Here is a 70,527-nt window from a genome sequence, read left to right as displayed (position 1 = left end):
ATACCTTTAAAAATCTGGGCCTTAGGAAATTGAGCACAAAGAGACTATCTGTAAAATGGAGATAATAATCCTTCCTTCCTCCCACCTTTGGTTTGGCTTCTCCATATTGTAATTGCTTCAGGACAGGCAGAGTCCCCTGGACAGCTAACAGTATCTGGTAAGGCTGAGCTGTGCAGAAAACAGAGCAGGCCACCTGGAATGAAGGGTTCGATACTAGCCAAGTGTATGAAAACAACAGGTAGCTTCCAGTGCATTGGAGGCGAGTGGGAAGTGAGTTCTGTGGAATTGTGGGATGACATTGGAGGACTATGTAAACATGAGCTCAGCTACACATGCTTTAGCTGCGTCCTCACTGCAAAATGGGCGGGTCGGCGCCTGCCTTAAAGCAAAGCACAGGCTGTAACCCATAACCCTGCGAGCATGGGTTCAAAGCACATGTAACCAGGTGCTTAAGGGCTTTGTATGTGGATGGTGCGGGTGGTCAGTGGGCTGAAACATGGGATAAGTGTGGACGTACCCTGTGTGTCTGTACAGCATCTGAGCAATGGGACCCTAACCTCACCTGAGGTCTATACATGCTACCTTCATAGATTTATAATAGCACATGCTACCTTCTATACATGCTACCTTCATAGATTAATAATAGCACATCTCTCTTTAGGGTTAGGGTTACAGTCCGGTGGTAACACAGGAACGTGAGCAGGGAGCATGTCAGGAACCTTATAACAAACCCCCACATATGGCCCATTATCATTCTGCCTCAATTGATTTAGTTAAACAGGCCCTTGAAATCCCGTGAAGGGTCATCTAGCCAGACACAACCAGAGCGACCTGCCTCTAAGCTCTGCCATTGAATCACCAGCTCACCCTGCTGTTCAGGCACACGTGCAAGTGCACACAAAGCCCTGGGGCCAGATGCATCCCTGGTGTAAGCAGAGCTGTCTCTAATGAAGTCAGTGGGGTTGCACCCCAGTTATGCCAGCGCAGAATCTGTCCCCACCCCCAATCTCCATACCCTACGGCAAAGATATCATCTCTTTGTTTAGCCCAGCCCTGTCGTCATAGGCCTCCCCTTACCCCCCTGCACACTGTGCCAGCCCGGCCCCTATTTGCATCACAATGCTCTGGCTCTCCTGATGGGTCCCTGCATTCTGTCCCCAGAGCTGCTCTGACATGTAATGCATCGGTAATGAAGTCTGACCAACGCTGGGCCCGTGCGCTGTGTACTTACCCCCTCCCCACAGGGCACTCACAACCCAACCAGCAGATACAAAAGAGCAAGCAGGAGCTATGGGGCTAATTTACCAGGAGGTGGCAGGGCCGGGGGGAAGGCTCATGTCTTTTCTTTTCTTTTATCCCTGTCAATTGGCAAGTGACAGGGTGAATTGCATTTTAATGTCATGGTGTTTAACCCTTTGAATCAGGCGAGGCCAGGGGCTTGGAACGGAGATGATTGAAATCTGCAGCACTCATAAAAGTTAATGACGCAAGGGGAATTTAACACAATGGTGGGGCTGTGATGATGGCTCCCATCCTGGCCTCTCTGCCCTTCCCGTGTCTCCTTGGCTCTTGACAGACAGACATAAGCAGATACAACACACATGCATGGACACCGCACACTGACACGAACACACACACACACACAGATGCCATACACTCATCAGAAACTGCTGCAGACACACACACACACCCCTCACTCTTGCCTAGAACCAACATACAAATGCACACACACACACACACACAAAATCAAAAAGAAAAACATTTGCCCAATGACACACCATGCACTCATATCACACACTTCTCCTCAACTGCTAATAGAGAACACACTCAAAGACACAATAGACACCCAGGCAGCACACGGACATGCTCACATTGACAGTTAGAGACATCCCCCCTTCCACACTACACGTTCTAGACAACACACACCACATTCTCAGCATCACAGTCTCATCACTCACCCTCACAGAACACACACCAAGACACACCAGAAACTCACACTGACAGTGCCACACACTCTCAAAAACACTCACCGCATATACACACATGGTTTCCATCACATACACATGTATAGAGACACAGATGCATCATCACACACACACACTCATGCACACACACACAATTGCCAACACACATACAGATACCACACTTTCAGCATCTCTTTCAAACACACACACACTCTCTCTCTCTCTTTTTCCAAGCCCTAGCCACAATAGGATTAGTTTAGGAGACTGGCTTTCTTTTCCTGCTCTGAATTCTCCTCAGCCTGTCAGTTTCCAGGCCCTTCATTTTATGTTAATGAAAGACAAGGAATGCATACTCCTCTGTATATTTCAAATGTTAGTTTTTAAATGAAAAGGAAAAAAAAACCTTTCAGAGGTGCATAGGAGGATTGAGAATTATTTAAATGCTTCTTGCCGAGCTATCGGAAAGTCCCAGCAGCTCCCACACGCTCCTTATCATCTCCCAGAGATGCACCAGAAATTGAGCAAGGAAAGGTGTTCCACAGCTTAAATGCACAGCCCTGGAATTGGGACCCGCTGGTTCTTTTCTTAGCTCTGACTCTGACTTCTGTCACTTGGCACAAGCCCTGTAAGGCGAAAGTGGCCTCGTATTGTGGGTGTTTCCATTTACAGATTCCCTGCTTGAGAGGTCTTGGGGTCTGTTTTTCAAGTGCCCACAGCTCACCTGGCACTGCAGGGGATTTAAAAATCAGGCCCATGGCGCTTCCAACTGGGTATTCAAAATCAGAGGCCATTTTTTGGAAAATGTTGGCCTAAATATCTGCCTCAGTCTGCCTATCTGTAAAATAGGAATGTGGCGAGGCTTCTTTTACTGATATGCGTAAAGCATAAAGCACATTGAGAAACTTGGCTCAAGGGTACCACAGAAATTTTAGTGAGTAGCCAGTCCTTTTAGAGGGGGAGGGGTGTTTCAGCCAAAGCTTTCTCTTTTTCAAAGCCTGTGCTCCATGGGTTGGATAGGTTATCTCCATCTCTGGAGATATTTAAGAGTAGGTTAGATAAATGTCTATCAGGAATGGTCTAGACAGTATTTGGTCCTGCCATGAGGGCAGGGGACTGGACTCGATGACCTCTCGAGCTCCCTTCCAGTCCTAGAATCTATAAGGTTCCTAGGGGATTTGGACACTAAGTTCCCATTAAGTTTAGGGCATCACAATCTGTTAGGCACCTTTGAAATATCTCAGGCTATGTCTGTAAGTATGATGGCTGCTTTTCCTCGTTCCTTCGCTTGTGCTGCCTGATGTCTTGCCCTGCCAAGGTGATAGCTGTGTTGGGAGATTTTCACTCTGTGATTGCTACCTGCAATGTACACACACAAGCATAGTGCCAGATGTGTGTGCGTGCACACACACACACACACATACACACACAGTGAATTTCTGCACCAATTCTCCTGTGCCCTGTGGCAAATTCTCCTCCTCCACACCTATTACCTCTCTTAATCAGTAAACTCTGAATGGGTCCAAAATTGATTGCCTTGATGTATCACAGCCAGGAGAAAAAAACTCCAGTGTTTAGGCCTTGGCTCTTACTTATTTCCATTAATCTCCCCAAATAGATATAGGCATTTGAGTGGATATTCTGAGTTCTTGGGGTTTTTTTTTTCCTCTCTTGGGTTTATAAGGACCAAGAGTTTGAAACTGGAGTTTGTAGAATCCACTTCTCCTGGCTCATGACAATCCATGTGTGTGTGTGTATGTGTGTGTGATATTTAATAGTTAATTGGATTGTTCTCAACCTTTATATAATAATCCCTCTCCATAGCTCTGGTACAAGTTAACTATACCTGGAACACAGTGTCTAATTCTCAGCACTTGAGATGTGCTAGACAGTCTGGAAATCGCTCAGAGAAGAACAATAGGAGTGATTAAGGACTTGGGGGAAATGATAGACAAGGAAAGATTAAAAGAGCTATATGTCTAGCTTGGGTACACAGGGGCATGAAAAGGGCCTGCAGTGAATATCTAGGCTGGAGAGGAGTTATCTAGGGTGGTGCATGGAGGTTTACCTAGGAGTGAAAGGATGCAACTGAGTACAGGAAAATTTAGGAGAAACAAACTGTGTCAGGCTGTGGAACAATCTCCCCAAGGCTGTGATGGACCTTGGCTTAGAACATTTAAAAGCAGACTGGACAAAGCCCTTGAGAAGAGGCTGACAGATTAGGTGAACAGCCAAGACTCACAGCAGCCTATGGTTAACAGCCCTATGTGGCGATCTAAAAAGGGAGCCCCCTTCCTATGTCAAAGAATCTAACCAGGGCTATTGTGCTCCATACACAGCAGCCTGCTGGATGATCCAGGAGAGCACCTTCCCCAGCTCAACGGGTAAGGACTTAGCTGAGGTTGCCTCTGCTAGAGCTGCACTTATGAAATGGCCCCTAGGTACCACAGTGCTCTTCATTGCTCTCCTCACTGTGTGTCAGTAAAGCCATGTGCTCTATGTTATCCCAGGCAGAGAGGCCATGGTGTCTTTCATCCTTTTCAGGACAGGGATGTCCCAGGCAATCCCTCACTGTGTTGTCACACTTGCCTGTGTAGCAATGCCATGCAATCCTCCACACTATCCTCACATTCCCATGAGGGATGTGCGTGCATCTGCTTTGCACACAACCTGTCTTTTTTTTTCTTTGTGGGGGAGCAGCATATACTTTCATTCCTGTGTAAAGAGGAGTCCATCCTGCAACGCCCTGGAAGACGTTCAGTGATGGGACTCTGGCACTTACGCACAGCCAGAGGGGTAAAGACAGGTGACCTTAACACCAGGGCATGGAGCAGAAAAGCTTTTAGCAAGCAGTGGGAAGCAGAATGGCTCCCGATTGTTCACCCTGCTAGAATGACTCAGCCACCAAACAATTTTCCTTTCAGTCGTTTCTTCCCATGGAATCTGAATTTAGTTCATTTTGATTATGGACTAATTTCTGCCCACCAGCAACCTGTACCCCGCCCCCTTTCCCTCCACCCAACCCTTGAATTATCTAGAGGGTACATCTTCATTATACCCCTGCTGTGGGCAACCAAGTGCCACAGTGGCTTTGAAGAGCTGTTTTTCTAGCAAAGGGAATTAGTATACAGCTCTGCATACCTCCAAACCATAATAATAATACTTAGCACATATATAATTCCTCTCATCTTCCTAAGTGCTGCACAGACATTAAATGTAATTAAGCCTCACAACAGCCCTTTAGGTTGGTTAAAAGAAGCATTGAAAACTGGAGAGAGCTCAGGGAGCAAGGGGCTGACTTAGGAGGAGAAATATAAAGAGCTGAATGTGTCTGGCTTGGCTAAGCATGACTGTAAAGAAGGCACAATAACCATTAGGGCTGATCAGATACTGTACTTTCAGGGTCTATGGATATGCCAGTTCCAAAGGCAGCTCAGTTTGACCACATTCTTCCCTCTTCTTAAGCTTTGTCATCTTGGGAAAGCTTTACAATTTATATTGCTCTGCTCCCTGTAACAGGGCATGTTCCCCCACTCCTGTTTTCTCTCACTAATTACTGATACCTACAAAGGGAGGTATCATCTGCCTGAAGTTTATTTACAATGCTGTGCTGTGCTCCACTCCACTCCCTGTACAGTCCTAGTCCATCAATAGCATTATGCAGCTTCACAGCCCCTTCATCCAAAGGAGGGAAGGGATCTCTCACCTGCAGATCTCCCTTACTCTGGTCCACCCTGTTTACTCACTCCCATGCCCTCCCTTTTCCCCTAGCACTTCCTTCCTGTGTTTTTTTTCTACTCTCCCAGTTAATGGCTTAATTAGCTCATTAGCTCTCCTCAGCCTGGGCTGAGCTGGTCATTAGCACCCCTTTCCTCTATCAGTAACCAGAGTGCTGGTTCAGCTGCTGGTTCTCAGGACTCTGTCACAGTCCCCAGTGAAACTCTTATTCCAAGACGGGTGGCTGGGTTTTTTTGGTTCATCTTAAATCCCTTCCCCAAGGGCAGAGCTTTGTCAACCTTTAAAAGCTGGGCTAGTAGAGCTGCCGGCACAACCCTCCTAGTGTAGGTGCAGCTATGCCATTGGAAGCAGTGCTTATTCCAGTTCAGTGAGCAAAATAAATGAATGGCAAAAGAGCTCTTACTGTTGTTTGTATTACTGTGGTTCCTAAGAGTCCCAGTCATGGACCCACAGCTCATTGTGCTAGGCACTGTACAAACCCAGCGCAAACAGACAGTCCCTGCCCCTGCATCTATATTAGGGCTTGACTTGCACAGCTGTGTCATAATAAAATCATACCCCTAACCATCATAACTATGCAAGCAAAACTTTTAAGTGTAGACCTGGCCATAAACCATTAAAAGCCACCCTTGTCTGGAAAACGTGTCCACACAGGAGACTATCCTGGCATAATTAGATGGGCTCAAATTCACACTATAGGTTATACAATATTTTCCTGCTTAGAGAAGGGCTTAGTTGCTGTTTGTGAAAAAGCCCAAAGGATGGGCGAAAGGAACAATTCATGAGCGTCCTGTACTGTGTGCTGGGTAATAACATGAGAAGGTAATGAGTTGAAAATTGTTCACCCGAATTCCCTGGAAAACAACAACTCAGGACCTTTCCATGAACAGAAGAAAGGGACAAATGTGTATAGTGATTGATTTGCAGCTTCTTCCAGCTCTAAGTAGCCACAAGTATTCAAAGGACTCAGGAGGGCAGAATAATTATTTAGGTGCATGAAGGGACTCCTGCAAACAATCTTCCTCCCAATCCCCTCTCTTGATTACTTGATCTTCACATCCCAACCTCCTGTAAACAGTCCTTGCCGCCCAGTTCCCTGCCCCCAGGTGTCCTGTGATCTGCCCCCTCCTGTGTCCTTTCTCTGGGCCCCAATAGATTTAGAGATGCTGGGCACATGCAGAATCCCTTTGGCTCCTTACTCAATCAAGCACAGATCCCTCCTAGAATTCTGCCTTAATCTGCCCCTCCTGTAAGAGCTTGTTCCTGCCTGGACCATGGTGGGGAAGCCATTTACTCTGAGGGAGGAAATCACCATAGGGATTCAATGGTTCTTAATTCCACTACAGCTCAGCTGGCTCTTGAGAAGACAAGCTTCTGCTGAGCTGCTGGCTTCAAGGTATCGATCACAGGGTTATTGTTGGGCTGTTTTTGCTCCAGGCCCTTTCTTTTCATAAAGAGTTGGAAACACGCTGAGTTCCCACCACATCCTTCCCCTTTCCTCCTACGTAGGGGCAGGGAGGGTTAAGTGAAGGGGGCTCCGATGAGGAGCTTGCCTTGTAGGCAGTGGCTATGGGGCAGAGATTGAGGGCTGGGGGAGCAGCTTTTGTTTTTAAATGTATGTATTACAGTGGGGGTTGAAGATGTGAGCTTGACAAGTTTCTGGAGGGAATGGTATGAGGAGACTGCCTACAATGGCATGTAGCTAAGGGGCGATGACTAGCATCAAATATCTCCAGTGGCTGGTGAGGGGACACTACATGGAGAGGGTCTGAATTACTACAGAGAATTATTTCCCAGGTGTCTGGCTAGTGGGTTTTGCCCACATGCACAGGGTCTAACTGATGGCCAGATTTGGGATTGGGAAGGAATTTCCCCCCCAGGTTGCATTGGCAGAGACCCGGGGGCGGGGGGTGGGGGTTGCCTTCCTCTGCAGAATTGAGCATGGGTCACTTGCAGGTTTAAACTAGTGTAAATGGTGGATTCTCTGTAACTTGACATCTTTAAATCATGAGTTGAGGACATCAGTAACTCAGCCAGAGGTTATGGGTCTATTACAGGAGTGGGTGGGCGAGGTTCTGTGGCCTGCAATGTGCAGGAGGTCAGACTAGATAATCCCAATGGTCCCTTCTGACCTTAAAGTCTATGAGAAATGGCATTTCACTGGCCTTGTCGCTGCAGAGGGGTATCCCATAGTGCATTGCATTCAAGAAGTTGTTGTAGGGGAATCAGCCTTACTTGAAAACAGTTTGATTTGGGCATCTAAGGGGAGAGCTGAGAACTATCTGCAAATACCCAAAGGGGCCAGGGGCCAGTTGGTCTCCATAGGGTCTGTCTTCCCCGCCGAGTGAACTCATGTTCTCTACACTCGCATCGTTCCTCTGGAGCTAGGCTAACTCGAGCGAGCGCGACCAGACTGCCACTGCTGTGTCCGCACTGGCGCTGCACTCACTTCTGTGTCATGCTGCTAAGACTGCTGGGGACGCAGCCCACCGTTCTTAGTGCTGAGCTGCTTTGGGAATGTTTTCCCCGGGAATTATGGGAGAATCTTTCTGTCCTCTCTGGGCACATGGGTGGAATTGTGGGGCGGCACTGGAGGACTCCTGGCACCAGCCTGCATCCACGCGACAGAGTGGTTGTGTTAAGAGCTGACTTGCTGGCCCTATAGCCCTGACCTCTTCTTAACACCAGATTTGAATGAAGGCTCTTTAGATATGGATGGGACTCGCGTTCGGGGCTATGCATGTTATAACTCAACTTAACTTTGCAGTGCAACCAAGCCCTCAGGAGAAGTCAGTGAGCTTAAGCTGCAGCAGGGGAAGCGAAGGTTAAACGGTCAGGTGAGCATGCAAGCTGTGAGCACAGTTTGGCAAGGGAAAAGGCTGCCCAAGGAGTGGGTGGAATATACCTTTTTTGGAGATATTCCAGCCTGAGGCTTCTAGCATCCAGCTCTCTGGGAACCATGCCACAAAGCGAGGGAGCTTGGGATTCCATCGTTCCAGCTCCAGGGAATTCAGACAGCTTGTGGGAGGTCAGCAGAGCCTTCCTCACCACCAGGGAGAAGCCCTTCTATGGTATGTCTACACTGCAATAAAACAGCCACGGCTGGCCTCTGGCAGCTGACGCAGGCTCGCAGGAGTCAGGCTGCAGGGCTATCAAATTGCAGTCTAGATGTTCAGGCTCGGGATGGAGCCCGGGCTCTCAACCCTCACCGGAGCCCGAACACCTACACTGCAATTGTATTGCCCCACGGCCCAAGCCCAAGCCAGCTGACGCGGGTCAGCTGCGGGTGTTTTATTGCGGTGTGCACATACCCTGTATGTCTCCTCCTCAGCTACTGTCCTTTCAGTCACAGCCTAGTCTTTGTGAAAGGGATGGAGGTTATGCCAGTAGGCTACAAGCTAACAATGCCCTGGCTACTAGGTAGCTTCTTCACCCTGCACACTTATATAAAATTGCTTTCCTGCACAAGCAGGCATTGACACACACCTTTGCTCTCAGTCTCCCCCATGCATTCTCACGTGCACACTCTTGGTCATGCCCACACACCCCATGCATTCTCACACACAGTTACACACTCATGCACATACATCCCTTCACACGAATGAATGTGCATACACAGACGCCCGCACTCACATTATCTCAGAACATAATGGAAAACCGGCAAAGGACTATAAGGCAGCATGACTTCAGTCTGGCTGCATTAAGTGCCCTCAAGTGAACAAGATGAAAGGGCAGGCCTGCTGGGCTGTAAAGTTAATAGAGTGGCCCAGCAGGACTCTGGCTGCAGAACAGTGGGTGATTCTGACGACTCTGGAAGTGTCCTATTTGTTCTCATCAATACAGTGTTTGAGATCTTCCAGAGAGAGAGAGAGAGAGTGTGTGTGTGTGTGTGCAGGGCCGGCTCTAGGATTTGCTGCCCCAAGTGAAAACAATTTTGGCCGCCCCTCCCCGTTTTTCTTACCCCACCCCTGGCCCCGCCTCAACTCCGTCCCTTCCCCAAATCCCCAGCCCTGCCTCCTCCCCCCAGGCGCTCAAGCCTAGGAGGGAGAGAGGGAGAAGCAGCGCCTGCGCTGTGGCCACTCAGGGTCTCCCCCTCCCTCCCAGGCTCTCAAACCCGGGAGGGAGGCGGAGATCCCGAGTGGCCGCGGCGCGCGAATCAGCTGTTTCGCGTGCCCGCAGCCGCTCAGGATCTCCCCCTCCCTCCCGGGTTTGAGAGCCTGGGTGGGAGGGCGAGCAGCGGCGCTGGAGCGGCAGCAGTGGAGGTGAGTTAGGGCGGCCAGGGCACATTTTTAGGGGCCCGCGCCAGAATGCCGCCCCTAAAAACGTGCCGCCCCAAGCACCAGCTTCTTTTGCTGGTGCCTAGAGCTGGGTGGGTGTGGGTGTGTGTGTGTGTGTGTGTGCGCGCGCGCAGCAATTTGAGAGCCTTGACTAAAAGATGCTAGATGAGTGCAGAGTGTTATTTTCACCAACCCTTTTGAGGCAGGGGATGAGTGTATGCAATGGCATAATGAATATTGCAGAGGCAGATGCGGTGCTAACTACAGGAAGGGAACTTCCTTGAATCAGACAAGAATCTGATGATTGGAAGGTTGTTGGTTGCTGGTTCCAAGAGAAGAAAACCCACATCTGAGCCAGCAGCCTGTATTTTAATTTAAACTGATTCTTTCTGCAGCATCTCCTTGGCCAGTTACCCGGCGTCACGCACCTGGCCGAGGGCGTAGCTCCACTGGGGCTCACATGCAGAGCTGTGCAAAAATCTGATTGTTCAGTTTGCTGGCACTGCTAAAGTTGTTGTTTTGTTTTGAAATGGTCCCAGGGCAAACAAAAGATGTTGTTTCAACATTTCTTTACATTTTATTTTTTAAAACCAACAATAATAAAACCTTTATAAAGCTCAAAATTTAAAACAAGTTTGGCTAAACAAAAACATTTTCATTTGAAACAATGTCAGAACAGAACCTTTAGCCTCTCCCTGAATTATTTTGTTTAGCTTTTTTTTTTTCCCTTGACCAAAACAATTTGGCAAATTGGATGTGAATTTACAAAATGGTTTGAGCTGACTCAAAACTGTGTTTGTCACACACAAAACGTTTGGGTTAAACATTTTGCTCAGCTCTGCTCACTCATACTGGTCTCCAAACAGATGCGCGGGAGCCCCAGGTGCAGCCGAACGAACCATTTCATTTATGTCCTACCATACTTCAAGACAAAGCCCCAGCAGTCTGCTTGGAAGCTGGTAATAACAGCCCTCCAGCACGGACCAATGAACGCACCAGGAGGTTGTCAGGATGACTAACAGAAAGCTGACCAATGCCCCACCACAGGAAATCACATACTGCTTTCTGTTACCTCCAACATACCATGGATGTGTTTGCTGCATTAAAGCAGTTTGTTTTTGCAGAGGGTCGGGCTTTAGGAACGTGATTTTGACTATGTACAGCACCTGGCACAACAGGGTCTTGGTCCGTGACTGGGGCTGTTAGTGTACCACAGTACAATAACAATGAGAGTCAGGAGCTAAGAGCCACAGAGCTGGCTAGCACCTGTTGAAGGTGACATCTTGTTTTCAGAATGCCCCAGTCCTGGGTTAGAGACTCCCTCCCTTGTCCATTCTGGCAAACAGAGGCTGCAAGTCATTAAGGAAAGACCTTGTCCACATGTGGGACTAGCCCCGAATCAGCCACCGGTGGTGGGCAGTCAATGCAGCTGCAGAAGTGCTTACCACTGCCGACCCCGGGAGCAAGCCAAGGTTTTCTCCAGCTACGTTAATTGGGTTGGCCCTAGTGGTCAGCACTGGTGCAGCTGCACCAGCTGCTGAATCAGGACAGTTCCTGAGTGTAGACAAGGCCTTAGACAGCATTCTGAACACTCCAGAAGGGAGCCGTGTGTGTGTGTGTACACGCGCACCCACAGCCCCTCCCTGAGCACGCCCCCTCTGTGCTTCAGAGCCTGGACCTGGGGAAGTGGTGAGAGGGACCTGCAGTCTCTGACCCAAGCAATGCTTGGCCCCTCTGCCGAACCTGGCAACAGGGGGAGGGGGCAGTTTTTGTGGTGTGGACACTTGTCCAGCAGGAACTGGAATTGGACCCAGCCGCTTAAATTCAGAGACTTTAAGGCCAGAAGGAACCATTATGATCATCTAGGCTGACCTCCTTCACAGCAGTCCAGAGAACTCCCCCTCCAGCCTTCCCCTCCTCCCCCCCCCCCCCCCCGTGATCCCTGCAGCCCCCAGCAGAGAGATCTGAAATGGATCCATGCACTTGAATTCCCTGTTCTATCCTCTTCCATTCACTTCTTGTCTCCCGCAGGTTTGCAACTCCTGGGTACAGCGAGATCTTTGCTATGACTGCAGCACAACCTGTCTCCACCCTTAGCCAGGACGCCACCGTAGAAGACACTCCTGGGGTCTCCTCTCTCCTCTACATGCCATCAGCCCAGGAGCATCATGGGGAGTGTCAGTAGCCTCATCTCCGGTCACAGCTTCCACAGCAAGCACTGCCGGGCCTCCCAGTACAAGCTCCGCAAGTCGTCCCACCTGAAGAAGCTGAACAGGTATTCAGATGGGCTGCTGAGGTTTGGCTTCTCCCAGGACTCCAGCCACAACAAGTCCAGCTCCAAAGGCAACAAGAATGAGGACTTCTTTTACATCAAGGTCAGCCAGAAAGCCCACGGCTCCCACCGGACAGATTACACGTCACTCTCCAGCGGGGACCTGGGCAGCCAGGCAGGGGCGACTGGCATGGACTTTGGCACACCCACTCCCCAGAAACTGATGCCATTTTCCAATCAGCTGGAACTGGTTAGTAACAGAGACCAGTCACACTGTGTCTAAGGCCTTGTCTGCACTAGGGGCTTGCCCCAGTTTCAGCCAGTGGAGTAGCTAGTGGCATTAATGCAACCTTTAAGGCAGACAGGCTGTCCTGCTAGTTGCGCCAGTGGAGCTGCAGCTGTGCAAATACAGTAGCAGCATATAACCATTTGCCTTGTCTACATTAGGTGCAGCTACACCGACGGCTGAAATCAGGGCAAACCCCTACAGCAGAGAAGACCTAGGGATGGGTGGGATATGACCAGTTGCAGATTAACTAAGGGAGAGCCGTTGATTACGGCAGCACAAGGGGTTAGGACTGTCAGTGTGATCCAGTGGTTAAAGCAGACAGAGTCAGGACTTAGGGCAACCAGACAGCAAGTGTGAAAAATCGGGATGGGGGGGTAATAGGAACCTATATAAGAAAAAGACCCAAAAATCAGGACTGTCCCTATAAAATTGGGACATCTGGTCACCCTAACAGGACTCCTGGATTCTATTTCCAACTCTGCCACTTTGGGAGAGTCACTTTGCTGAAACAAAATTCCCAATTCCCCCAGCCGATTGAAGGCCACTAGAGAGGTGCAGAATTGTTAATGTCAAGCCCCAAGAATGGTTTAGTTTGAGATTTCATTACAAACTCCAAACCCAGACCAGTTTCCCGAGAAGCTTTGCTCAAGTTAGCCTGGGACTGGTTTATAGCTCCCAGATAGTCACTGTGCAGCCTCAGGGTTTCGGGTGGAAACCCTGGTGGCACTCAGCTGGTTGGGTTGAGTTTTGCACTGAGTTGCTGGCTTCGTTCAAGTTCATATTGGAGCTCAGGAGGCAGGCAGGGAAACCTGTGTGGACTTAAACCAAATAAAAGGTTTGCCAGACCCCATTGTGAACTGAAACTGCCAAGATTCTCCCAGCCCTAATAGCTCCATGGCTGCTCAGTGTTCCTGTGATTGAGGCTTGCAACATAGCAAGCCAGCCCCGGAAACAATGAAAGTGAGGGAAAAGAGAAATAAAAACACGGTGTGGAGCTAAGACACAAAAGAGGAAGGATGGTTGTGAGGTCACGGTGCTAGCCTAGCACTTATGAGATCTGGGTTCAGTTCCTTGCTCTGCCACAGAATTCCTGTGTGGCCCTGGGCACATCCCTTAGTCTCTCTCTGCCTCAGTTCCCCATCTGTACAGTGCGGATAATAGCAGCGTCCTACCTCACAGTGGATAGTGAGGATAAATGCATTAAAAGATTGTGAGATACTCAGATACTATGGTAACAGGGGATATGTATGTACAACAAAGGAGAAACACAAGAGTCTATAAAGAGGAGGCTTGAGGAAGCTTTTCACAAGGCAGACGCTACTCTTTAAACAAGAACTTGGTTACGAAGGAGCTGAGCACTCCAGTCAAGCTCTGACGGCCAGAGCCAGGAATTAGATTGATAGCAGATCCCTGTCTGTGCCGCTGGAGAAGCTGCAATTTACAAACAGCTTCATGCCGCTCCTGCACTGAAACGTTTCCATGATCAAGTGTGGCTTTAAGGTCACTCGCAGCAGAGCTCTTCCAGTGACAGGAAATGACCCAAACAATCCCTCCTAGGGCCACAGACCAGCAAGGGAGGAAGGCCCTGTGTAAAAAGCAGTACACATTTGCCTCAGGAATCAGAGCTCGTGATCCCCAGGTGTTCAAAATAATTAAAAGACTGGCCGGGTGCTACAGGACACGGGCTATCTGCCCACTGGTAGTCAGCCCAAGAACATGGCCTGTCCACTATTGCAAAACAATCTCTGGACCACAAGCCCATGTTACAAGGCAAATAGTTTTGGGACTCCCCTCCCACCTAGCCCTAAAGAAAGGGAGAGTGGTCACAACACCCCAGTTCATCAGGGCCCTGTGAATCAGGGCTCCTGGGCTCTGAACCCTGCCCCCTGGGTTGCCATTTGCACCAGTGCCCACTGAGTGTAACATGCCAGGAGATCAGACGGGTGGAGTTCTCACCCCGTTTTGCCCTGGTGCAAATGACTGCACCAGGCACAGGGTACTGGGGAACTGGACCCCAGGGCTCCATTCCCTGCTTTGGGAGAGGCGTGTTCTCTGTTGGGGAAAGCAGGAGCCTGGGTTCTGTTCCCAGCTCTGCCCTTGAGTCACTGTGTGGTCTTGAGTAAGCTCCTGAACCTCTGGACCTTAGTTCCCCATATTGTCTAAAATGGGGGTAACACCCCCTCCCTCTTTTGGAAAGTACTTGAGATCCCTGCAAATATGACAGTTATTTAGTAACCAGCCAGCCACATTCTCCTTTTCAGTGACTGGGTTTGCTGCGTGCCCCCTGCATGTTCCCATCCCACAGCTCCAACCCTCATTGGGGTAGGCAGCAGCTCCAGGGGTGAGCCGAGAGAGAGCGCTATCCCTTGGCTGAGCTGCCAGGAGCCGGGTCTGTCCCAGGGCACCGTCCAAGGAAGCAACGGGAAGAGAAGCCTGAGGTACCGCGAACATCCCTTCCCCTGCCTGCTGCACTGTTTAGACCCAGTGGACACAGGGTATTTCAGTGCATCTGGGAACAAACAGCGGTTATGTCCTTGAGAGAGGCAGAGATCGGAGAAGCAAAGGAAGCTCCCAAGGGAGGAGAGTGGCTAGAGGCTAAACTGATTCTGGAACTCCGAACTTCCCCCATCTGCCTCCCCCCAGTGGTCAGCTAGTTACATGCAGTGTTGCCAATTTAGTCCTTTTCGAACACTTCCCTCTAATTTCAGTTCCTGGGGACGCACTGGAACGCAGGCCAGCACAATTCCACAGGCGGGGATCTCCCTGCCCGCCTCCTCAGTCCCTCGGCCCTCCTCCCAAGTGGGGCAGCCCCGCAGTGAGTCAGCCAGCAGGGTTCAGTTATGCTCTGGGACCCCCTTGCAGCCTCAGCTGTCCAGGACCCTGCCCTCGTGAAGGTGGCATTAGAAAACCTACAAGGGATTAAGCAAAAAGGAATAAGATCTGAGGCCTTGGGTACGCACTGATCAGAATCTCTCTTCTCTCTAGGGCCCAGAGAAGGGCGTTATAAGGCCAACCGCCTTCAAGCCAGTGATCCCCCGCTCAGGCGCGATCCTCCACTCCTCTCCGGAAAATGGCAGCCACATCTCCCAGCAGCTGCACCCTCCAGACAAAGCGAAGGATCAAGAACTCAAGCCCATGTTGTGCTCTGGAGGTTTGTCGGACTCCGGCAGGAACTCAATGTCCAGCCTCCCAACCCACAGCACTACCAGCAGCTACCAGCTGGATCCCCTGGTCACCCCTATGGGGCCCATCAGCCGTTTCGGGGGCTCAGCCCACAACATCACCCAGTGCACCATCATACAAGACAGCAACATGATGAGCCTCAAGGCGCTGTCCTTCTCTGACAGCGGCAACAAGATCCTCAACCCTGGAAAAGCTGCCCACCACCACCACGAGAAAGGCTCCTGCATCCGGTCTCCCATCTCCACAGATGAGTCCACCATCCAGGAGCTGGAGCAGAAACTGCTGGAGAGGGAAGGGGAGCTGCAGGAACTGCAGTGCAGCTTCGAGGAGAAGGAGGCCACCTCCTGCCAGGCCTATGAAGAAAAGCAGAGGCGCTGCAAGGAAGAGCTGGAGGGGCTGAAGCAGAAGTGCAACAACAAGCTCAAGCAAACCTCTCAGAAGATGCAGCGGACGCAGCAGGTGCTGCACCTCCAAGTGTTCCAGTTGCAAAAAGAGAAGAAGCAGCTTCGTGAGGAGCTGGAGAAGCTCATGAAGGAGCAAGACCTGCTGCAGACCAAGCTGAGGTCCTATGAGAAAGAGAAGACCAGCTTTGCCCCAGCGCTGGAAGAAACTCAGTGGGAGGTGAGGCAGTGCTCTGTTTTGAACACACGGAACCCACACAAGTGGGGGGTCCAAATTGCTGCGACTGCAAAAATAAAAAAAATGGGTATGCACATAAAAGTAAGGAGATTGCACTCACAGATAGGCAGGCAGGCAGGCATGCAGAGACAGTAACTGTGCAAACAGGTGATTGCACAGTTACCCTTTTTGGGGTCTACAAATGCTTTGTGGCTGAGCTCATTCACACTATCTGTCGCATTTATGAAGCATCCAGAAATCTAGTATTTAGGCACCTAAGGCCCAAACCAGTGCTTACTGAAATAAATGCCAGTTGCCTTTGGATTAAGGGGGCTTTCTGGATGCCAGCCTGTTTTTCTGTGCTCACATATACTGCACTGAATGTTGTTGTGTTGGAGCAATTTGTGAAGGTAGTTATCTGCTGTGTGCGTGGATGCGTTATTTGTAGGCACAGAATACAGAGACTGTCCATTTAAGATGTTTTTCTTGCTTGCCGGGCATGTGGAGGCTTTGTAACATATTGATTTTGATTGATCCTGTGCCCCTCATGACATCCTGGCATCTCACATCATTTAAAGACACAATGAAGACATTTAAAAAACCCTGTTATTAAAATAACTCAGTTAATGAAACAGCCAATCACACAATACTTCCAGCTATAGTCTGTTCCCCCCTCATCCCCCAAGGAATTATAAAGCTGCTTTACTTACATGCTAAGTAACTACCTGGGCTTGACTTGGTCAATTTATCAGAGTATTAAAACCTTCCCACTGCATGCCTGTGTTTTATATAATCTCCTTATTGATTTGATATCGTTTAAAAAAAAAACAAACAAAAAAACAGGTAAGCTGCTGAAAACTCAAGCAGCATTCCCCTCCCTGCAGCATGAATGAAATATGTTAACGTGTCCATTACAAATGGATGTACAGAGCCATTGCTATTTATGGACTATTGTGTACATTAGAGGATGGCAGCAATTCAAAATTGATTTTAGCCCTTCCCCCCTCCCGTCCCCATGTGCTGATTTGTTTTCATATTTCTATTGATTTGCTCCTAAACTGAAAACCCCAAAAATGAAAATCTCAGAGGGTGCCCACACCGAGCTGGGAGCAAGGCTCTGGGTCCAAACTCAGAGCATTCCCCAGAGCCTCTGCCAGGGTTGCAACATCCACATTGCTGTTTGGAGTATGCTGGCGCAAGTCCCATCAACACAAGCTTGTGTAGACATACCGTTAAGGGCCAGGTTTTCAAATTAGCCCTGTGCTTTTGGGTGAACGGTGGATGCTGAGCCCTTCGAAATCTGGCCCTGAGGGAGATAGGAGCTCAGTGCCTACTGAATTTCAGTAGTATTTGAGTGCCTAGCCCCCCCTCTCCCCCCTAGGCTCCTTTGCAGTGTATGTCAGGATCAAGGCTGGGATTGTCAGAGACCCAGCGCCAAGTTTAGGCACTACATAAGCCCCACTCTGGGGACTGAATTTCACCTCAGTGAAGCTATTTTTGGGCATCACTGATCTATATGCAATATTCAGGGATGGTGCCTGGGTGTAAAAGTCCAATGGGTAGTGTAGAACAGTGCTAAGAGAAGGTTTCTCAGCCAGGACTCCAGGTTCTATTCCCACCTCTGCCATGGACTGGAATCGGATGGAGCACGGGTGAGTGACATGGTGGTTTTTGTACCGCTTTGGCGTGTGGATTTTAAGCAGGGGCCCTAACGCTGTCTGGTTGGTGTCCCCCCACAGGTGTGTCAGAAGTCTGGCGAAATCTCCCTCCTGAAGCAGCAGTTGAAGGACTCCCAGATGGAGCTCAATGCCAAGACAAGCGAGATCCTCAGCCTGAAAGCCCAGCTGAAGGACGTGAGGGGGAAGATAGAGGGACTGGAGATGAAAACCCAGGACCTGGAAGGCTCCCTTCGCACCAAGGCCATGGAGCTGGAGGTGTGCGAGAACGAGCTCCAGCGCAAGAGAAATGAGTCAGAGCTGCTGAGGGAGAAGGTGAACCTGCTGGAGCAGGAGATTATGGAGCTCCGGACGGAGCTGACCATCCTCAAGGAGCAGCGGAGCGATGGGAGGGACGGGATGGCCTCCGCCAGCCCGGCTGTGGGGATGATGGAGGATGTCCAAGCCCTGCAGGGGGAAGTGGATAAGCTGAAGGCAGAGCTGAAGGAGGAGAGAGACAAGAATGAGCAGATGACTTCCGGCTTCCAGCATGAGCGACAGATCTGGAAGGAGGAGAAGGAGAAGGTGATCCACTACCAGAAGCAGCTGCAGCAGAGCTACCTGCACATGTACAAAAGGAACCAGAACATGGAGAAGATGCTCCAGCAACTGGCTGCAGGGGGAGACGGCAGAGAGCCCATCGACCTGGATATCCATGGCACCGATGTCCCCTACGAGGACATCATAGCCACAGAGATCTAACGAGACCTGCTCTCTCTCTCCCCCCACCTCACAGCAGTGGGGAGGAGTGTCTCTTTCAGGCAAGGACTGAGCGGCACAGTCCCATGGGTCTGTTCATGCCAGACAGCCCATGTACAGTTTGGATGAGCCGTGTATGTGTTAGCCAAGCTGGTTGACCAGCCAGCTCAAGAGCCCCTGGTGTGGCACCGTGATGGTGCCCCAAGCTGCCTGTCATGTTGTGGAGGTGAAAAAAAGCGACTCCTGCTAATGGTGATGTGCCGGCATCCGCCCTTCGTGTCTGATGCATCCTCAGCAGGATGCTGGTCTCCCACTTGTAGGACTGAGAAACAGAGGTGGGGTGGGATGGGGGGGGAGGGTTGGGGATTGGAACAGGAGTTTAGCAAATGATTCTGCAATCAGGGAATAAAGTGACACACTGGCTAAAATCTCCCAGGGGTACAGTAGGGGCCACTGGGTCACAGTGACTAAGGAAACCAGCCCCCTCCAGTGTGTAACAAACACATTGGTCCAGCCCCTGGAAGGCGGCGGCCAGGGACACACTCCTCCTCCTGAGCGCCACAGGAAATAATGCCTCATTTCAACCACTGAGCCTGGGCCCAAGGGCTAAGGAACACACTGAGCCAATCAAAAAAATCTATTTATCTTCCTCTAGGGGATTCTGGTGTCTAGGATTTGCAGGCTTTTATTCCTGTGCATCTCGAGTCCAGTGGAACCCGTCCAGACTCCAGTCCCTACAGGCCAAGGTGGTATTTTCGCCATGCCAGAGACTTGGATTAGCATCCCAGATCTGCTTCTTCTCTCCTTAGGTTAACATGACCTCAAGAATCACCACCCCAGCTAGCTAGTTCAGGACCAGGGACCAAAGGGAGCCCCATCCATTTCTCCTTGGCTAGCAGGATGATGGTGGGTATGTTGGAGGAAGGGCTGGAAATTAGAAGATGCCTCACAGTCTCTGACAGGGACTAGGATGAGGATTGATCCTGTGCCCTCAGGCAAAAAAGAAACAAGTTCTTAGAACTGCCAGTAGAAGGGGACCAATCTCCAGGGAGCATTAGCTGACAGTGCTTATCAGTTCAGCTTTGTGCCGCCCCAAACTGCTTCATGTCAACGACACCCGTGACTTCAACAAGCCTGGCTGTCTCGCCTCCAGAGCTGGTCAGAAAATGCTGAAAGAGTCTTCACAAAAAAATGTTGAACATTTCATAATAATTTTCATCCGGCAGGTTTCCAAAAGGAACCTTTTTTCACCTATTCTAAAGCTTTTGCAAAACGTTTTTATTGCAAATGTTCAGTTTTGAAAATTCTGAGTTTAGAAAATTTGCAGCATTTCAGTTTTAGAACCCAGCCCCTGCCCCCTCCCTCCTTTTGTCATTAAAAGGGGAAGGGGAGAAAAAGGAAAAATAACAAAAACTGAAAACACCAAATCCACAAATGTTTAGTTTACAGGTTTCATTAAAAAAAAAAAAAAAATCCACACACTATTTTTTTACAAAATGATTTTTTTTTTTTTTTTGCAAAGATTTCCATTTTAGGAAAAATAGCCACTTTCCAACTAAAATATTTTTTGTTTGACAAATGTTGACCAGTCCAGTTCAGCTTCTTGCTGCTTTTTGTGTCTGGTTGCCTGAGGAGGATGGAGGTAGTCTGTGCTTTTGGGAATTACAGACTTCCCACGTTTTACTGGGTGCATAAAATTCAAAGCCATGTAGCTAAAAGCACTCTTTGAAAAGCCTGCCTTGTGTTCTTCCCGTCCTCTCTCTCATCATGGAGCTGGGAGCTACCAAAATATCGGTCCATCTCATTTTTTCCCCCATCATGTTGGTCATTTTTATTTTGTTCCCCACTCCCATGCCATGATCAAAGTTCAGGCTAGAAAGAAAGAAAGAAGCTTGGCCCTCAACAGCTGCTAAATATACTCTCATTACAGTTCAGATCCCCATATTTTATATGCCACAGGTGGGGTCAAGGCCAACTTGGCTACTGTCAAGATCCACCAGGTGGCAGCTGCTGGAGTTTGGCCATCACCTGTTTTAGATTCACTGGCCAAGGGTCCATTGTTCCTAAAAAAACACCTTCTAAATCACTACCAAATATTTACAGCTTTCTTTGGTTTCTTGGATTTTAGTGGTCATGTGGAAAAGAGAGAAAATCCCCACGCATAGCTGAGCCAATGCACCTTGATCCTGACCTCCGTCTCTCCATGCTGCTCTAGCCATAAGGAAACCACCCCAAGGTGGGACTGCAGGTCTTGACCCAGCATAACCGCTGATATTGCAGTGCTGAACAGTCCCACCCTTCATTGCCATTGTGTCCTATCCCTGACCCAGAAGAGCCTTTGGTACTGTGGTCCCATCTTTGCCCTGCAGGTGCACCTCCATCCTGACCCGCATCACTCTGTTATTCCAGGCCTGGGTCTTAGCAGAGGATGAATTGCACCAAGTCTCACATAGCTAGGGAGGGGGGTGGCTATGTGAACCAATGCTAGTGAATGACTAAACTGAGCCCTGGGGCACTCCTCTCACATGTGACCTGATGAAGATTTGGAGCTCAGGGAGTTGATGCTCCATTGTCCTGTACCGTGCGCTGTCACGGTCACCAGTACAAGTGGGTGTGAAATGCTGCCATACCAGAATGGTAGTTCTCTACACCCACTTTGCACCGGCATAAATAACTGCAAAAGATGCAAGGCAATGGGCGGGATCAGGCCCCAGGTTTCCAAAGGGAAAAGGCTACTGCATTATCATCCTCCTATCTTCTCCACATGCCAGCCAGGAAGCTGGGTTTAAGGATCTACCCTCCAGAGTAAAAATATGCATAAATTACCATTTCCAAACCACACTCATCTCTGGAGAGTCTCCTCTGAAGCCAGTGTTGCTACCCTAGGGAGAAACCTGCCTCAATAGGTATCCTATGTCGAGCTAGGAGGCAGCTTCCCTGCTCACTCTCTGATTCCCCCGCATGTTCCTGCCTATCAAATGCTGACTGCCGCCTTATTCGCCGTGCCATTAAGTCGGTGGGTTCTAGGCACAGCTGGTGACAGGAGCTTGCAAGAGAAAAGGATTTCATTTTGTTTTCTAGCCCAGGGGTTAAATCTTCCTGCAGCCTTTCATGGGAGGATTACAAAACTCCAGCATGTAAACCAACTCTGCCGTACTCAGCACCTGCCGAAAGCTGCTGTGAGCAAACTGGGCTTCATTGTCCTCACATTGGTGCCGGTGTGATCCCGTTGTGAGGGCAGGTCCTGCAATGGCCAGAAGGCACGAAACCGAATTCTCAGCCACAAGCCTCTGAACGCCTTTTCAGTGCATGGGGATTTTTAGTGCCCAGGAAAGCTGGCTCAGCAGAAGCCAGAAGCCTCTATCCGCGGAACAGGTACGGGATTGACAGCAGCAGGTCAGGAGTCCCTGACACGCTGCCTTCCCACCGTGCCCCCCGCTCCTCTAAGAATGAGAGGAGAGTTCAGTCTCTGTGGCTCACTGGTTTCTCTCCTAGCCAAGCCTGCCAATCAGGAGACCAGTTTGTGCCAATTGCAGTGGGGTTTGTAGTGCAGTGGGGACATTAGTCCCCAAAAGAACTGGGCCGAGATCCATCAAACTCCCTTCACGTGGGCTGGTGCACAGCCGCCAGCATTCAGCCATGACCCTCTGGGCATGAATTCAAACTGATGAGGTAGAGGCAGTCACCCCTGAGCCATCCAATTCCTAAGCCAAAGCTGGAGTTCAGCCAGTGGTCTGGAGGTGAATGGACTTTACATTCTATTGCCAGCACCCCAGCCTACCAGCTTCTAAACTCTGAAACCAATCTGTGCCTTGTGTGTTTCCCCAAACAAAGCAAAACCAGGCGTCATTCTGGAAACTATTTACATTTGGATCAAACGCGACAGGTAGGCAGCACAAGCTAGTCTTTTCCTCTGATGGGTTAGAGAAAAGGCTTTGGCCACCACCACCATCCCATCTACTGTGCAGTCCCCAAAATCAGAACCCAACACTCAAGGGTAGGAAAAGGCCCAGCCCATCCACCATGCGCTGATTCTCCGTGGCCCCTGCATTTTGTGTCATCATTTCCACCAATGCAAAGCCACTGAGCTGGATTTGTATCCTGCAAGCCAGCCCGAGTAAGGGGCAGCACTGATTAGGAAGAATTCCACATTTTAATGTTGCACTGATTCCTTTTTTTTTTTTTTTTTTTTTTTTAATCAAAGGAAACAAGCAGTAAGAAAGTGGCACGAAGTGTCTGTTTTCAGCTTGCTCTTCAATACCAAACCCTGGGCTGGAATTTCAGAGGTGTTGAGCACCCATGAATTGCACCCAAGTTAATGGAAGCAGCAGGTGCTCAGCACCTCTGAAAGATTGGGCCATGATTGTGATGTGAGAGATCCTCATGATGATAGGTAGGTAATGCAATCCACAGATAAGGCATAGCATTACAGAAAGCTTACCTCCCATTGGTGCACAGCTAAGTTCAGGCATATTAAGGCTCTGAGCCTGCAACTGCACGCATATGCTTTGTAGCCTGTAACCCACACAGAGCCCTGTTGAAGTCTCCAGGGTACCACACAGGTGCAGATACAGGATTGGGAAGTAAATGATACAGCTCTTCAGAGAGCGCCTCAAACTACAACATCTGCAGCGGGATTCTGAACACCTAGAAGTTCAGGGTGGTTTTTGATAGACTCATTAGAAAGATAACAGCGATCTATAAAATTCGGATCCAGTTTCAGATTTCAAACCCTAGGCTCTAGATGTTACCCATATCTTCTGAAAAGATAGGTTGGGATATAATTTGAACAAAAGAAAAACTATAAGGGAGCAAGACTATTCCGAACCTAAAGGCCAAGTCTTGTGACTTATCCTGGTCCCTTCTGGTATTACAATCTAGAATAATCCAGATTTCAGTCTGACCTCCTGCAGAACACAGGCCAGAGAATTTTCCGCCCAGCAGTTCTTGCCTCGCGTGGCAGAGCTACAGCACACCTACTGGAGGCCAATGGGTAAGCGCCAGATGCAAATGGACCAAGAGATGCAAACGATACATCATGCAAGAAGAGCAGAATTGTTCCTGACCAGGATCCCTTGACTAGTTTTCCACAAGGCACCAGTTCATGTCTCATTAAGGCCCTGCTCCTTCCCCATTCAAGTCAAGGGGCACAGTCCCATTGACTTCAATGGCACCCCATGGAAATTCCTTGTATCACCAGCCCCATATCTTCCACAAGTGCTGTACAATGTGATTGACTGGAGACGCTGCCTTTGCACAATGCCGTGTTTGACTTTGATCGTATGCATTGCCAATGTATCACTCTTACGCTGTCCCACCCACCCAAGGGGAGAGGCCAGGTTTTAGTCTGTATAGATTAGATATTACCTTTTTTCTGCAGGTTTTTAGATGTTATCTCTGGTGACTGATGTAAACTATGGTAATTTTATGTTTTTATTTATATTATAAATAAATTTTTTAAAACCTATCCTCATTCTCTCTAAGTGATATTTTTTATAGATGTTACACCCAGAAGGGACCACTATGATCATCTAGTCTGACCACCTGCATCTAGCCCAACGACCTGTGGTTGAATAACCAGTCATGACATTATAATCTAAATAGACAAGGCAGACAAAGGAAACATTATTATCCCCATTTTACTAATGGGGACCCGAGGCCCAGAGAGATTAAGGGACAGATTTGCAAAGGTATTTAAGCGCCTAAGGATGCAGATAGGTGCTTTGGAATATCCCAAGGCACCGAAGTGCTTTTAAAAATCCAGCTAGGTACCTATTTGCCACTTTAGGCATCTAAATACCTTTTCAAGTCTGGCCATAAGTGACTTGCCCAAGATCAGACAGGGATTCTGTGGCAGAGGTGGGAATTGATCTCCTGAGTTCCTGGCCAGTACGGTAACAGTTCTTCCTCAACTTTAAATGAGTGCTACTTCAGCAGCCTCAAATTGTCCAGTCTCGCTTACATCACAGCAGTCGAGGTTGCTAGAAGAAAAAGCTTGGAAAAGATCATGCAGTGATGCATGGATGCAAAGAGAGATTTAAAACAATATGTGCAGTGACATTTTAAGTGGCATGCACATTGGCAGAATCAATCCATGAACCAAACATCCTCCTAAATATTAAACCTAATCCCCAGAGTCCCTTGTCCGTAGCCAGCATTGCATCCTCTCTAGCACACAGTGGCTTGTTTTGAAATGCCACAAGGTCCTGCTGGAATCCAGGCTCTGATTGTGATGGACAAGAGCCTAGATCCTCAAAAGTATTTAGACTCCTAACTTTCAGGATCTGGGACAAAGTGCCTGGAGAGATGCCACCTCTAGGCAACAAAGGAGAGTTCAGTCTCCATTGAGTTTTTGGGCCACTTTTTATTTTCCCCTCTGCTGTGTTTGTAAAGTTGCTCCCGAGTGCTGGAGCTGCATGCAAATTCTCATGAGTCTGGGGGCTGCTGCGATCATGGATTGGTTTTGGGGGATGGGGAGGAAAGAGCAGAGATTAGCACCCCTTCTACCATTTCCCCCACAAAAATAAACACAAATTTCATTGACTTTGCAGACAAATGTGGGAGGGGAGGGAGTTGACAGGTCAAATGTTGTCCCCCAACAATCCAATACCCCACTCACAGATGAATAGATTTTAAGGACAGAAGGAACCATCATGATCATCCCGTCTGGCCTCCTGCACATCACAGGCCACAGAACCTCACCCACCCCTGCAGTAGGCCCATAACCTCTGGCTGCATTACTGAAGTCCTCAAATTTTGATTTAAAGACTTCACGTTACAGAGAATCCACCATTTACTCTAGTTCAGACCAGCAAGTGACCCATGCCCCACTCTGCAAAGGAAAGTGAAAAAAGCCCAGGGTTTCTGCCAATCTATTGTAGGGGGTAATTCCAACCTGACCCCTAATATGGCGATCAGTTAGACCCTGAGCTTGAGGGCGAGACCCACCAGCCAAACACCTGGGAAAGAATTCTCTGTAGTAACTCAGAGCCCTCCCCATCTAGTGTCCCATTTCCTGCCGTTGGAAATATTTGCTAATAGACGTCATGGATGGGCCATGTGCCACTGTAGATACCTCATTATACCATGCTCTCCATAGTGCACAAGTTAGATTTTTGGCCCCACTACTCCCCTTGGGATGCTTTTCCAGAACTTCACTCTGATGGTTAGAAACCTTTGTCTAATTTGAAGTCTAAACTTATTGATGGCCAGTTTACATCCATTTGTTCTTGTGCCAGCATTGGCCCTTAACTTAAATAACTCCTCTCCCATTCTGGTATTTATCCCTCTGATTTCAGAGTAGCAGCCGTGGTAGTCTGTATCCGCAAAAAGAACAGGAGTACTTGTGGCACCTTAGAGACTAGTCTCTAAGGTGCCACAAGTACTCCGATCCCTCTGATGTATTTATAGAGAGCAATCATATCTCCCCTCAGCCTTCATTTTTGTTAGGCTAAACAAGCCAAGCTCCTTAAGTTTCCTCTCATAAGGTAGGTTTTCCACTCCTCTGATCATCCAAGTAGCCCTTCTCTGCACCTGTTCCTGTTTGAATTCATTCTTATTAAACATGGAAGACCAGAATTGCACAGAATTCTAGAGGAGGTCTCACCAGTGCTTTGTAGAATGGTAATAACACTTCCATATCTCTACTGGAAATACCTCACCTGATGCATCCTAGGATTGCATTAGACTTTTTTCACAGCCTCATCACATCGCCAGTCATCCTGTAATTGACCAATACACCAGGGGTGAAAGTAACTTAAAGGACTTACCAGTACGCCAGAGTACTGAGCAGGGGCGTGGCCTCAATTGGAAAAGGTGTGGCCTGAACCGGAAGAAGCGGGACTCCGGCTGAGGCTGGGAGCTCCGGGGCCTTTAAATCACCTCCGGAGCTACTAGCTGCAAAGGTGGCTGGGAGCCCCAGGGCTCAGGGGCGATTTAAAGGGCCCGGGGCTCCGGCCGCCACTATTGCAGCAGAGCTCCGGGCCCTTTAAATCGCCAATGGATCCCTGCCGCCGCTACCACAGGGCTCCGGCAGCGGGGCTCGGGCGGTGCTTTAAAGGGCCCGGGGCTCCGGCAGCGGGGCTTGGGTGGCGATTTAAATGGCCCGGGGCTTCGGCCGCTGCAGGGCGCCCCGGGCCCTTTAAATCACCAGCCTGGGGAAGCTCTTGCCGGTACGCCGGACCGGACCAGCTTACTTTCACCTCTGCAATGCACTCAGGTCTTTCTCCTCCTCTGTCGCTTCCAACTGATAGCAAACATTCTTGTTAGTCTCTAAGGGCACGACCTTGAACTTTGCACCATTAAACTTCATCCCAGACATTTGGGATGCTCCCCCATTCCGGCATCACGTTAAGCCAGATAAACTCACCCCCCTCTTCCCCCAGTGTCAGGGTATACACACTCCCCTCTCATTTGCATGGCAGGCTGCTGGGGTTAATGAAGCAAGATGCTGTTCAACCAGCTGCCTTCATTTTTCCCTTTCCTGTTCTGCTAGCAGGAGCCAGCAGCAGCTCCAGAGGAGAGGCACTAACACACCAGCATGACTTCCCTAAGAGGGCAGCGTGCAAGTTGACACTACAGGACCTCCCCCAGCTTTGACTCATGAAACTCCGAGGCTGTGATTCCAGCTTATAATGAGACAGGAAATGCCAAGCCCAAGGGAGAGCCAATCTATTGATTTTCTTTTAGATTCTTGGCATCGGAAACCAAACTGGAATCAGTGTTATTGGCAGATGCTGCTCCTAACACACACGCACATCCCTCCTTATTCACATCCCTTCTGCTTTTGCGGAAGCTACCAGCGAGGGCCGTGACTCAGTTATTAGGCACAATCCACTTCCCCATCTGCTACCTACAAATCCGAGATAAACACAGGGGGGATGACTTCCTATTGCCCTCATGCAGTTATTTACCCCAGCGCACAGCGAGTGCGAGTGCTATGGGATCAGGATAGAGCTGATTGGGGTATATGACCACATGCAGCGCAGGGCAGTGGAGAATCAGGCCCAGTCTATTCTATTCTCCTTGCAGTCACAACAGCTCACACTGGAAGACCCCAAAGTGCATTTCAGCGTATGTCCCCGATCTTGCAAACGCACACATTCGTCATTGCACTGAGTTCCAGGGTACTAATCACACATCAAGTTACGCCTGTGATAAGTCAGTGTTTGCAGGCTCTAGGCATCACGGCTGTCACTTCAAGCACAACTGAAAGGCAGCCAACTCGGGGGCAGAAGGCACCTCCCAGCCAGACAATAGGCATACAACTGGGGGTGGAACGTTTCAAGGAGGGCCTCAATCTTTTAAGATCTTGTATAGAAGAGCTACACAAAGTTAATTGCTAGGAAGTCTCTTCAGTGGCATTCTCAGGGTCAGTGCACGGCCCTACATATAGGCAGGCAGACAGCCATCTTCTGGGAACGCTGCTTTGGGAAACCCTGGTGAGCTGCAGGTTCGCTCAGTACAATGTATGTCCCCTGGTGTTTTCATCCAGAGCCCTCAACGCTCTTTACAAGGGAGGGGAGTATCATCATCTCTGTTTTACAGATTGGGAAAGTGAGGCACAGAGAGCGGAGGCGACTTCCCCAAGGTCACACATAGGTCAGAGTCAGCCCAGAAGAGAACCCAGCTTTCCTGAGTCCTAATGCAGTGCTTGCTCCACTAGCCTACACAGCCTCTCTTGTGCACCCTATAGCCACAAGGGATGCTCCTTTAGTATAAATAGCGAAGCACTTGTTTGCACGTATGTGAGAGGCTGATAGCTCTGGTTAGAGCCAGGCATAGTCTAGATGGGAGCTGCATAAACTCCCCCCCCTGCAGCGCCCACTCCCTGCTGCTTCAGTCCTAGGCTCCCCCACCCAGTTCTTCTGATGCAGCTCAGGGCTTGTCTACACTTGAAAAGCTACAGCGGCACAACCACAACACTGCAGCTGCAGCGCTTCAGGGTAGACTCTACCAACGCCAACAGGAGGGCCTCTCCTGTCGTCTACGTAGGCAATCCAACTCCCCACGGGGCAGTAGCTAGGGCGACGGAAGAATTCTTCCATCAACCACATGCCATCAACATCAGGGGCTAGGTCAGCTTAACTATGGTGCTCAGGAGTGTGGATTTTTCAACCCCCCATGCAATGTAGCCAGTTTGACCTAACTTTTTAGTGTAGACCAAGCCTAAGTCTTGAACTGCAGCTTGTCTTCCTATTCCAATGCTAGAGCTCTCCAGGATAGGCAGATTTTCCTCTACAATAGAATGAAAGAAAACAAAAACAAAACACACACACACACACACACACACACTCACACTCACACTCACACTCACACTCTCTCTCTCTCTCTAAAATGCCTTAACCAAAGCTGAGGACGTATTTCAACTGTTCTAACAGGCTATTCTCCCTTAAATCAATTTTCTCTCTTTGCTGTGTGGATCTGACATCTTCACAGTTTGTGTGTCAGCTGCATCTCAGTAACACTAATAATGAAATAAAACAGCTCCCGAGTGGGGATACAAGGACTGACAGAATCCACAAAGCATCCTAATTGTCCAGCCCCACGTAGTATAGCCCAGCCCGGCCCCAGCCCCACACATCCTACCCCCATCACTGCCTCAATTATGGGTAATTGAGCCTTAAGCAGCTTTCATAATATGTGACAGGTGAGGCAAGTCATAGTCCCAGCACTAAAAATAACAGGACAATTTTCCTGCCATGCTCCATCCCCCAGTTATCACGCAGCGCTCAGAGCGATGGCTCCTGGGCCATGTCCTATTAAAGGCAGGAGCTGGCAGCTGGGGAGAGGATGAAGGGAACATGCAAACGAGGTAAATTGCATATCATGAGCAACTTGGTCACTCACTCCACTGATTCCTTTCCTGGGAGGGGCATGCAGGATCTGAGGGGTCTCGTCACTGCTTCCCACTGAGAGCTATGCACTAGATTAATTCAGTGTGGCGGTGCCAGTCTCCATCCCAAGAGGCATCATTTACAGGCATCCTCCCAGGGGAAGGTGGCAGAAGAAATAGGAGGCAGGTATTTATGTTGGACACTTGCCTTCTGTTGTTGATGTCTTCCAGGGAAACCTTGGCTTTACTCACAGCGCGTGGGGAGTTTTTAGAATCTTTGATAATAACCAGGGTGGGAGGAGATATCCCCCCCCCACATTCTTTCTCTGCTGTTACTATGTCTTCAAATGACCTCTCCCTGCATCTGCCAACCCTAGATCCAAGTTGGGGGTATTTGGGTCAGAGGGGCCATTACATATTTCATTACATTTATATTATGGCAGCTCACCAAGACCAAGACTGGCTCCTGCTGGGTGTGGTACAGACATGTAGTAAGAGGCAATCCCTGCCCCAAAGAGGCTACAGTCTAATTAGATAGAGGGTGGTAAGGGAAACAGAGGCAAACTAACTTACCCAAGGTCACAGCTGGGAATAGAACCCAGGTCCATGTCTCAGTCTAGCACCTGATCTGCTAAGGCACTACCTCTCCAGAGAGCTCAAGGCCACACTGTAAATTGCTCCCCTGAAACTTCAGGTTTGCTTAGGGTCAATACATCTCTAGCTGCTTAAGGAACTGGCCCTTTCCCAGCTCACACTTCCAGTGAAGTGGGGGCAGGTGGAGAGCATCATGGCCCAGGATGGAATTCAGCTGTCAGAACTGGTTCCATCCTGGGAGGTATCCAGGATCCTCAGTGAACTCTGGGCTGTTTCTCTCACACATACGTATGTGTGAGAGAAACTCCATGCGGCCACCTTTGCACCAAAAATACGGGCTACTTTAAAAAAAAAAAAAAAAAAAGTCTTTTCACATCCTGTTTTCTTTTCACCAGGGCAAACATTCCATTTGCCCAGCAGATTAGCTACACATAGGTCCCCAGAGGGACAAGACAACAGAGCTAGGCTGGAGAGGAGCCCATCAAGGAGAACTCAAGAGCCCTTGGGAACTTCACTTTATGAGCTAACTAGGTCATTAGTGAAGGTGTGTAATAACAGCATAAGCAGCAAGAGGCAGGGCCATGTTGGAAGGGTGGGGTAGAGAAAGAGAGGTGGGACAGATTCATGATAATAAGGGTGAGTTGGCCTGTTTCCCCCCATTCAAAAAAGGGATTTAAAAAACAAAGTTAGATGCCTCTTTCCACACACCTGGAGTTTGCATCATTCTGTCCTGGGCAGTGGGAGGAATTGAAACATTCTCTATTATAGAGGCAGCTGGTAGGATCATTGCCAGTTACAGGTAAAACAGCTACTGAACCTGCAGAGAACTGAGATTACTGGCATTACTTAGACCATAAACTCTTTGGGGCAGCAGCTGTCTTTTTGGTCTATGTTTGTACAGTGCCTAGTACCATGGGGCCCTGGTCCCTGACTAGGGCTGCTAGAGGCTACAGTTATACAAATAATGTCAACTCTGCTGTAGCCAGAGTTAGGAAACCTGAGACCATGTCTTGTGACAGAAATAGCTGGACTGTGGCTCAGTGATAGCAAAAACAATGGCCTGTTTCTCACGTTATTTGAATTTGACTTGCTGTTACACCCCACATAAGCCTTGTCCTCAGTCGTGTTAACCGCAATGCTTTCTGGGCATGCATCCCAGAGTTCCCAGTGCTGCTTCAAACTGTAGGCTATGATGACTGCAATAGATCCTTTGTGAGGATGCGGGGAGAGGGCAAAGGCTAACAGAGATCCCCTCCTTTAACAGCACTATGTGGCTTAGTTGCTAGCGAGTCTCACTGCCAGCTAACTTGTCTGAGTGAGCCACCCCTGGGACTGGTCCTCCATTTGGATTCATCACTAGCTGGAGAGCTGGTTTTGGGAGGATGGCTTTCCATATGGAGTTGATGATTTGGTGCTAGAGACTCCCCAGGCAGCACACTTAGCAGGAAGAGATGGTACAGGTGTGCCAATTCACCAGCTGGGCCCATGGTTTCTTGACCACTGCAGGGCTCAGTGGTATACAGCCAATATGGTCCAGCCCCACAAGCACAGGATGGTGGAACTATATATCGCAGGAGCAGCAGTAGCCACAGACCTTAGGCATCAGGAAGGGCCTGTTTCTTGCCTTATCCATGCTTGGGATTAGCCCTGAATCAGCCAGTGTGGCAGCAAGCAGTAGTACTAACCCTGAACGTACAGAAGGAAAGCTACAATTTGCACCACTTGAGGTTTCAAGCTGGGGTAAATTTGAGCAGCGCAAGCTGTTGCTTTTTCTTGTTGTCTAACTAGAGAGGTTTTTGCATTGGTGCAGCTACACCCATTGCTGCCCACTGAGGGCTGAATCCTGGCTAATCCCAAACCCAGAGAAGGCCAGAATCACTTTTGAAAGTATGACTAATTAAGCAGAGCCACCTTGATCACACAGGGCAAGAGAGGGTAGGAGGTAAAGCCTCTTTTGACTTGCAAATCACCTGCAGTCACTTTCCTAAGTACATCAACCCCCTGCCATACATCTGCCAGCACAAACCAAGAGCCCGAGGGGGAATGTTTGTTCTTGCCCCTTGCCTAAATGAGGCAACAGCTGTTCCATGGGACTGACTGGCTGAAATCAGGTGGTTGAGGGGATAAGACCCACAGGCAGCCTTCATTAATCATTACTTTAAAAAAAAAATTAAGAAAAGTGTGTAAATGTACTAGGGCAGCAGCTGTGGGATCAGCACGTCCCATTTAGCACAGTACCTGCTGTCTCCTCGCAATGAAATATGGGGCTGTTTGTTTAGCTAAGTACCCTCCCTGTAATGCACTTGTTCTCTGAGGCAATAGAAATAATATTAAAGAGGTTCAGGCTTCTGTGCTGAGCTGGGCAAAGAGGAGGAACAGCATTCTTCCAGCACACACAGGCTGAAATATTGTTTTTTCACAGCATAGCACGGAGCTGTCTCTCACCTAGAGAAACAGCCTCACATTGAATGTTCCCTCAATGGGATTTCTAAGACCCCTACATGTTGATCTGACTTCTGCTTCCCCTTCTTTCTACCAAAGGGTGTTTGTCTAGCTGCTAGGGTGGATTTTCCATATACAGCCCAGCTCCTACTGTCTCATACAGGAGTCACCAGGGGCAGAGTTTTCTCATCCCATCCACTGATAACGCAGTTGAAATATAAGCAGTCAGAGATCCAATTAGTCCACATGACCCTAAACGCAGAGCTAGCATTAATCAGCTCAGCAAAAACTACAGGGGAAGGAGAATTCTACCCCCTTTGGGCTCATTTGCACTGGAAAGTTACATTAACTAATGCTGTGAGTAGACTGTTTTTAACCAGGGGTTAGTTGTCTGGGAATAACCCTCAGGTCAGGTCAGCTATGGGCAGCTGGCAAAGTTAAACCCAACCATCCCTCTCTACATAAACACAGGTGAGCACGATCAGGTTAGTTAGTGTGGTTTCTTTAATTTTCTAGTGTAGACAAGCCCTGGCGGGCTGGTCTAGCTCCACCTCAAACCACCTCTGGGGCTGTACTTTGTGCCCCCTGTCCCATGTGCACTACATTGGCACAAGTGTTAGAACTCATCTACATTCTAGAATTGCTCTCCCATCAGAATCACTGCCTGCACCTAGGGATCAGTACAGTGTTGTAAAGGCCATTCAGGGTTTGCACTGGGGTAAAATTTTAATGAGCTTGGTTAGTGCTATCCCCAATTTGCCCTTGCCTGCAATCATGCAGCTATGCCTATTGCTATCGTAGGGCTACTCCCTACTATATGACCAGGATAGTGTACTAGGCTCTGAGAAGAGACCTCTTATCTCAGTAGCAAGGCAGGAGCATTCACAACAGCACTTGTTGCAGTGCCAGTTTTCAATATCAAACAAACATTCAGGCTCCAATTAGCACTGACTGCACTCTGTCCCAGTGTTCCAGGCTCTCGGCCTCCTTTGTTGCATTTCAGTCCATTACTCCTTCATGTTTATATTCCTTCCACTGTTTCTGTGCAGTTTGTAACATTGCTAATGCCTTGTTGCAAGAGAAGATTGACTGACTGAGCTTCATTTTAACCCACTGAACTTTGGTATTTTATTGGTACCCAGCACCTTGTGCAGAGAGGTGTGCCCAGATAGACAAATTGAATGGAATCATCTGTGGCCATAGCTACACCTGAACACAAGGACCCTAATGAAGCAAGAGTTGGTCTACAATTAAAAGTTAAATTGGTATAGCTACATCTGTTGGGGGTGTGAAGAGGCCAGACAAAGGGCAGGTTGCAGCAGTACTTTTTACTTTTGTTTAAAACAAAGTCAAACTACTCCCATGCAATGTTGACTGTGCTGGTGTACTTTGAGCAGGAGCCCTATCAAGGCTAAGTGGCTGGGCTACTTACCATCCATTAGCAGCTCTAGGGCTGCTTCTTTTGAAGCATCACCCTCCCACAAATGTTTTTACACAGATGGTGTTTACTTTTTGGATGCCCTGTTAAGCTTTATTTCCTGCTCATGTTTCTAACCCTCTTGAGCAATAGCTGCTCATGTGGCTGTGTCCAGTAAGCTCAAAAGTTGGTTCAATAAAATAGCCAGGCAAGGTAGGGGAGGTAAGCGTAGAGTCAGTCCATTTATCCAGCATTTGCTGTTGAGCACAGGCCCTCGCTCAGCAAACTCTACAGGAATCCCCTCACCAAAGAAACATCTGAGTCAAGCTGAAGGATCCTGAGAGAGGTAATGAAGGGGGGGGGGGGAGGAGAGAGAGAGAAGGGAAGAGCACAGAAGCTGGGAATGGGCAACAGGGGATGGATCACTTGATTACCTCTTCTGTTCATTCGCTCTGGGGCATCTGGCAGTGGCCACCATCGGAAGACAGGATACAGAGCTAGATGGACCTTTGGTCTGATTTAGTATGTCTGTTATGTAAGCAGGAATCTGCTAGCGCAGAGGGTTAGTGCATCAGGTCTGGGAAATGGGGGAGCAGAGGTGCATAGGGCTGGTTTGAAGACAGGACTAACCTTCCTGTCCATAGTAGACAAGGATTAGTCTCACTTCAGCACCCCTAACTAGTCTCTACAGCAAGCAGGATGATCAGCTGTCAGCCTGCAAGAGTAGAGCTTGATTTACTCAAGCAAACTTCCAGCCCAGTTATGCTGAAGTAATAGCCGGGTTCCCCTACCCTTATGGCCTTTACAAGAGGTCTATATAACATCTAGCACAACCAGACTCCCTCCAGAAATCCAGGGCCTCCAGCTACTACATGTTAAGTTTTTCTGTGTATAAAAGTAAGTGCATTTTACCTATCCACCCCAGCCTCTATCAGCACTTGACTGCTAAGCCAGCCCTCAGATGCCAAGACCTGAATGGCCCAGGTCTATCTGGGCTTCCTCCAGATCAAAAGCAGTGTGGTAGGGAAAATTTGAGTCTGTTAGGGGAAGCACCTGCTTTCCTTGAGCCCCAGGAGCCTTTATTAATTAAAGTTAGTATTCACATTCTGCTTGCTGCAGCTTTTTGGAGCAGATTCACTTGCAGTCCACAAGCTCAGCCTTGCCTAGAAATTCCAGGGGCTATTACATAGCACCACAGAATTAGAGCTATCCAGAATTTCAGAGATGCGTGCACCATCCTGTGGTCATTACTGGGATAGCACCAGAACCAACCCAGTACCTGCAAGCAGCAGGGGACAGAGACATACAAAGTTTAAGTAAAACAGATTTTATTCTGGAGTGCAAGAAAAGTTTGCCCAGTCACTGCAGTGTGCATAGGGCACAAACACTGGGTATTTCATAAAAACTAGGAGTTACAGAATTAAAAAACAGGCAAGAAGGACTGAGTCCACTAGCCCCCCAACTTCATTCACCCCAGGCAAGGCCTGAGGAACTTCAGAAAGCTGCAGTAAGTGGCCTTTGACCAATTAGTGCCTCAGCTGATGCCATACAGGCTAAGAGTATTGAGACCAGTGTCAGTGAACCCCTTCTTCCCCCAGAGTACACACTGTGCCAATTCATTTATATCCACCCGTAAGTGTCCAGCAAGCAGGCAAAGGGCTCCCCCACTATTGCACGCATTCTGATCATGTCCTTATTAGTTTTTTTTAAGTTTGTTAAAATCTAAGTCTAAATATTTAGTAGAAAAAGCCAAGTAAATACTACAGAGAACAAGATTGAACATCCGTTAGTCATGTCCTTATCGAGTTGTGTACCACTTCTTGCTTGGTGTTTGTACTAGACAGCTAACACCCTGCCCTCACACAACCTAGTAGGTCTCAGAACCAGCCTGAGCTGCTGCTTGTTGGAGTTGCTCTTGGTGCACTTTTATTGCAGTCATACAAAGAGGGTCCAAGAGCACAGGGTTGGTCTCCTTGGAGTCTGTGGGGCCACCCTCCATGAACAGGTCTGGCAGAGCCATTGAGGGCACCTCCTCAAACCCAGCAGGCACTGGAGCCTCTATTGCTCCTGGCAGTGGGAGAGAAGATGTAGCAATAGCTGGGCTATCCTTTAGGGGGCTGCTTTGGTCCCTGGCCAAATTGGCCCCAACTCCTCCCTCCAGCTTCATCTCTGCCCCCTCAAGCAAGCTCCTCACCAGAGGCTCAATGAAGCTAGCTGGAGGCATCTTCTCTCCCTCACTGAGGTCTCCACCCTCTAGAACCATCTCTGGTTCTACCTCCGTGGCAACAGGGCACAGAGGTGGCTGCTTCTCTGTGGTGCCTGGAAGACCCAGGTCTCTGGTAGTTAGCTCAGCAGACACAGCTTGGCTGGCATTTGATTTCAAAACTATGGCATCATCCATGCAGGAGGCAACTATGGTGTTTATGTTCTGACCTTTGCCCCTGACAAGCAGATCTTCCACAGAAGGGCTGGTTTCTGATGGGCAAGAGGCATCAAGGGGTGCTAAAGACAGATGTTTGCAGCTGGCAAGGTCAGACTTCAGAGCACCACACTCTGAGTAGTGATTTGTCTCCCCAGAACCCTGGTCACCAAGGCCAAGAGGCTCGGCCACCTCACTTGCTGGGCCTGCACTCAGCTCCCCCTCACACATCTCACCTGCTGCTACAGTTTCTGCCTCCCCTTCATCCTCCATGTTCTCTTTCCCCACAGACAGTAGGTTCTTGCTACTTGGAGACCCACTGCAGTCAGTTGCTTCAGAGTCCTGTGGGATTTGAGCAGTAGCACCCAACTCCAGGCTAGTTAGAGAGCCACAAGGGATCTCCTCAAGGAGGTCCCCTTCCTCTAGTAGGGTGATTGCTGGAAGGGAACTAGTAGTGCTCCTTCTGTCATCTTCAGAGCTTCTGCCGGGATCTTCCTGTTCCCTAGAGTTCAACATAGGGCTCATATCAGTTCTGCGATATGCCAGTTTGAAAGGGGAGGAAGCAGTTCTATTGTGTCAAGTGGGAGCATTGAGCCAGATGAGCGCTCCCAATGTAGAAATTTTAGCTGACAACCCTGCAGGCACTCCAACCCCTGTGGGGCCCTGCTAGGTGTGGCATATTAGTCTGCTGCTCCCAGACTGCTTTGGGGATTGATAGGGAACTTCACTAAGCATGCAAGACAGAAACGGGTCACTAGGGAGAGTGATTTAGAGGCACAAAGGGCAGTTCAGGTGCCCAGCTCCCACATGGGCCTTGGAAAGTCTCCCTGTAAGCAGTTGGAGACACAAGAAGCCAGCCAGTTCACCAATTCGTTTTTGGAGCAGAAGGGTAGGCTATAGTTAAGGCACCCAGACTAGAGATTTGGATTGATTCCCAATTCTGCCACAGACTCCTTGTTGTCTCCCAACCTCCATCTGTGCAATGGAGATCTATTGAAAGAAAGGCAAGAGAAGGGAAGTACTATTAAAGCTGGCAACTTATTGAGGCAGGGACCATCTCTTCCTGTATGTCTGTACAGTGCCCAGTAACCCAGGACCCTGGTCTGAGGTCAGGAGCTCTAGACATATTTAGAGGCCACCAGCCCTTCCAATCTTAACACTGTCAAAAGAAATTTTGTACCCCAGAGAAGGTTCTCAGAGCTGGCCAAAAGAATTTTGGAATGGGTGAAGACTGGAAGAAAGTGTTATAGCTTAAACATTATGGAAAGATTTCCTACAAAATAGGGTTGTCAGCTTTTTAGTCAGCTCCAATCTTCTAGCCCTCATCCATCCTGTGGCCCTTTGCTTGCCAATGCCATGGTTGCTTTTAATTTTGTTCAAGGAGAAACCTACAGCAGGAACATGCTACTATGCACAATTGTAGGCTAGTTCTAGTCTTTTAGAAGAGTGCTCACCTACAGATAGCCAAGCTGGTAGAGTTATTCAGCAGCTAGAGCTAGCCAGGAGAGGGTCCAAGCTCACCCTTTGGAGGAACTGGAAAAGGACAGTGGGTGCAGGACTGACATGTATGCCTGCTGTTCTAGTTCTGTGCATTACAGGAGGCCACTTTAATCTTCCTGCAAACAACTCCCCTCCTGCCAAATACACCTAGCTCAGCATTGTAGAAGCTGGATGTGGTTGCAAAGAGCTTCCAGCAAGTTAAATTCCATCCACATTAGCAGCTACAGGTAAATGAGCACTTTGTTGCCATGCAAGCTTTTGGTTTACCTCTGTGGGCAGTTCTCCTCCTCTCTGTAAGCCTGGGAAGCACAGACACCACTACAAGTCCCACTGCTAGGGACTATGATGAGGCTCCCAAGGGGTTGAAGAGTCTGGCTTGAAGTGGGCATGTTGCCTGAGGAATCCAGAGGGCCATCTGCAAGCAGAAACAGAAAGGTTCTTAATACTACAGACATGGACAGTGTGAAGACTTCGCCATTGTTCATGTGTTCTCCACTGGGACCTGTGCCTCAGACTTGCTTTTGGCCATTCACATCCTGGTGTTCATACCTGTTTCAGAGCAGCTTTTGCTCCCTTTCTTGGTCACTGGCTCCTGCTCATATTCTGAAGATGCAGCCTCTTCCACTCGGGACATCCTGCCCTTTGGAAGAGGAGAAAACAGATCGGGAGAGTTCAGTGCCAGGCACAAATGATCACTGCCAGTTACTGTAGCTAGCAGGGAGATTTAGTTACTTCCCTTCACCCAGTGACAAGCCAAGGAGGAACACAATACTTGATCTCCTTCCCTTAACACCCTCCATTCTTACTCCTTTGTCCTCATTTAGCCAAAAAAGTCAGCCTCTTCAGGAAATCCCTTAACAGACCTGTTAAATGGCACCATTTCCATAAGTTCTGTCTAGAAGGCAGCAGTTTAACACCCTAGGGTGCTACAGCTAAGGTAGCCCCAGCCCTTACTTCTCTGGACATGGACACTGGTCTCAGGGAGACCCCACGGCGGATTGTATCCAGCACTTCCTTCATGCTGTTCTGCTTGGACAAGACATGTTCATCTGCAGGATGAAAAGGTATGGTTAGACATGAGCCTTGGAGAGCTCTCTTAGAAGGTAGCTCAGGGAAAGTGTAGCCTCCAGTTCAGGGAAGTAAGGACCAATACAGGGGACAGAGCTGCTTCCCACAGCACCGCCAACTCTGTTTTGGTGAAGCCCTTTCATCCACCCCTCCAGGAGGGAGACAGGGGGCTCATTCAGCTGGGCCAGGCCACATGTGCCCAATTCAGATTCAGGATAGTTACATGCAACACTGACAGTGTCTCCTCCCCGCAGCCCCAATGCCCTAGCTGGTCAGAGCTAGCACAGGCTGGTGCTACACATACCACAGGGGGCACTTCCCTGCTTCGGTGGAGTCTGTACCGCTGGCTTCACTGCTGACTTCTTGTTCATTTTAGAGAGGAGGAGTCTGGAGAGAGAGAAAAAAGGAAAAAAGCATCTCATGCCTGAGCCCCTCATCCTTTGCACAGTTCCCCTCCCACTGTCATCCAGCAGCAATGCAGCCTGGGAGCAGTGCTACAGCCCAGTCATGGCAGATGGTGGAGGAGGCAAGGGGAAAAAGCTATTTCTAGATCCCTGTGTGCTGGCTCAGAGCGCAGGTCTCTGCCAGGGTAGAGGTATTCTAGTGATGCCGAGTCCTTAGCACCACCTTCGGCCAGGGCCAACCACTGAGTAGCTGCTGCTACCAGGAAAAAAAAATCTTTGGTGAATGAAAGGTAAAGGCCAGACCCAGGAGATCTGGAAGGAGGGGAGATGGAACCTGTCCAGCAGGTATGCAATTATACAGCAGGATCTGATCTCTCAAATTCACAGTCCTGTTGCTTTTAAAGCCACCAATCCCACAAACAACTCTGGTACCACAACCATCAGAGCACTACCACTACACATCTAGCTAGTGCCACTGCATCAAAAGAGGATAGATCTAGACTGTTCTCTGTGGTACCAGATGACAGAACAAGGAGTAATGGTCTCAAATTGCAGTGGGGGAGGTTTAGGTTGGATATTAGGAAAAAGTTTTTCACTAGGAGGGTGGTGAAGCGCTGGAATGGGTTACCTGGGGAGATGGTGGTGGAATCTCCTTCCTTAATGGTTTTTAAGGGCAGGCTTGATGAAGCCCTGGCTGGGATGATTTAGTTGGGGATTGGGCCTGCTTTGAGCAGGGGGGTTGGACTAGACCTCCTGAGGTCCCTTCCAACCCTATATTCTATGATCACAGCCAAGTGCTCACAGGAATGTCCAGGTGTCTCCTACAGCCAAGTGTCCTAAATCCAGAAAGGTTAATCTTCACTGCAGAGTTAACTCGAGTGTTACTCCTAACTTGACAGGCACACTCTAGACAAGAGCGATGGTGTTTCTAACTGGAGTTGGCTGGTCCAGTTGGGTGAGCAGCACTTACCAGTTGCTAATGGGACCATGTGTGTGGTCATGGACTAGCACCACTCAAGTGCCACCAGTGGCAAGGCACTGCAGGACAATTCCCCCACTCCTGGGCACCCAGGATGACAGATTTTTTTTTTCTCCCCCCACAACTGTTCGGGAATTCATGGAGCAGCTCAGCCTACTGCAGAACTAGAACCATAGGATGTTTCCCTAGAAGTCTTAAGGCCGTGAGCGAGTGGTATTGCCAGCGTGGCCATTATAGTCACAACCAGAATTCCTCCTGGCTGTACTCCCACAGTAGACCTAGGAGTTCTTGAAGGAAGCTATTTTCCCCTCACCATAGCAAGGTCTGAGGGTGGTACATCATGAAAAAGCCTGTTTTGCTTCTAAAGTCATGAGCATTAGTTAGGGAACATCTCCCAATGCTGATAGAGCCCAGGTGGCACAATACCCTTCCCCAAGAGGGCTTAGGAACCCTGGACTGTGAGTTGGGACTACATCAGCATCCCCAAGGCAGTGATCCAGCCAGGATGGGGACTTCAAGTCCTAGCATTGCCAGCTACACGAGGGACCTGAATAGAGTTTGGAAAAATATGTCAAAGTTTGTCAAGTGGAAAAATTCAGATTTTGCAACACAGAATTTAGAATTTTTTTTTTTTTTTTTTTAGCAAAATCACCACAAATTTCTGGAAAAAAAAAACTAAGTGTTTGTTTTTCAGTTTTGAGTGACTGTTTCGGAATTCTTATCAGAGGAGTTTAAAGATGGAGAAGTCAAAACTCAAATATTGCAGAACAAAGTTCCGGGTTTTAAATTAGCTCAAAGTTCCGGTTCAACTCAAAACCAACTCTTCAGTTCACTGGCAAATCCAAAGACTCAGTTCTCTGCAGAGTTGTAGGTCTGAAACCCAGGTGGAAGGTGCAATTTGGAGTCTTCCCCCCACTACTCCTGACTCCCATTTAGTCAACCCAGCCCCACAGCCGGGTTTATCTCTAGGGTTTGAGTTTGTTGTAGAGTCGCTCATCTATACCCATCCCTTCATAGTGATGAGAGAGTTGTCACAGGTCTTACCTGATGGAAGAAAGTTGCAGGGGAGGGGAAGGTGACGGTGGAAGAGACTGAGGAGCAGTAGCCAATAGAGCTAGGGTGGTTGGAGAGGGACCCTCAGCCTGCAGGCGCTTCTGCAGAACAGCAACTACAGAGGGGGAGAGGGAAAGAAACATTCCATTTAGTGTCAATATTGGCATCAGCAAAGGACAGCTCTGGATAGTGGTTACACCAAGGGCATGACAGTTAAATACCCTGGATACAAGTCACTTGACTTACCTCCCAGGTGTGTAAGAAAAGGGGGAGATTCACCCATCTCTGAAATGCTTTGAGCTTCCATATATAGGTGTTTGGCATGGTCAGTGTGGTCTCCCTACTTCCACCCCCAGATGGACAGCAAGTTTGGAGCAGCTTTTGTTCCTGGCCACACTCCAGCCTCCTTTCCCACAAGGGAGTATTGCTCCAAGCTGGGAATCAGCCATATATGTGGTGCAAAGAATTTCACACTTCCCCACACCTCTAATGCATCACACACAGGGTCCTTACTCTCATGCTTGAGGTCCTGGATGCTGTCCTCAGCCCTCAGAGCTCTGCACTCCAGCTCCTGCTTCTCTAGTAGCAAGCGCTCCAGGTGCACCTGCAGCTTCTCACCCAGGTTGGGCTGGACAGAATTATGCCACTCCACCTGTACAGTGCGAGGGGGTCAGGGAGAAAGTTCAGTCATCAGAATCCAGACCTTCTCAATGCTCCCATGAGAGCCTAAGTGTCTGCCTATCTCTGGGCACATGAGGCGCTCCAGCTCATTCACACGGCAGGACAGCTGTCTGGTCCACGACTGAGAACATTTCAGTTCCTCCTCGAGCTCTGAATTGAAAGATCCAAGTCACTGAAGACACTATCCACATTTCCACAGCACTCTCCATTAACGTGCTTACTTACTTTTGACTGTACACTCCAGGATACAATGAAATGCGGCCACTTCTAGAGCAGAACATGGCAGCTGTTTAGATCACAGCAGCAGTGTTAGTCAGGAAGTGAAGATTACTACCTCTCACACTGCAAGGGGGGGAATTTAGGCAGAGTTATCTAGTTGGGCCAAGACACTGGCCAAGTGGTCATAGCCTTATCTTCACCTTATGGAAAGATGCTACCTTGGATAGTGCCCCATTGTGGAGCCATGGGGCATTCAGGCCAGTTCTAGCACTGAAGTCACTGCAGCAGACTGGAACGCTTGCACACAGGAATGGTTTCCTGCAGCACATGCTCCATGCCCGTGCTTCACCCCCCTGCAGAACTGAGCTTACCATGAATGCGCTGTAGATAAAGTAGTTCAGCATTTTGATTTGGTGTTTCTCTGGTCTGAGGCTCTGCATGGGCAGGAGGAAGGGGACGGTCATGCTGGGGACTCGCACTAGTCTGGAGTGGAGCCTGGCAAAGAGTTTCTTTGTATTACAGTAGCTCCTGAAAACACCCCCCCCCCCCCCCGGCGCCCAAGTCCCATTGTGCAAACTGCTTTACAGAGGCCTGACCGACAGTTGTTCCATTGTAACTAGTGTTACTGTATACAGATTTAGTTAGACTGATGCCTTTGTCTTGTTCTATTGCGTTAGCTTAGATCAGTACATTTGCTGATACAAGCTAAACCAAAAGAATGAGTTTGAAACAAGTGAGATCAGGCACCAGTCTAATGAAAATCTGAGTTAAACCCAGGTAACTGTAAAAAGAACAGGAGTACTTGTGGCACTTTAGAGACTAACAAATTTATTCGAGCATAAGCTTTCGTGGACTACAGCCCACTGTAGTCCACGAAAGCTTATGCTCTAATAAATTTGTTAGTCGCTAAAGTGCCACAAGTACTCCTGTTCTTTTTGCGGATACAGACTAACACGGCTGCTACTCTGAAACCAGGTAACTGTGTTTAGACAAGACCAGCTACATAGCAAGAGAAGTACCAGCCCTGAAGAGCCTACAATCTAAGTAGACAAGCTAGACACAGGGTGGGAAGGGAATAGAGTGACCAAATGTCTTGATTTCATAGGGCCAGTCCTGATATTTGGGGCTTTGTCTTATATAGGTGCCTATTACCCCCCATCCCATCCTGATTTTTCACACTTGCTGTCTGGTCACCCTAAAGGGGAAGAGACTTTCCCAAGGTCACAAAGCAGGCCAGTGCCAGAGATGGGAGCAAGATCTAGGTCTCCTGACCCCCAGCCCAGCACCTTATCATCCAGCCTAAAACTTCCCTGGATGTTTTCCCTGGTGCATAAAGTAGGGCTTGGCAGTGAGAGCTGGTTGTATTTGCACAACAGGAATAATGCAATACCCATCTGATATAGTGCCCACCACCACATCTCAAAGTGAGACATTTATCATAATCCCCCATTTTACAGATGAGAAAACAGGGGTGGGAAGTGACGTGCTCAAAGTCACAAGCTGGTCAATGGCAGAGCCAGGACCAAGTCTCTTGACTCAGAGTCCAGTGCTCAGTTCTCCAGGCTGTACTACTGTCTCCCATGCACTAGATTCAGTCCCAGCTACCCTGCAAAGTGGACTTAACCATATTGGGAAGGTACCACTGCTATAATAGCATGCGTCCCAGAAGGCAGGATACTTTGTAGCATAACCTGGATCAGAGAATGTCTGCACAAGTGAATAGCAGTCTGAGGAAAGAGAATCCTTGCATAGTCATGGCTAAATACAGCCAGTACCCATCAGATCAGAGTATGAAAAGGGGCCTAACTGGAAAAAATTCAAGAATGCAGAGGACAGAGAAGACACCCTGCTCTTTTTCCCAGCCAAGGTCATTTTGCATCTCTAGAAAACCCAAAAATACAGAGACCCAACCACTGCAGTATCAGTCTGGAGAATGATTAACCAAAGAGCCTAACCTGGAACAAAAGCGGGAGGGGAGCTCAAGGACTGCAGAGTGTTTGTTTTAAGCAACGTCAACCTGATGAGTTTTGCATTTAAAAGGATGCTGGTAAGGCTCTGACGTTAACACCTCCCTCAAGCTAGCAGTTGTCCTTTCCCCACCCTGCTTGCTAATGACAATTTTCTGTAGGGCAACTGAAAGTTCTCTGAAAGAACATTGGAATCGGTTTTAATTCCCCAGTCCTGGGCACTTGTTTCCCAGGACACAGAGTTAACCCAATGTTGTTTTACCACTTCAATGATACCACCCTCTAGTGGTGCATCCACACTAGGGGCTGTGCTCATATAGCTATTTCAGTAAAAAGTCATACACACCCCCAAAATAGTTAAATCAATATAGAAGTGTGGAGACCAAATCTTCCACACAGTCCCACTGCTGAAAACAGGACTGCCTGTGAAGGAGAAGCAGTCAGTCTTCAGAGAAGATTTAAAGAAGGGGATGAAACTAAAAACCTCAGTTGCTGTGACATGAGTGCAAGACACCTGTTACCAAATCAAACTAGGATCAAAGCCTTGTGTACACAGGAAGGTTGCATTAGTTTATCTTAATCTATTTTAAAAACCAATTTAAATTCAGCTAGTGTCAGCTTCTGGGTAGACACTCTTATTTCAGTTTAAGAGCACCTCATTTTGGTTTTAGCGTAAGTATTTTTAATTGGCCTCAGCTAAAGTGAAATAAAAGTCTAGTTTAAACCCAAAACAACATCCACGCAGCCTTTCGCACCCGTTTAAGTCTGACACTTTCTCAGTTAGACAAGCCTTAAGTAACTACTCAAGGTACATGGGTGAATCAGGCCAAACCATGGACTAATACTGCCACTTAGCAGCTGTATTGGTTTGTTACTGTTTAGGATTCGCTTTGCAGTTTGTGTAGATTGTGTGGTTCAGACCTGACCCAGCCTCTCCAGGTGAGGATTGTGTTGGCTGATTATCCTGAAGGGGATTGCCTAGGCTCCAGACTGAATGGCTATTTCACATTTTATTAATAGCTACACCATTTAGTATTGTCAAGTAAGATCTCTAATATGAAGGTTTCTCACCACCACCTCCCACCTTTTGGTATTGCAACAGATTTTAAGACTCCTTTGGGCATCAATCCATCTGGTGATGTTTCTGAGGTAGCTGGCTTACTACCTAGTTAGTTCTATTATCTTCTGGCAAAACAGCTTGTCATGCCAGTGGGCTCATTGAATTAATGCTATCTTCAGAACACTCATCTGATGCAGAAATAAAGTTTCCCCTCTTCTGTTTTACAGAAGAGAGATTAAGTGATTTGTCCAAGGTCAAACAGGGGGATCTGTGGCATAGCTAGAAACAGGGTCCAAGTCTCAGAGGTTCCAGTCAGTCTTTTAACCACAGAGATCAATCAATATCTTCTCCCAGCATGGGCACTTAAGTTCTCCTTGTTTCCTCCCTTCCCCCACATTTCACCCCAGAACATTTCAGCCAGATCAAAACAATTTGGCAACAAATTGGAGACAAGAGCCTTCCTTTCTCAAGTACAAAAGAAAACTGTCCACTTTGAGGCCTAGAGGACCAAGCATACAATAAATATGAATCTCATTGTTTAGAGTGAGCAATCTTTAATAGAGTTAGGAACTGAATGTGAATTGCCATAATTCACTACCTAAGCCTGGGGCTAGTTACAGTTTGTTTTCATATCAGATAAAAACTTTAGTATCTGCTGCAGAAAAGTTAGTTTTGGGAGTCCCTGCAGTACTCTAGATTCTTCTAGACTCACTAACTCAAGAAGAGGCATTCCAGCCAACAGAGAACAGGCTTTCAAAGCTGCCTTAGGAATTTGGGTACCTAGTACAGTAGCTAACAGGCACTGGGGAATCTATGTGTCTAAGGCAGGCTTGAGCACCTCAGATTTATATGCTAAATTATATGACTTCACAAGAGCGCTTCCAGTCATTACACAGGCTGCTTCAGTGTTAAGTGGCTATTCTAAGCAAATGCACACTCAGACTAGAATAGTTCACCAGTGCCCCAAAAGCGGTCATTACACACAGCTAGAATGGGTTATTTGGAGTCTTACCACCCCATCCTCTGGACACACAGGGCCATCAGACACACACAGTGGAGGTGGCTCCTTCTTCTGAGGCTCTAACACACCATCTAAAGAGGAGAGATAGTAACAGTTTCCCCACACACACTTCCACAGATATGGATACAGCCAGATCTCCTGTTAAGAAGAGCCCAGTACTAAAGTTAATGGGAATCAGATTTCACATGCCTAATGAAAGACAATATGCAGGAAAGGCAAGACCACTGTAGCAAGGGATATAAGAAGTTATCTTTATGCTTTACACCAGAAGGTAGCATGATCATTAATCTCATTTAAGTTACAGTCCAGTTTTTCAGAAGCTACTAGCTATTTTAGGTACCCAGTCAGACACCTTAAAACGCTTGACTTTTAAAAATTGCTGAGCACCCACCAAAAAAAAATAAATCCACACACTTTAAAGGGGTCTCCAGTCAGGTAACTAGAGTCACTACCTACTTTCAAAAATGTTAGCCTACAGCTTTTTTCAGCAAGAAGAAAGTTATAGCAATGCAGGAGAGGGCTGGAGGAAAGAAAAGAGAAAAGAAGCTTCAAGTTGGGCATTTTTGCCCAAGTTCAGAATTCTAACAGCAATTAAAAAAAAAAAGAATTCAAGTTTCAGGAAGTTTTCATCCAGCTCTAGGGTTACTAGACTTGGAGCCCATTATCATGTTAAAGTCCTAGAGAACCATGACTGAGCAGATCATTTAACCAAAGAGAACCTACCACTAAAAATTTATGTTACACATTAAAAAACTAACCTTTTATACACTGGCAGCAAAGTACACTCTTTACACTGGTCCATAGGTGCCTGGAGGAAGCCATTGCTTAACTAAACACATAAGACATGCAACCCTGCTTCTGGATCACTTATATTAAGTCTGTGCCCCTTGGCCAAATCAGCAGGGCTCTCTCATTGGTGAAGCCACACCAATTCTTTAGTACCTCCAAGACTATCAGCAGCCAGCAATTAGCTTTAAAGGTATTGATACTGCTGCTCTTTTCTCATCCCCTATAAGGAAGGTGCTAAGTGACGAAAGGAAACGCCTTTCATCAGGCGGCAGCAGGCTTGTCAAATGAGAAACTATTGCAGCACATTGACAAATAGATCCTTGCAACCTTCGCCAGGCAAGTGAGAGTGACTGATTGACAGGGACCTCAGTTATAGCTTCTTAGTCACACTTAATTCCAGCCCATTCATGTTCACAGGGATTCTTTTATTTGTTTTTTAATGAACCTCACAATTCTGCAGAGATTTAAGGGCAGGTGCCCGTGCCTGGCTCCAAAACACTCCTGCACCGTGGATGTTTGCATAGCCTTTGTCCCCGCTGCTGCAGGGCTTTAGGAATCCCTTCTCCCAGCCTGAGCAGTGTTTTAAATCCCTTTTGCCTGAGGTCACTTCTGAACTTTGGACCCTCTCCTGTAATGGATGTTTCCAAACCAAGAACAAGCCTCAGGGTGCAGGCAGGTCCAGTCTCCCTTAGCTGGACAGAGGGTTTGCTCTGCTGCCATAATTTAAAGCCATTATTAAAGTGCTTTAATCACAAGACTTTCCTCTAGGGGGGATTGTGGCCCTGTGCTAGAATTCAGGAGGCTCCTGTTCAGTTCCTGGTTCTGCTTTGGAACAATCTCCATCTCATGATTTTTTGGACCCTGCCTTACGCTTGCTGAACGATCGATGATGGCAGTACTAGTGCCTGCGTGCCCTTGGGCAAGGCCCTGATTCCAAAGGTATTTAGACTCCTTTTGCTGAACTCCCTGGAAGTTAGGAGCGTAAATACCGTTGAGGATCTAGACTCTAATCTCTCTGTGCTTCAACTCCCCCTCTGTAAAATAATACTTCCTCTCTGCCCACCCTTTGTCTGCCCTGTCTATTTTGACTCTTTGGCATGCACACACAGTGATTGTCTCTTACTAGGTGTATATACAGCACCTAGCTCTATGGGGCTCAATAGGAGGGTACAGGAAATATGTGGCAGAGCTGGAACTGACTCCAGACTTTCTTAGATGCAAGCCAGTGCCTCAACTACAAGACCATTCTTCCCCCTTTCCATCAAAGGCCCACAAGATGCTTTACAAAAGGGAGTCAAGTATCAGGGGGTAGCTGTGTTAGTCTGTATCCACAAAAACAACAAGGCGTCCAGGGGCACCTTAAAGACTAACATTTATTTGGGCATAAGCTTTCATGGGTAAAAAACCTCACTTCTTCAGATGCACCTGAAGAAGTGAGGTTTTTTACCCACGAAAGCTTATGCCCAAATAAATCTGTTTGTCTCTAAGGTGCCACTGGATTCCTTGTTGCTTTTATAAAAGGGAGTATAATTTTCATTTTACAGATGGGGAAACTGAGGCATATAGGCATGACATTAACCAAAGTCACCCACTGAGTCAGAAACGCCTTTCTGCTGGCTCTTGGCATCCTTCTCTGCTATGCATATTGTCTTCCATTTTTCTACTCCTCCTCTCCCCTTTTTGAGAACAGCAGGGAATGAATGAATGTTACTCTCATAAAGATGCCTGAAAAAGACAAGATATACATCCAAGACTGGCAATGCAATTATAAATGCCATTTTCCTAGAGATAATGGCTTCTGAAGTGTCTTGCTGAGGGAAAAACACATATTTTCCAATAATTAGTTTGAACATTTAAGTGACTTTAAAAATATCAACGAACTCCTTCATCTGCTGCAAGGCCTTGTTGGATTCCTGTACCTCAGTGAATTTCAAAATGGAATGGCTGTTTGATGTAGAGGAGGAGACCTCAGGGAGTCCTGGGTTTTATCCCACAAGCAAAAGGAAACTTTATTTACAGGAGATGGCTGTCACAGCAGCACTGCAGAAGTTGGGGAAACTCCAGGCATGGCCCTTAAAAAGCGTACTGAAGTACAAGGGGGCACAGCCCTTAAAAAGTGAACAAGGGCTTATGTTTCAGGCTTTTTTCCTACTACATTCCCCTACTTTTTTCTTTTTATGGGGAGGATGTTTATGCATGTTTACAATGGTACCATTTTAACTATAAAGTGACATAACCCTCTCCCCACATACACAGAGCAATTTATTACCTCACCCACCTTGTCTCTCCTATCCTGGGACAATATGGCTATAACACTACAAACTTATGGCAGTATAACATATTCCCAACTAGGGAGGGAAAAGCTAAACCTGTATAACTGGATCCACCTTAGAGGTTGTATAACAATGTCAGTACTAAACTCCCCCCGCCCCAACAGTTATGGTACACAAATTGTGTAGATCCAGGTTCAGTTGCAGTAGCCTGGGGATCTGGAATAGGGCCCATGGAAAATCCCTTATTCTGAAGCTTTACCCTCAGTTTGTGCCCCTTTCCTTTAGTGTATTTCTAATACATGCTTTCCTAAGCCTTTTCTGGTGCAAACTAACAATTGTAATGCACAGAGTTGCTGGTGCCATGCTATCCCACCCTTCCTGAAAACTGACTTCAGCCCAGACAGCAACTCACTCTTCCCACCCATTTTGCCTAGCTGAAGGATTAAGCCCCAGAGTTTATGGCCATTCAAATGCTCATGTTTTACAGACTATATCACCCTAGCTAGGAGGCAGGATGAGATAACTGGCCTAAAGGTAGGATGAGTCAATCACCCACCTGACTTTCAGCAGAAACTGTTAATGCTAGTGACCCTGACACATTGTGAACTCACTCCACACAGGAGTATGGTAAGGACTTGTACTACGTTCATTTGCCTTTGGGATAGTGTACTCCCATAATGGGGTAAAGTAAGTGAATTGGGTATGTGGGGTTGTAGTCATGTTGGTCACACTATTAGAGAAACAAGGTGGGTGAGGTATTTTCTTAGCCCAACTTCTGTTAGTCAGAGACAAGCTTTTGAGCTACACAGAGCTGGAGATTTCAATGAGACAAGGTGGGTGAGGCATTGTAGTGTCAGGACAGTTTTGGTGACATGCTAAAGTGCGGGGTTTTTTCCTCCTCCAGAGGCAGGTTTGTATCAATTGTGGGGCATGTAACACTAGCTCAATTCCACTCTATGGCCTTCTCTATATTTTCCCCACCGGCAGCAGCAACAATGGGGATACTATGGCAGAGCACAAGCAGCTCCTGCTGTTTTACCCACCCTGCCATCTAGACCAGCACTCCCAGCAGTGGAAGTGTTGGGGGGAGAAGGGTAGAGACCAACTTATTTGCTAGCACAACCCTCCACCTTTTGTTAATACAGCAGCAGAGCCCTGTAGACATGTAACAGAAGACACCTACCATACAAATTTGAGTAGAGACCTCAGAAAATGCTCACAATGAAATCTGAAGGAAAGGCTTATACTGAACTTTGGTATCTGTCCTACCTTTATTCTGAGAAGAAACTGTCATGAGACAAATTATTTGCATTAGTGGAGAGCCATGAAGAAACCATAGTAATTGACTAGTGCTTGGCTCTGTGCACAGACCCAAGATGATCCAGGCAATTTTCAGAGCAGGTTTGGTTGTGATCCTGCCACTGGAAGAAAGCTAGGTGGTTGCTACCCCCTACTCCTTGCCATCTCCTCTCCCCTCTGTTAGATGTTGTCAGGAACCCAGCACCATAATATATGCTTCTCAGGAGGTCTGTACTTCTGTAATATTTTCCATTTTCATAAAACAATCATCAGTTCAAAAGCCACTATGAATGTTGGTAACTGAAGCTAATTCATTGACTGTATCTTATTCCCTTTTGAAGAAATGGCAGAAGAGATTTGGCCTTGGTTGCACAGGAAGATCCAGGAATAGAACCAGGGTCTGCCTAGTCCCATTCCTCTCCCCCTTACCATAAAACCAACCTCACACTCTAAGCTTCCAGTGTATTTCAGAAACTGGAAGATGGGCTCATGGCTATATGAGAGCACTGAGTCACTACAGCTAATACTGGGGACAGTTAGTCTTAAGTCTACACCTTAGACATGGTAATTATCCAAGTTTCAATGTCCACTGTTACATGTTTGTAGAATTAAAGATTTAATCCAGGGATAAATGTCCTCTAGGTGCAGAGCTATTTTTTGCCAATGCCTCTTTATGCACCAGTACCACCCCCATAACTGTAGTTGGGAAATGAAGGAGATGTGTGCAGGATCAGGTCTCATGTAAAATTTGCCTGCAAATGTTAGGAAGATTTGCTACAATTTTAACCAGTAGGTCTCAAGTTTTGTAGTTTAGCATAGCGGATGTGTGTGTAAAATGGTTTCACTGGAATTGGGAGATATTCCTGCTGTCTATTCCAAATGACTTCACAGGAAAGCATCTTTTCACTATAGAGCCACTGAGACTTGATTTCTTCAACATTTATTTTTCATATTTAACTTATTCAGATATCACATTTTCTACATTAAAATATTCTCATGCTAACACCTTCCCATTCCCCCCTCCCCAAGAAAAATAGAATTGATACAGCTTTAAGATGGAATGCACTAAAGAAACTGCTATTGCACCCGAGTTACGGAGACCAAACAATAGAAAGTTAGACCTGCACAGGACAGAGCTGCAGGGCAACATCAGGGACAAGTTGAAGTCAGGGTATTCGGCACAGTTTAAACCATGTTACACCTCTGAGTTTAACACCTGTCTAGGCAGGTACTAACGTGGTTTGCAACTCATGCATGGATAGACAAAACAACTTGAACTGACCAGATTAGCCTGGAAATGGAAAGCAAATAAGGAACTCTAAAACCCTCTCTGCAGTGGGCTTTGAACCTGATTTAAAGTAATTCCAAGCATGGAGATACTGGCTGGGTTAGGAGTGTTTTGGAAACACTTAACTGTTTGGCTGGATCTAAACTGGCTAGCCAAATCCATATTTGGAAGGGTGATTTAAACCAAAGTTAAAACATGGTTTAAGGCCCAATGTCATCCAGAGAATGATTTAACACAGAATTCAAAATATCCTTTCATAGGTACCAAGAGTTGCCTTCTGCCCCTCTGCATCATTTAGTCCAAGACTTCTAAATTACAAAATTAACTGGGGCCCCCCACAACACTACCAATACAATTGTATCTGGAGGACCTGGTATAAGGTTGTCTCCTATAATGGGATAACAGTTCAGTTTTGTACTGAGGAGAGTTTGAAGCTTTGGACAGTCTACAGTGTTGTACTATCAGGCGTTTGCATGATTTGGGACAGCACTGGGCCTTTTCACATTTGTGATTTCTATATTTCAGGGAGTGGAATGGTTGGAGTAAGTTTCCTGCTTCTCCACCTTTTCCAAGGGGCAGTTCAACAGGTTGATTGACTCCCTAGTCCAAGATAAGGACAAAACCTATGATCCTCATATAGAGACCTACTGCTTTGGATCTCTGAAGAGGTAGGAATCTTGCTGTGCTATTTGGAAAGCATTATTTGTGCAAATGTTGCAACTTCATATATGCATAACTCTGGGGACAGCAGCAAAATGATCAAGGATCCCACAGCTCTAATTAAAGCCAACAGTGAATTGTGTTCTGGTATCAGATGTACACTGCCATGTAGCCAACTTTCCTCTTGCTAGTCTGTCCATCCATCACAATAGCAGGTCAGCACAGAGTGCCATCTGTTCTAGGCAACAGCACAGCAGCAGCACATGATCAGGCTGAATGCAGATGCTCTGGGCAAGAGGGGGGCTACCACTTGCTCCTTGGCTCCCCCTAAATAACTAGTTATATTTGTTCCTGGTTTAGAGACCAAGTGCAGCTTCTGGTAATCCCTCTCCTGAGATGATTTAAAGGAAGTCAGTCTAGAAGACATAATTATAGTAACTGCAATTACATACATCTACAAAGATAGGTGACTTTGAAGCTTCTTCCCCTCAGGAAATTTTACCAAAACCACTGAAGATCCAGGATTTGGAAAGAGATATTTTAAATTCTTATCAGCTTAACACATCAGGAACACTGGCACAACATGTCACTTATTCTTGGTTTTAATTACAGGAGTGACAAGTAAACACCAACACATGAAAGAGGAAAATAAACAGCCTTTCACAGAGTACAGAGCTAGAGATGAAGCCGTGGCTAGTGCTTTGCAGTGGAGTCTCGAGGATAGAACTCTGCCAGGGTGCTCTGAGGAATTCTCTTTAGCATCTCTTTGGGGAAGATTCGCAGAAGCTGCCAGCCAATGTCCAGGGTCTCATAAACAGTGCGATTTTCATAAGGACCTGAAGAGGTAAGAGACTAAATTATGGGAGCAGCTCAGAGGTCCGTGTCAAAGACAAGACCTGGTCACTCCATGGTTTGAGTGCCTTGCAGAGCATGTCCCATATACTTTAGACATACTTACCCTGAGCTATGAAGTTCCTTTCAAACTTCTGCAGAAACTCCAGATAAAGAAGATCATCTGAGCTAAGAGCTTCCTCACCAACTACAGCCTTCATAGCTTGCACATCCTTTCCAATAGCATAGCAGGCATACTAGAAGGGAGGGGAAAACAGGGGAGAAAGCAAGATCATGAGGCGTTTGACCTATGTTACAAGGAGTGCCGTACAGAACCAACAGTGTACTGGGTGGATAGGACAACAGAATTTGGGGCTTTTATTCCAGAGTCTTTGATTTTAAAGAGAGCTGAGGGATGGGGGAGCAAGAAACAGCATGACATGGCTCAGACACGACAGTTTTGGGTGCAGTGTCAGAGCCTTAGAGTAAGTTACTTAAGGAACAAAAACTTAAGTTGACTAACTGTATATACAGCATCTGCTGGATAATATGACACACTGCACAAAATACATCAACAGGGTGGTTGGTGTGGAAAGATAAAGCAGCATTTGGCACAATGAGCCTGGAAAGAACTCCACAGACTATTTATTGGTACATTAAGAGCCTACATATTGTCTGTGCACAAAGCCTAGTAACTGAAAAGGGCTTGTAGCAGCAGACCAGATGGGAGGAGTCTGTCACTTATAGAACAGATTTGTACAAAGGCTATCAGTGGACTACAGCAGAATCTCAGCTTTAAGGTGTGAAGCGGCTTCAGATTTGAAAGTGCTAGCCAGTCTGATCCTTTTCAGGGTGCTTGACGGACGCAGCACAGGTGTATGTACAGCTCAATACAGATTCCACATAAGAAAGGTAATGCATACCAGCTGGTTGGACACATCTGAATGGTCCTTCCTGGTCATACCCTCTCCAATAGCAGACTTCATCAGTCGAGACAAGGAGGGTAACACATTAATAGGTGGGTAAATCTTTGGGAGGAGAAAAGAAAGTTAATGGATAACACTGAAAAAAACATGTGGAAGCTCAACATTATTGGTTAGTTACATGAAAGTTTTCTTCCTACATGTACCCTACAATCTGTTCATAGTATAGAGACTTGAGAGAAAGTTGGTGACATTCACACTACTGTTCAAAAAGCCAGTAGCCTGGTATCTGCTGCTTCTAGCACTTCGATGTATTCAGTGTTAGTTTGCATGTACCAGCACCAAAAATTCATAAATATGGTTTCTGCAACTTTGTATTAATTCAGATACAAACCACTTCCTAAGAGCTAGCTCATGAAGATAAAAGTTCTCCTGAGAATGGAAAGAAATAGCACAACCTGGAAAGTCTGAGAAGTGGTCATTTTGGACTGGCCCTCAAGTTCAAGAGGGGATTTGTAAGGAAGGGATTTGTAAACCTACAAAGAGGATCTTTGTAATCTGTTATCTTGCTAAGTTTACTTTGCAATGAAGTCAGAGTGGACAGCTTACACATGGCAAGTAATTCAGACACTCAGTTCTATTAAACAGGCAATTGCTTTTAGACCTACAGTCTTCAATCTATGGCATCTTCTCCCCCAGGGCTGCCTACTTCTAAAGAGGAGGACCTGCAACCTCAACCAGACCAGTATTATAAAAGTCCTTCCTCCAATATCTTTTGTCAGAAGAAAAACCAGCCAATAGTTAGTTTTAGTCTGCATTCTTCTAAGAACTTTGCATGTAAGATTGCTCAGAGGTGTGGTACCTACTTGTCTGTTGTGCAGCTGCCTATCCACGTAGATCTGCCCCTCAGTAATGTATCCAGTCAAGTCAGGGATGGGATGAGTAATATCTGCAAGAGGAAGTGGTTTTATGTTAAGTTTTCAGACCCTGCTTTTTATATTAATGCCAGCCAAAGCCACTGATGTGTCAGCTTTATAAAAGCTGTCTGAATAGCATATTTTACTTTAAATACCATAATAATCTAATGTAATTAGTATGCCATTTAAAATGCCTTGAAGCTAATTCAAATACTGCACATAAGGAAGCAGAGGATGACAAAACAGTCTTAACTAGGTAGAAATACATCCACTAAGGAAAGGGACGAAAGGACTTGATAAAAGCCACCAATAGGCTTGTTAAACCAATGTAAGGGGCATTTTAAAATCCTAGTCAGCACTGCCATTACTAGAAACAATGCAATGCATTATTACAGGGACAGTCTGTTCTGTACGTCATCTTGAAATTGCTAGTTACCCAATTGCCGGACACATGCAGTTGCTTTACCATGCAAAAGATTGAAAGGGAAAGTCATCTCACCTTTGTGCCTCACTGCCCATTTGATAGATGGTATGATACTTCATATACCTCAAGAGTGAGGAGAACTAAAGTATTTTATATGCGAGATGCTATTGTGCATATTTTTTTTCCTCAAAACTCTGAGGTGATCCAATGCTCTTAATACATGATCTCTCCAACTGGTTCTCGAGGATGCTGAAATTAGAGTACTTCTAACTCTTTGAAACATCTCTTGAGCCTGATGGGATTTGGCCTGACCATATAAGAGCACTAGAAACAAAGTGGATGAAGTAATACCTTGTACTGGACCAACTTCTGTTGGTGCAAGACAAGCTTTTGTGCTTACACAGAGCTCTTCGGGTCTTCAGAGCGGTGCATAAATTCAAAAGCTTGTCTCTTTCAAGAACAGAAGTGGATCCAATAAAAGATATTGCCTCACACCTTGTCTAATATCCTGAGACCAACACAGCTACAATACTGCACACACAGATTAGCACCTCAGCTGTATGACAGATCTGATTCCTTTGAGAGGTTATATGTTGCACAATAGGATGGACACGTTTTTACTGTTAAGGTACAGCTTCTCTTCTTGGCCAACACTGAGGTTGCAGATCTTTATCCAAAGTCTAAAGGAGCTCCAGTACCCAATAAGGGGGAGGAACTTAATGATTGTAGAATCTCAGGCATTGGAGATTAAGAGCAGGTTGGACAGACTTGTTGTAGATGGTCTAGATAATGCTTGGTCCTGCCTTGAGTGCAGAGGACTGGACTAGAAGACCTCTTGAGGTCCCTTCCAGTCCTATGATTAAAACTAGCAACTCCAGCCTCCTGACTGGTATGAATCAGGCATCATGTGATTATCCTCAATCAATACCCTCCCATGGAATGCACACAGCAATAGCGCTAAAACATCCAAGAACTACATGACACAAGTAAGTGATGTTACATGCCCATATGTGAAAAGCAGATCTATTCCCAGGGAAAAGCAATGGCCAGGACTCACCATCATTGGGCATAGTAAGAATAGGAATCTGAGTAATGGAGCCATTCCTGCCTTCCACACGTCCAGCTCGCTCATATATAGTGGCCAAGTCAGTGTACATGTAACCAGGGAAGCCACGTCGGCCAGGCACTTCCTCTCTAGCTGCTGAAACCTGCAGGCAATTCAGGCAAAGTTACTCAAAGCTCATCACAGAGTTCAGGCACAACCACGACAAAGTCCACTACTGCATCCAATAAAGTTATATTAATAATTAACAGGACCTGCCACATGGTGGTGCCAAAATACAGCTATTCAAATCCTCTACAAGAGAGCACCCACAAGCCAGGCATGAAGATCATTCCCTGTGTAAAACAGATCCTGTAATGCTGATCAGAAATTGACTGCAAGGTTAACAAGGAACTACTGAACCAGTCTCCACTACAAATGAATTATATATCCAGGCAGACAAGCCAATTTTGCAATGCTTTATGACACAGTTCTGGCTAGTTTCAGAAGCCTGAGAAATGCAGAAGTAGCTTAACCTTGCATGCAAACACCAGTAATTTTTATACATTTTCCCACTAGAGCTATAAGCAACTGGATAAATTAGTTTTGAAACAGGAGATTCCTGTGCACTGTTATTTCTGACCCAGCCCACGTTACATGTGTCTGGTTTAACATGGAATGTGGAAAGTCAGCGGTATGTACTGTCCATGCCTGGATCTAGACTAATTTGTTAGGAATAACTTAAAACCTGACAGACTAGCTTTTTTTAAATGAATTATGTATCCTTCTCAAGAAGGACTGAAGAACAGCTAGATGTTTCCTGAATAAATTACTCATTTTATGCTCCCAGTAGATCTCAGCCCTTTTTGGAGGATGCCTAAAAAGGCAGACACATTTATCTGCTAAACAGGAACAAGTACCTCTCGTAGAGCTTCGGCATAGGAGCTCATATCCGTCAGAATGACCAGTACATGCTTCTCACACTGATAGGCCAAGAACTCAGCGGTGGTTAGAGCAAGTCGAGGGGTGATAATACGCTCAATGCTGAAAGGACAGAATGGCATGTTCAACACTACCCAGTACTTTGAAGTTACAACTGCCTATACTGAACAGCACAACTCAAAAGTAAGAGGGGAAACAGGTTAGGAGCCCTGTGAACCTTCAATATACTAATTGGAATGCACATAATTAGTGTCCAGGTCTATAGTATCTCAGAGCCTACTGTCACTAACACAAGATATTTGACAAGCCAGTAATGTGACTTCTTTTAAGGACAATGGAACAGATGTCTCGGAGTGTTGTGGAAGCTCCTTCACTGGAGGCTTTCAAAAGAAGGCTGGATAGGCATCTGTCTTGAATAGTTTAGACAACAATCCTGCATCTTGGCAGGAGGTTAGACTAGATTACCATTATGTTCCCTTCTAACCCTATGATTCTAAAGTTCTCAAAACCAATTTCCAGCAGCTTTTGGACACCATAGTGACATGTTTTCCAGTGCACCAGTTCTCCACATTTCTGGCTGGGAAAAACAGCCATTTTACCTACTTACGTTGGATCATTGGCCAAGTTCAAGAACAGACACACGTTGTCCATGGAGCCATTTTCCTCAAAGTCAGATTTGAAGAACCGAGCCGTTTCCATGTTCACCTAAACCACAATATCAAGTAGTCATTTGCAAACAGGGAAACTGTTTTAAATAACTTACTTTATATAATCGGAATTTAAAGATTGGTTCAGAGCTGGTGCAAGCCTTTAGTATCTATACTACCAGCCCATCCTTTCAGTCAACCTGTGACTAAGAATAAAGTTGGACAGTCTATCCATAGTGCAATATATTGTCAAAGGAATCAGCGCTCAGGACCAAATGTGGTAGGAGGGGTAGAGATGAAATCTCTTGCCTTACTCTCATGACCAAGCCTAGTCAGGTGAAGACAATTGTCAACCGAGGGAAAGGAACATGCAACAATCCTCTGACAGTCAGATGTCCTGCACAACTCCAGAGAGATCTAGCTTGGATGCATGTGCATTGTCATCCTACCATTCAAGTAACTGTGATATTGCTCTTTAGAAAGCACTGTCCCAAGAAGAATTTGGAGTGAGACCAAAATGACGACAACAATTCTGCCTCCACCTAATCTGAGAACGTGACAATGCAATGACACTACAAAACAGATGCATAATATGTTAAGAAACAGAGCGTTTAGATTTCTCAGCAGGATGGCTTGCTACAGACAGCAACAGAATATCCTGATACATTAAAGTTTCCCCTTCAATTGTGGTAGGAGTTGCAATCTGAGCAATTTACACAGTTAACTAAGTTTTTAAAAAGGCAGTGCTTAGGATCATTTAAAATGTTCTCCTCTTGTGTTCCAATTACAATGGAATCACCTATTCTTACAGATACCATTCTACTCCATGAAGCATTCTCCCATCAGACTTTGACAGGTAGACTTATCAGCCTGGATAATAGTATTGCTTTTACAACAGCATAGTACAGACTGACCTAAAATGTGACTAGTACCTCTAAAAAATTATGTTCTCATAATTCCAGTGAAATAGCAAACTGGATTGATTGATCAATCTTATTCAGTTCTGAAAGTATTGGAAAGAAACCACTTTTATGATGTACCTAAGCATAATGGTACTTACACCCATAGCAGCAAACACAATGGCGAAGTTATCTTCACTGTAGTCCATCACATCTTTGGATTTCTTCACTAAGCCAGCCTGGCGACATATCTGAGCCGCAATCTGAGAGGAATGCAGAAGGAGCTGCATAAGTCTACTGTAGTAAGTTGCACATTTGTTTATCTACTGTACAGACTAACTCAGGGAATAAATCACTTTTTGACAGGGATAAATACAAATGGTCTCCCAGAACTTTGCTCTGAGGCCAAAAGCAAGAGAAAACGGCCAGCAGAAAACTGGTGCTAGAATAGGAAGATTATGTAATATCTGGCCAATCATTATTTGAGAAGCAGCATCTTGAGAGAGCAGGACTTACTCTGTTTTAAAGCTTTGTGTCAATTTGTGCATATTTTACACACACAAATATTCTTAGCGTCTCCCCACTTGTAACATCACATAGCTCATTTATTTTAAGTTCTTTGCACTGCAGAACTGAATGTCTTCAGCAGCTAGTTTTTCCCCAAGGCTGTCAGAGCTCCATTAAAGCACCCACCTCATTATGGGGCAAACCAGCAGCAGAGAATATGGGAATTTTCTGTCCTCTGGCAATGCTGTTCATGCCATCTATTGCAGAAATGCCAGTCTGAATCATCTCTTCTGGGTAGATTCGACACTGAGGATTGATTGGTTGACCTATTGTATTTTCACAGAGAAGCCACCACATTATTTATCTAACTTTAACAATGCATAGATTAATAAAGGTTTCAAGGCAAGGTTTTAAAATAAGGCTACAAAAATGCACCGCATTTAGAACCACAGACACTTTAGCTCACCAGACACACTTGGTTCTAGTTTGAACTTAGTCCATTGACTTTTTTTATTGGTCATGAGATCATTTATCAGTTTGGCATTTTATATGCATGCAGACAAAAAGGATAGGATACAGTCATCCTACTCCTTGGAGGGAAATTAACACCCTCTTATCTTTGGGGGAACATTACCACAAGCCTATTATAGTTAGCACTATTAAGCCACTTTAATCAAAGCACTCTCCCTAATTAAGAACTGCCATGCATTACTGCAGGAAAAAAACAGACCACTTGCCCTGTGGGCCCATCTTAACAGTTTATGAACAACTTCCTGATGAGTTACTGGGCACTCAGTACTTTGTATGCCTTCTGCATGATTTTAGGGCTATTGTTTCATTTGCAGAGGCCTCTGAAAAGTGGCTTGTCACTGCCTTTTGTGTAGAGTACATAAGGGAATTCAAGTCAAAAGTCAGCCTCTTGCTTCCTGCCAGAAATGGGTACCATGAATAGTTTTTGAACCAGAGGTTCAAACTGAAAGGAAGCTTACTCTTTATATCTGTGCAGCTTCAGAGCACCCCTGATCTGCTCTCTGCTTCAGCCAATCGACAGATTAACTGAATTGTCTCAAACCTTCTGGTTTGGGAGAGGATGCATAGAGGCCATCTCTGTCATCCCACTTTCCTCTATTTCTCTGGCATCACTAGTGATTTACTCAGTAAAGTTCTAAATACTCTTCAGCAAGCCACTGTTTTCATTTATGCTGCCAATTAGCATTCATATGTTCAGTTACAAGCCTGTCACTAAGATTACTCAAAAGCAGAAAGCAAGATTCATGCTACCAGAAACCAAAACAGATTAAAAAAAACATACCCATAATGTCCAAGTAATCTTCAGCCAAGACAATGGGACCTCTGTCAATAGGTTTTCCTGATCCATTAAATACACGACCTGCAAAAACAGTAACAAGATTATGATATGAACAGGACAGTAGTTACCTAGTTGTTTTCCCATCTGCAGTAGTATTACATGAAAATAAATCTGTTCAATCCAAAGAGCAAGATCTAGTGCATACCAAGCATATCCTCAGATACTGGGGTTCGGAGAATATCCCCAGTAAATTCACAAGATGTTTTCTTAGCGTCAATACCCGAAGTTCCCTCAAATACCTGCAATATATCAGAAGAGACCCCAGGTGAAATGGATAAATGTTCCTTTAGTATAGGTAGATAAAAACATTGTGCAAAGAGTTATAACAGATGGGATGGAAATATACAGGGTCAGTGATTCTCTAACACAACAAGCAATGGATTAACCAACAAGCAGCAAAAGCAAGGTAGACCTGTGTAATAAAGGAATTTCCAAGACCATTTAGAAACTGTTCATTTGTACAGGTATGTATAGAAAGCAGCATTGTATAAAAATATATTTTACACATGACCTGTAAAAAGAAGTTGCCAAGAATGCCAGTGGCTATCAGGGATCACGTCTTTAAAATTTAAGATAATTTTCTTCTGCCTACACAGTAAAGCTCTTCAGCTAAGTAGGAATACAGTGGTAACTATTAACAGCTGTTTTGAGAACTACACAGAGCTGTGTCTCAAATGCATTGTAAAGCTTCAGTGTATCTACATTGTGGTGGTACATGTTGCATGGAGAAGATGGAGTATGACTCTTGCCTTATGTCTACAAGACCCTATTGTGATTAGACGTTTACTTAATTTTTAAACAAAAGCAAAAACTGAATGTTACTCAGGTCCACCCACTAATTATTTCCACGTGTTTTTTGCATTTATAGTAAGTTTTGACTCAAGAAAGTTAAAAAGACTTTAGATTTGCCATAGCCCAGACTGATGCCCACTAAGGAAAAGTCTTTACAGTGAACTAGTAAAGTTCAGTGCACTAGTTTACCTGAACTACAGCTTTAGAGCCGCTGACTTCTAAAACCTGCCCACTTCTCTTTGTGCCATCAGGAAGTGTCAAGTGGACAATCTCTGCATACCTAGGAAACTAATGCAGAAAAAAATCTGTAAGACAGTGGGAAAAAGTTAAAATCCACAAACTAGAGTTACTACATTATCCATAACAGACTTAACAGAGCTCAAGACAAAAAGCTACCATATCTTTTACGGAATTCACAGTCAAAGGGAAACACCAAGGCAGTTAAGGTTTACTGACAAAAATGTAGCTATTTTTATGATGAGCTCCTTAATCTGAGCAGTAGATTTAGGAAGCTGGCAAGCAAAAATAAAACTTGTCTAAAGACAGCCTGAAACTGTTCTCTTGAGAAGAGTCTTCGTATTCTCGAACTTATTTGAAGCCATATGCCATTAGTCAAGCACAACAGAGATCCATGTTAAAGAGAAGCCAAGAACTCTAGAAAGGGAAAATTGTCTACCACAAGCAACACCAATAACCCCTGCAATCCTCCTATGAAACAGAAATACCCCTTCCCTTCTAACTCCCCCCAAATATTTGATAAACATATGCTAAAATTGTTTCCTTTTGTTCATGTATCCAATACCATGCACCAAGTACTTCACAAGATTTGAACCATTAACATTAAATTTGAGTTTGATAAAAAAGAATATTCATTAGAGTTTAGACTGTTCAACTGTAGCATCCGTTTCCCCACTTCTCTTCAAACGCAGAAGTATGAAAAGCACTGTTGCAGTCTTATAGTCCTTTCCATTTCACCCACAGGACATTCTTTCCAACTAGGGTGCCTGACAGCCTGTCCCAATGTCCTGAAGCATTCTCTGCAGCAAAATTTGGCATTTAGCTCTGAGTGTTGAGAATATAAACAAGATCTTGTGTTTAAACTAGATCACAGGACCCAAGGAATGCAGAGCTAAAGACTCTTCAAATGTGTGTCTAAATCACAAGCCAGCTTTCCTGCATCTCACTCAAAAGAAGATTTCATTAGAATAATTTTTACCTTAACTTGATCCAAGATTACCAGTGGACCATTAACTCCTGATACAGTTTTATATGCTGAAATATAAAAGGTGCAAGTCAGACAATATATTAAAATCAGCATAAGCATTCTATGCTGAATAAGTAGTAGAACGCCCACTTTGCAATGTCTGGGGATCTAATCTCCTCTGAATCTGTGCGACCTTCCATATTTAGTGGAAGCTATGTGAACAGAACAGCAAGTGCCATTACCTGGTAGTGGTGATTCTGTAACCAGCATTCTTTTATTTGAGTCCCTACTTGACCAATAATCTCAAGTGGTATTGCAGGACGCTGTAGCATTGGAGAGGCCACTTATGACCAGAGAAAAGCCATGAGTTCAGAGATGTAAACCTACATAATATGGTCAAATTTAAACAGAAAACTATCTAGATGCCCTGTTCTTTCCATCGGATACAGTTCAATTCCCTATCTATCCTAAACTATTGTGTAATAGTACTGCATGCAGTGAATTAACTGCCATTTTAATTCATCAGAAAGGTAATCAATGTGATGCATACAAACATTTTATCAATTGGGAAAAGTCTGTAACAGATAAATACTATACAATTAATTGCAAAACCTTAAAAAGTTACTGATAGCAACCTTTGAAGTATAGGATAAGGAAAGGGAATGGTATGATGGGATAGCCTAAATTTTGGCAATTAATTGATCTTTGATTATTAGCGGTAAATATGCCCAATGGCCTGTGATGGGATGTTAGATGGGGTGGGATCTGAGTTACTACAGATAATTCTTTCCTAGGTGCTGGCTGGTGAGTCTTGCCCACATGCTCAGGGTTTAGCTGATCACCATATTTGGGGTCCTGAAGGAATTTTCCTCCAGGGCAGATTGGCAGAGGCTCTGGAGGTTTTTTGCCTTCCTCTGCAGCGTGGGGCATGGGTCACTTGCTGGAGGATTCTCTGCACCTTGAGGTCTTTAAACCACCATTTGAGGACTTCAATAACTCAGACATAAGTTAGGGGTTTATTACGGGAGTGGGAGGGTGAGATTCTGTGCCCTGCGTTGTGCAGGAGGTCAGACTAGATGATCATAATGGTCCCTTCTGACCTTAAAGTCTAGGAGTCTATGAATCTATAAGGGCAGTAGTAACTCACTGAGTGTTTGTCTTTTAACAGAGATCAAAGCAACAAGCAAACACTATATGCCATTATCGCAAGTCTCAATCTAATAGTCATCTTTAACAAGAGCAGTAAAGTATCCTGCTTAGTGATGTCAAAATACACCCAAAAAATTCTGCATTACATTTAGTTTAATTTACACTCAGATGTGACCAGATGAGGAATCTCACTTGCTCAAAAGCTGCTGATCCTCAGAGCACCTACAATGCATTTGGGAAACATTTTCCAGCATACCATGCCAACTGCTGCTGGAAGGGAACCTTTCAGCACCATCTCATGAGAAGCTAAGGGACTGCACCATGAAAGATGGTGTTTCACTTTAGTCAGTAATCCAGAAATTACATAGTATTTACCACAGCTCATTTAAGGGGCACTGTCTCAAGTCTGAGTAGAACCATGCACAGATGTCTGAAGTCAATGTTTTAGACAAACAGAGTAGGTCTACACTAAAAACACTGCATCAGAGCAGCTGCACAAATGCAGCTGTAGCACTTAAGTGAGGAAACGCAGATGGGGTAGGTAATCCACTTCCCCAAGAGGCAGTAGCTATGTCAAGAGACGCTCTCCTGTTAACATAGCGCAGCCGACAAGGGTTTAAGGTCGGTGTAACTAAGTTGCTCAGGGGTTTGGATATTTCACAGCTACTTCTGAACATTCCGGTGAGCACTAAACATTGACTCATGGGACTGTGGCATAAGATGAGCCCAACACTTTACAGGATGGGTTTTATTATTCACTTTGTAACTGGCACATCTTTTTGGTAGTAAGACATTACTATTAATGTGTAGAACATAACTTTGCACACGCTGACAATAGGAAATGACTTTCCAATCATGATTACGGTTATTCCACTAGAACCCTTATTACTCCCAAACAGAGCACCAGCGTCTGTGTTTAAGCTTAGCCTCACTTGATCTGTGAATACAGGAAGTGTTTGAGAGCCACAAGGCTCCTCTACCAGGGTCACAAGGGAAGACTAAGCAAGCGAGTAATCATTAATCAGTTACCACGGGGGAAAAGGATGAGCAAGTTGAGCTATTTCTAGATTGGGAAAACAGACTAATATGACCAAGAAAAGAATGTTACCAGGAGCCATTAGTCTTAGGGAAAGATCACAAATCCCATGTGGATACAAACAGGCTATGAAGACCTGGAAATACAGCGTAGGCCAGACAATGTGAGAGTTTAGTACACACTGAAAGATGTGTACCTAAATCATGTTTTCTGTATTATGTCAACAGTGTGATATTTATAGTGTTAACAAAGGTAACAAGAGTTTGCTGATGAACAAGCATAATAGTATAATCTTGAAAGCTTTTAACCTGGAGATGAAACAAATCAGACACTATACTATGTAAGTAGCTTATAGGAGCCATTCTATTACATCTGGATGAGAAGTCTAGCTCTATCTTTTTTACTTACAAGGAAATGTTTCATTTGTCCCAAGTTAGACACTTTGCGTTTCTCTGAACCGAACACTTCTCATTCTTGTTATGAGAATTAGAACTATTCAGTGTTTGTACCCAATGTGAATGGCACTTTAAAAAAAAATCTGGGTGAGGGTGGAGCCAGACATTTGCAAAAACAGGAGAGAACTATATTGAGCAACATTACATTTTAACTTGTGACAGTCTTGTCAGCACTTCCTCACTGATCCAGGGTGAAAAGCTCCCTTCCTAACATTGTCCATCAGTGAGATACCAGAGTCATTACATTCAACAGCATCAAATCAATTGGTATCACACAAGCAGCTTGGCATGCTGACTCCAAATCCCTGTTTTCAATAACATTTTAGCCATTCCAATGATGAGGTAGGTGGGTCACAATCAAATCTCAATGTAATATTTTACATATATAAAGACCCTTCTATCTCAAAGGATTCCAAAGTGTTACAAGCTATATACATACCGCACAAAAAATGCAGCCACATATGTGGTATAAAGCAGACAGCAAGTGCCCAGCAACAGAGGAAGGGTCACTCTGGGGGGAAAAATGCTGAAAAATCCATGCTGATTGATACATGACCAAGGGATCTTTATTGTCCATGCAGAGCAGACATACACTTAATTTTTAGAAAGTTTGTCCAAGAAAGACATTAAACTGCATGCAATTCTACCTTAGAAAGACAGAGCTAAGTTGATTAAGTTCAACCCCCAGGAAATAGAACAGGTGTTCCAAACATCCATGCTCAAACCACTAAACCACCCCATCTGGCTGTATCTTGGGCTTCCATGTCCTGTTCCCTTCTACTTTTGGATGAAGATGATTTTGTATGACTTTTGGGTCCACAGTTACTGATCTGGACTTCAGACTCAATTGAAATACTCAAAAAAGGAAAGGCAAAGAGGTTACTTATCTACATAGTCAGAAAATTCATGTTACTTAAGTATACAGGCTCTTTCACAGAGTTACTTAATCACACAACTTCAACTGATCTAAATCAAGAGTTCTAGCAAAAACACTGCTCCAATCAGTTTTGGCCTTCCTCATACCCACACTGCAGTAAAGGATTTAGAACTGTGAAATAACTGCCTAGTAGAATCACTATTTCCCCTTTTCCTCAACTTTCACAATTACAACAGTTTTAATGTACAAAATCACATACCTCCCCGCAATTTCACCTCACACTATTTACAGTAATATGTCCAGTTTCTGCCAGAAAACTGATCTGCGTCATGCAGGGAAATACAAACTAGTGTATAACTAGCAACTAGATGTATCCAAAATTTGACTACTATTAGCACAAAATTAAGTCAGTAGTCATACCAATTACATTGAAGAAACTCCAGCTTCTGTATCCAGTAAAACATATGAGCTTATAGCAGTTGAGTCAATTCTATTTATGAAGAGCTTGTCAGAACCAAAGAAAAATATTCAAGTGTCCTTACTGATTTTGAATTAAGAATGAGTGTTTAACTTAGGGCATAACTGCACTACAAATTTAAGTCAACCTATGTTAGATCGACTTGCAACCAACACAGTAATTACTACATGGCTGAGGTCCATACTACCCTCCTTCTGTCAGTGGTGTGTCTCCTCACTAGGAGCACTTCCTCCAACTGAAGAGGGGCAGCATTGGGGGCTGAAAGCCAGGGTTCTCAGCTCTGTTCAGCTCCCCATTGGGAGCCCAGCTGACACCCAGGCTTCTTGTTTCTCTGAAGCAGGGACAGCTGTCCAGGCTTCTCACCTCCTTGAGCAGAGGGGCCAAGGTGGGAGCAGACAGGCTCTGGAGCCCACCACCAGCCTAGGCTTTCTTGTCAATTTCATGGCTCCAGCATGGAGTTGTGAAATTGACAAGAAATATAGCCAACAGCCAAAGTAAGTAATGCAGTGTGTACAGGGACATTGTGTCCCCCTAACTTCACCAAGGTAAGCCCTACGCCTCTCACAAAGGTGGAGTTATGTCGGTGTATCAGGGTATCTACACCGTAAATTTACTGTAGAGTTTGGATAAATAAGTCACTTAAAAATATAAAGAAAACTGCAGTCATGATTAGCTATTAAGTTATATAACTCCTGCTCCAAACCACATTTAATACTTGTCCATATGTGTTAAAAGTCCTTTATTGTATGATACAGCTTGCATATCTATGTAGTCAGTTTCACACTCCTATTAAGCTGCAGTGTAATCACATGACCTTGAAACAGATCAGGAACAGATTAGTCAACCCATAGGAAGAGCGATGTTTCACAATCCCTTATTGTCCTTTACTCAAGTAAAAATCAGGACAATTAATACTCCATAAGAATACCTACCATCACACCAGTTTAAGGATACTAACTAAGAGCAATATCCACCATCTGCCTGTTATAGAACCATTCCTGTTGAAATGGAAACTGGAATTTGTCAGCAGCCATATTCTGCACACAGAATGCTCCTGGTGTGGGTAACACTGCATAACCCCTATTGATGCTACTTCAAGGGGTTGTGCCCAGTAAATGTAGCCAACAACACAATCTTTTCCAATAGCCTCTATATCTTATAATTTTCATTTCATGGCTCATCCATGCCAAGAGACCCATGTGGTAATATTACAAGGAAAAGCCATTACTTGTGCAAAGAAGCCAGATAAAGCCCTCCAACTTTCCTAATTGTCTATATGGAGTAAGTGCTCTGTCCCAAATAACAATCTGTACAGCTTTATCACAGACAGAGGAAGTCAACTCTACTATGCTGATAAACACCCAAAAGGTGGTAATCTCAGGGGGCTGCTCCCCAAATCCAGTCCCATCCACAAGGCACACCCAACTTCTGACTCTTATTCCTACACTATGCAAACCCAGACCCTGGAACTAACAGAGCAAGTGTACTCTGTGATACAGACCTACACTGGAGCCAAGCTGGTCTATTTCCACCCAGTGGACGCTCAAGCCCAAGACACTGGTCTGGGGAGAAGAGATGGGTCAGATGACAGGACAAGAGATGGCTTGGAAGTACTGGGACCAGTGGGCACAGAGAGGGACTACAGCAGTAAGAATGGTCTGGGTACAGGGACAGAGGAGCAGATAAGGGCACCCCAGCCAAGGGGAACAGGACAGCACCAACAGACATGTGTGTGTGTGTGTGTGTGTGTGTCTAATGGACAAGAAAAATGGGGGAGCTCTCTGCTCTGAAATGTAGGAACAGGGGCTCAGGCCTAACCCACCTGCCTGGGATGGAGGGCGCATTAGCAATCAGAGCCTGGGTTAGGGATGCAGAGGTCACGAGGAACCAGGCCCAGCCTCTTATCCCCCCCACACACCTGGAGTGCAGTAGGGTCCCCCTCAAACCAGCCTCTTGCCCCCCCCCACACCCCGACCCAGCCTCTTCTCCTCCCCCCCCCCCGGCCCTGGGGTACGATGGGGCTCCCTCCCCCCCCCCGGCCCATCCTCACCCCCCACCCCGCCGCTCACCCCCCGGCCCAACCTCTGCCCCCCCCCGCCTGGGGTACCGATAGCCCCCCCCGGCCCATCCTCACCCCCCTCGCCGCCCCCCCCCCGGCCCAGTCTCTGCCCCCCAGGTGTCTCTGTACGGGGAGCCGGGGCCCGGGTAGGGTCTCGGCGCGGCCTGGGACTCACTCAGTCGGGGCTGGGAGATGTAGTCCCGGTTGGCCGCCGCCGCCTGTTCCCGTGCGGCGGCCGCGCCGCTGTTGCCCCCGGACAGCTCGGACACGGCCCCGTTCACCATCCCCCGAATCGCCCGCAGCGCCGCCATCTTGTCTCCGTCTGAGCCCCGCTGCGCCACTGCGCAGGCGCTGATATACCCTCTCCCTCCCCCGCCGCCGTGCGCGCCGCCGAGACCCGGAACTGGCGGACGGAGGGGGGGAGGGAGGCGCGCGACCGCCAGGGGCTGGGGAGCTAGCCAGGGTCCTGGAATCGTGGGGAGAGTGGGAGAATGGAGAGGACGGGAAAGGGAAAGAACGAAAGAACGAAAGAACGAAAAAGTTTTCAGTGGAGCTGGTTGGGGAGAAAGGGAACACATGTATTGCATTTTTTTTAAATCTCCAGAATGATGTTTTTTCCCCCCTTCTTTTTCCTAAACTTCAAAAATGTGTCTGTTTTGAACTCTGCCCCTCTCCTGTAGTAAGCATCCTCAGGGGTGCGGCTGACACCACTGCCTGGCAGAGGCTCCCCCATAGCCTCCCAGCACCTTTAGGGAATGTTCCCCGAGAGGGAAGGCTATACTGCACCTTGCTTAGTTCCACCATTGCTCCTAGTCACACACCCCTTGACCCAGCCTTGAGCAACTCTTGCTTCTGCTCAGTATTTTCTGGAAACACCTGTAGAAAATAGACTCTGGTGTACAGCAGATTGCCGTGACTCCTCTTCAGGTCTTTCAAAATGCTGTATGACTCTGATTGTGGCACTTCACAGCACAGCTATGCCAAGAGAACAGTCATAGCTGAGAGTGTAGCATTCAGAAGTTATGTGTACATTTGTGTGAATGTAGCTTTTTTTAATGTCAGAGCTGAATAGAATGCCAGGGTTATATTTTCCAGCATCCTGTCCCTGTTGGAACTCTGCTGGAGAGGACACAGAGACTCTGCTTTGGTCATCAGGAGACGGATTTAGCAGAATATGGTGCTCCTGGAAGATATTTCAACAAGCTGTGTGTGTGTGTGTGTGTGTGTGTGTGTGTGTTTGCATTCTGACAAAAGTTT

The 70,527-nt window shown here is 46.5% G+C and overlaps 3 protein-coding genes and 1 long non-coding RNA gene across 6 annotated transcripts in view; 1 reads left to right on the top strand and 3 right to left on the bottom strand.

Annotated features, from left to right (window-relative positions):
- LZTS1 (leucine zipper tumor suppressor 1) overlaps window positions 1–19,074 on the top strand; it is a 38,101-nt gene extending 19,027 nt beyond the window's left edge. Inside the window, exons 1-4 of one of the 3 annotated variants that reach the window (XM_054019100.1) lie at window positions 8,464–8,536; window positions 12,008–12,498; window positions 15,523–16,341; window positions 18,078–19,074. In XM_054019100.1, the coding sequence (XP_053875075.1) occupies window positions 12,145–12,498; window positions 15,523–16,341; window positions 18,078–18,755 (1,851 nt within the window). In that variant the 5' untranslated portion in view covers window positions 8,464–8,536; window positions 12,008–12,144 and the 3' untranslated portion in view covers window positions 18,756–19,074. Of the gene's footprint in view, window positions 1–8,463; window positions 8,537–9,906; window positions 9,962–12,007; window positions 12,499–15,522; window positions 16,342–18,077 lie in introns of those variants that run through there. The other 2 variants (XM_054019099.1, XM_054019098.1) reach the window with 2 other exon arrangements.
- Window positions 19,075–35,356: 16,282 nt separating this feature from the next.
- Window positions 35,357–41,988, bottom strand: LOC128832513 (uncharacterized). The gene is made up of 7 exons (XM_054019977.1): window positions 41,976–41,988; window positions 41,454–41,577; window positions 39,331–39,413; window positions 38,913–39,007; window positions 38,508–38,598; window positions 38,226–38,373; window positions 35,357–36,960 (listed from the first exon to the last, which is right to left on the bottom strand). Exons 3-7 carry the CDS (start codon window positions 39,395–39,397, stop codon window positions 35,907–35,909), a joined length of 1,455 nt encoding a protein of 484 aa, XP_053875952.1. The 5' UTR covers window positions 39,398–39,413; window positions 41,454–41,577; window positions 41,976–41,988; the 3' UTR covers window positions 35,357–35,906.
- A 216-nt stretch (window positions 41,989–42,204) lies between these two features.
- Window positions 42,205–47,322, bottom strand: LOC128831249 (uncharacterized). Its single transcript, XR_008443782.1, has 4 exons — window positions 47,169–47,322; window positions 46,402–46,481; window positions 42,734–42,857; window positions 42,205–42,293 (listed from the first exon to the last, which is right to left on the bottom strand). It is a non-coding gene; the product is annotated as an uncharacterized LOC128831249 (long non-coding RNA).
- Window positions 47,323–51,695: 4,373 nt separating this feature from the next.
- ATP6V1B2 (ATPase H+ transporting V1 subunit B2) lies at window positions 51,696–69,591 on the bottom strand. Its single transcript, XM_054017930.1, has 14 exons — window positions 69,446–69,591; window positions 63,229–63,284; window positions 62,202–62,300; window positions 61,366–61,459; window positions 61,164–61,241; window positions 60,038–60,177; window positions 59,506–59,607; window positions 58,406–58,503; window positions 57,777–57,900; window positions 56,872–57,022; window positions 55,340–55,422; window positions 54,474–54,578; window positions 53,678–53,807; window positions 51,696–53,555 (listed from the first exon to the last, which is right to left on the bottom strand). The coding sequence occupies exons 1-14, from the start codon at window positions 69,579–69,581 to the stop codon at window positions 53,413–53,415; spliced, it is 1,539 nt and encodes a 512-aa protein (XP_053873905.1). The 5' UTR covers window positions 69,582–69,591; the 3' UTR covers window positions 51,696–53,412.
- Between the last annotated feature and the right edge of the window lie 936 nt (window positions 69,592–70,527).

This window comes from Malaclemys terrapin, chromosome 2, assembly GCF_027887155.1.
Source record: "Malaclemys terrapin pileata isolate rMalTer1 chromosome 2, rMalTer1.hap1, whole genome shotgun sequence".
Lineage (NCBI taxonomy): Eukaryota > Metazoa > Chordata > Testudines > Emydidae > Malaclemys > Malaclemys terrapin.
Note: the sequence above shows the minus strand (reverse complement) of the source record. Positions and strands in the feature narration are given on the sequence as shown.

Coding starts and splice junctions, on each gene's coding strand:
- LOC128832513 (XM_054019977.1), bottom strand. CDS start 39,397: ATGAACAAGAAGTCAGCAGTGAAGCCAGCGGTACAGACTCCACCGAAG. Junction 39,008..39,330: donor GCAGGGAAGTGCCCCCTGTG/GTATGTGTAGCA, acceptor TTCATCCTGCAG/ATGAACATGTCTTGTCCAAG. Junction 38,599..38,912: donor CAGTGTCCATGTCCAGAGAA/GTAAGGGCTGGG, acceptor CCTCTTCCAAAG/GGCAGGATGTCCCGAGTGGA.
- ATP6V1B2 (XM_054017930.1), bottom strand. CDS start 69,581: ATGGCGGCGCTGCGGGCGATTCGGGGGATGGTGAACGGGGCCGTGTCC. Junction 62,301..63,228: donor TAATCTTGGATCAAGTTAAG/GTAAAAATTATT, acceptor TTTCTGCATTAG/TTTCCTAGGTATGCAGAGAT. Junction 57,023..57,776: donor ATGCCGAAGCTCTACGAGAG/GTACTTGTTCCT, acceptor AATTGCCTGCAG/GTTTCAGCAGCTAGAGAGGA.